The sequence below is a fragment of the Copadichromis virginalis genome, linkage group LG7 (assembly GCF_057382275.1).
Source record: "Copadichromis virginalis isolate Kocher_CV1m ecotype Utaka linkage group LG7, C_Virginalis_male_GT1.1, whole genome shotgun sequence".
Taxonomy (NCBI): domain Eukaryota; kingdom Metazoa; phylum Chordata; class Actinopteri; order Cichliformes; family Cichlidae; genus Copadichromis; species Copadichromis virginalis.
Window position 1 is genome coordinate 6,821,064 of NC_140624.1, and position 72,089 is coordinate 6,893,152.

General features: G+C 39.4%; 1 protein-coding gene across 4 annotated transcripts; it reads right to left on the reverse strand.

Annotated features, from left to right (window-relative positions):
- Positions 1-2,861: 2,861 nt before the first annotated feature.
- On the reverse strand, positions 2,862-50,213 carry trim44 (tripartite motif containing 44). 4 transcript variants are annotated; one of them, XM_085461411.1, is made up of 7 exons: positions 50,149-50,213; positions 49,896-49,966; positions 48,744-49,425; positions 47,432-47,509; positions 40,712-41,008; positions 33,960-33,982; positions 2,862-4,247 (listed from the first exon to the last, which is right to left on the reverse strand). In XM_085461411.1, the coding sequence occupies exons 3-7, from the start codon at positions 49,386-49,388 to the stop codon at positions 4,163-4,165; spliced, it is 1,128 nt and encodes a 375-aa protein (XP_085317537.1). In that variant the 5' UTR covers positions 49,389-49,425; positions 49,896-49,966; positions 50,149-50,213; the 3' UTR covers positions 2,862-4,162. The 4 variants fall into 4 exon arrangements, with proteins under 4 accessions (XP_085317537.1, XP_085317538.1, XP_085317536.1 ...); XM_085461412.1 differs by having other exon boundaries at positions 49,896-49,963; positions 50,149-50,201; XM_085461410.1 differs by lacking the exon at positions 49,896-49,966.
- Between the last annotated feature and the right edge of the window lie 21,876 nt (positions 50,214-72,089).

Genomic DNA, 72,089 nt, shown 5'->3' on the forward strand with positions numbered 1-72,089 from the left:
CATGTGTTGTACTGATACAGTTTATGAATAGTTAGCTTTCTACCCAAGCTAACTATTGTAGCATTAGCTGATAAAGTAGAGATTAGATTAGATTAGATGAAACTTTATTAATCCCTCAGGGGTGTTCCTCCGGGAAATTCAGTTTCCAGTAGCAAAGCACCGTAGTACTCTTATAGTACTCTTGAGAGCAACTGTCTGAACTCGGATGATAAAACATGCTTAGGATGGTTAGGATAAAGGAGGCAAAATACATCCTTAACATTCCTGACCACGTTTTGCCATCTGAGTTCAGGAAGTTGCTCTCAGGTTGCTGCTAACTTGAACCCCAGTGTAGAACAAATATAATAGGTTGTTTGGGTAAGCTGCAAACAAATAGTCCTTCTGTGGGATTAGTAAAGATATCTTAATGTGAAAGTCCACTCTTTAATTCATATTGAGATTGTAGAATACTATGTGTAGATACCACAGTAGCAAACCGGTGTTTGGAATCAGTACACATCCTTATCTGTCTGGCCACTGATTCTCATCGACTTAACCATTAGCTGCACTCTTCTGCATCTTCTGCTCTGTTGTGGTTCTCTTGCTGCATTGCCACACATCCTTTGCCTCTTTTATGGATGGTGAAACAGGCTCCTCCATGGTAACAAAGTACATTTAAGTCTTATAAATATGTTCACACAACTTTTATGATGTGCGCTTGCGAGTTTTGTGGATTTTCACACCTAAATTGGCTTTTATATGTGTGAATATGAGCATACTTTGGTGATATAAAAAAATCTATTCAACAAAGAAGAAATATAGTTTAATCAAAGACAGAAATAATAGGCTAATTACTCAGATTGTAGACAATTATGCTTACCCATTTGCCTAAATGTGCAAAACAATTTGCAATTTTTGCTACAGAATTAAAAATGTCCTGAAAACTTCAACTGTCAAAGTGGAAAAAAAAATAACCCTAATAACCTAATCAAATTTTTCCACTGCTCTTCATCTCCCTCTCTGTAGGGTGCAGATTGAAAACCCTTATAAGTCGACACAGGTGATGAAAATATTGGCTTTCAAGGTGACACTAGCTTTGATTTTCACCACCACGTCAGGTGTTATAGCAGTCATATCTGGTTGTAGTGAGAGTGCTTAAACCGAAAGCCAACTGATGAAAATGTAAAATAAATAAATCTCAACTAGCAACCTCAGACCGATGCCTGTTTGCTTGTTTGTATTTGTGCAGGTGCGCATGTGTGTGTCTGAAGAGACCAGAGGAAAAGATGAATAAGAGAGTGCATTTACTGTGAGAGAAGCAATACATTCTACTCAAAGATACATGCCAACTGGGCGAGGGTGGAGGTGTGGGTCTCTGCAAACGCACATCCTAACAAATACTTAAAAAAGCACACACATAAATAAACACACAGTGTGCACGTGCAAGATACATTTCAGCGCAGTGTGGAGCCTGTTATTAGAGAAATTTCCTATTTCTCTTGCCGCTATTGCACGCTAATAAACAGAATCATTAGGGCATGTTTTGGTGGGTTGGTGAGTGGCGGAGTTGCTCCATTACTGGGAAACCCACAGACTCTGACTGCCTTTTAAAATGACGGCAGAGAAACAGGCTCCATTAATGGCGGCAATCAAAGCTTCATCCCCACCACTAGCAAGCCTGTCACGTAGCGAATTCAATCTCACAACCCATGAAGCAATTAATTCATGTCAATACAAATACACAAACAGCTTTTTTTCTTCTTGCCCCATAAGAAAAGTGGAGGTCTTAAGACTGAGCTTCTGTTTATTTGCACACCTTTGTGACGGTGTGTGATCATGCTCGGTGAAGTGTACGAGGAAGAGCAGGTGTAATTGGGTGTGGAAAAAAAGAAACCTCGTGGTCTCCCAGCTAAATGAGATCCGACAATCGTTTCCTCTGCATTTTCTCCCCTGACAACGGGCACATTGTCCCCCTCCCCTCCCTTCTCAGGTTTGTCATTATTGCTCCATGACATAAGCAACGCACATGAAGGGATAATAAAACCAGCCTCCATTTGATAACACAGGAGCTTGTATCTGACTATGCCCACGCCTAACTAACTTAAATCAATTTAGCTGCAGACACTAAAACGCTCACAACAAAAGAGAATCTCTAAAGGGGTTTAAGTGCTCTGGGGCTTTGACAGGAGGCAATGGCTTAGTAAATGTTGGAAGATCAAAAGTTAAACCAATTAGAGAATACCAAACTAGATTTTATCATCTAGATAGCAACCAGAGGCTAAATGAGTTTGTCAGAGTCAATGTCTCAGTGTTTTGTTTGAGTCAATATTTCAATTATGCTCTAAGAAAGCATTCTTGGCTTGATGAAGCAGCTCAGGGAGAAACTGGGTGTGAAGTGAAATGCGTCACACGGTGTGTCTGAAAAGTAATGTGAGAAAGGAACACGAGTGACGGAGAGACAAAGCCTTTCAGATTCAGGTTAGGAGTTGATCAAAGTGGGTTCTAGCTCATCTGAGACTATAGGCATGAAGCTAGTGTGCATTTAAATGCATTTGTGGAGAAGCAGAGACCCTAAAGAGCTCTCCTGCTCCATCACCCCCTCTTGTTTCCAAACCTCCCATTCCCAGCACTTTCTGAATGTGTTGCTTCTTTGAATTTTAATGGAAAAAGATTCTCCACTTCCTGATTTCCCTCTTTAGGGCATTTCATCTTGTTTCCTGTCTCTATCTATCAGAAAAAGGAAAAGTCTCACATGCCTGTAAGGTTTTCTGATAATGGTGACTTGGTTGACTGATGATCTTCATATGTTTCTAGAGTTTTGCAAGAGATAAAAACAATTGCTCTTAAAGTGGAGATATGAATGTCATTATCTGCATCCAATCTAAGAAACAAGCAGTTTATTTATAGATTTAAGACAAAAATAGACAAATAAAAACAAGTGAAAACATCAGATAGCCAGACTCCTGTGTGCTGTTATACTAGGAAAAAGAAAAAAAAGCGCTTTCAGTTTTTTAAATAGACTGTTGACAAACCAACATTTCCCTTGGGAAGGTATACGCTCAGTGCATCTTAGTGTAGTGCTACAGCGGTGAAGTCATGTTGTTGTCAAACTTGTCCCACATATTATGGGTGACACAGCTTTCAATTGTGGATTTAAGGCAACAGAATCAATCACATTAAAAACAAACTGCTGATACAGACAGACGCATGGCAGTACATCATAAATGAAAGGTATGGATGAGCAGGTCAAGGTAGGAGGTGCATACACTTGTCTGGAATGTAATCTGTCACTCGGTGCAGATTGGCCAGGAGTAATGAGCCTTTACATTACAGTACATAAAAGGTGATAACTGCTGGAGAGCTGTTTTGCGCAAAATGTGGTTCAATTTTCACCTAACAAAGAGTCAGCAACATTCACCGATCGATAGATGTCAAAATGTCCCCCCACCTTTGATAATAAATCTGACAAGCACATGAGGAAGTGGCACAAATCTACAAGCCTTCTGAGACAGGGTAGGGCAGAGGATGTGGGGAAAAGAGAAGGTGAAAGCAACAGGATGATATAAAGCACATATGACAGTTTCCTTTCCCCCCCCTTTTATACAATCAACATAAAACACCCAGAACAATAAATTCTCTTGACAATCTAAGGCATTGTGGCATCTGAGAAATGCTCCCTTTTTATATCCGAGAGTGTCCAGAGGGTTTGTCAAGACAGCAGAGCCAAAATGATATTGCAAATAAATGAAGAGTGAAGTGCACCGTGTTAAAGAATTTCCTATTGCTGACATCAGTTTGGGCTTAACATATGCTTTGCTCGGCTGCCTACCCAGGCTACCGTCTAAGTCAGCCAGGCTCACCAGTAAGCCAAGGATCTGACTGGCTGTGAAAATTGAGCCTGATGGTAATTGATTGCACATAACTTGCGTGCTTCAATTAAAGAAAGTTAGTAGCTAGTGAGGAATTAGAAAAGTTTGAGTAGAAAAGATGTGGCTATCCATATTTGTCACAGTAGCTTTCTTCAAGGTCACTTTACTGCCAGCAGGCACTGAAAGGGGAGGGCGAGGTCCCAGGGAGATGGCTGACAGAGAGAGGGCCAGCCTGACAGCTCAAGCGAGCTGATGGCTGGCTGAAGCAGACAGTGAAGGACAGGTGGACGTAATAAGAGTCTGATCTTCTTGTATCAGGGGGCGTGGTCCATTGATGGTCCAGAATCATTGTCTTCAAAGTCCCGTGGGTTCATGGGCTCTGCTCGTGGCTCAGGCAGCCTAGATGACAGAAAAACACACATGTTATATCATATCCAGTCTTCCAGCTTTTCCTCTCTTTTATCTTTTTCCGCAAACATCTGAAAGCTGTCACACAAACAGCACCGTGCCACCCACACAGTTCAACACTCACGCATGTTATGGAAATATAATAAACCTTTTGTGAAATGTAATCAGCTTCAATCAAGCTACGCCTTAAGTAGAAATCATCCATTCTGTCGGTTTTATATCAGCAGCTCTGAGCTGACAGAGACAAAGTGATAGCTAAATTGCAGGGACCTGTTGTAATTTGAGCCTGGCTGATAGATTCAATTTCACTGGAGACAGTCTACACTAATCATATGCTCTAATTGGACAATGTCGAAAGGGTGACGGAGCACTGGTGATGCCAGATAAGCAACTCTCCTGTAACTTCTCTCCCACCCGATCTTTCTCATTATGATTTTCCATCTAAATCTACAGGCCAACATCCATTTTTAAAAGACTACATGTCAGCATCTTTTTCTAAACACACACACATACACACATTTATTCACAGTATGTGGAAGCTATTTAATTCACAGAGATTCAGTGCACTTTAGGGCTATGCCATTTAATCTCGCCGTTCAAATACATCAATTCAAAGCAATCGCTTTCTATGACCTTGGGGAGGTAGTTTGCATTTATATATGTGAATTTACACTCATCTATCAAAGCATGAATACGCAAAGAAGAGCTTAGTTCAAATAAACCTCTGACTTTCTACTTTGCAGGCCACAAACTACAGTAGAAGGACAAATAAACTATTATGGAGGTTTGATTGCCTGCATACTTAAAGATGTACATGAATGCCAGGCTTTTAATGCCTTTTCTTTATCACTCTCAATAGTATGTTGTATTGGTACAGTGCTGCTTTCAGTTTTTACATTTGGAGGTTTAATGACGAGCAAACAGCAACAGGTACATTTTAATCAATAATCTCTTCCACGCAAATGGTTACAAATGATAGTTAATAAAACAAATGAATATATTCCCAGACAAGCACTCGGTGCAGGAACTAATAATTGGAAAGCTTCTGCACATAGTATCAAAACAGTTATAATGCGAGTAACAGTTGTTTGTAGAACATATTAGTGTGATGTGGGTGCAACACAAGTCATTTTATAAAACATTCTCTCTGATGTCTTGAAATGTATGTAAGTTGATGTATAGGAGATGTGATGGAAAGATTTGTTATAATCAGACTGTTCAACAGTCTTGAGCTATTCTTTGTTATTCTTTATTCAATCATTAGACAATGAAAATGACTGAAAAAGTAGCCAATCTAGTGCTTATACCTGAATATTTTCAGTGGAAATCCTTTTATCTATGCACTAAACTCAAGCGATGAATCTATACATTACAGAAAGCTTAGCAAAGAATCGGTATTAAATTGTACCTTTAGGCACTGTGTCACTAGCAGCCTGTCACAACAACACATAACATGTTCCCATTTCTTTAGTTCAATGTACAAAAAGTACCAACAATAACACAGTTTGACAGCCAACAAGATGATTCCCGAAGAGCTATTAGCAGAAAACTTGTATCTCGACATGATGTTCTTAATTTTTTTTTAGGAAACTCACAAGTGGAGGAGAAAAAAAAGAGACGGGTCTAAAAAAGGTATCTACAGGAAATGAACAGTATCCAAAAGTCAGTCATTCAGGACCCTTCAGCTGATCCATCTACTGTTTAAAAAAGTCGCATCAGAGATGGTCTCAGCAGAAGGGTAGCTGTCAAGAAGACATTATTAAGGAAGAGAACCAGAAAGAAAAGAATGAAGTATGCCAAACTACAGAAGAACGGACTGAAAATCAGTGGCAGTATGTTTTATGGAGTGATGGAGGACGGAGGGCAGGTCGTCTACTAAACTGAAAGTTGGTGGTTCGACCTCTGGCTGCTCCAGGCTGTATGCCAAATACAAATATCCATGGGCAAGCTACTAACTCCAAGTTGGTATCTAACCCCATGTGTGTGAATATCATGGTTTGGGGCTGCATTTTAGCCAGGGATGTCTTGACAATGTTGATGGAATTATTATACAGAAAAGTACCATCAGATCTTGGGTTTCATTTTTCAGTGTGACAATGACCCCAAACACACGCTTAGTAAAAGCATGTCTGGATAGAAAAACATACAATGGAACACTAGCAGTCATGGATTGGTCTCCCCAGAGCTTGGATCTCACTGACTAATTTAATATATTATTGAAAGACTATTACATCACGTAGTAGTATTCTACCTGTGGGTAGCTACAGTTAGTACTCTATACAACACCCAGCCACAATCTTAAAACACAGAAAACTGAAATAAGCTATTTCAATAAGATATTGACCCAAATGCTATTTTCAGTTCTACTACTACATACTAACCACCGAAACACTGACGCAGTGAATACTAAAGATATTAACACTAAGATGTTTTGACAAGACACAATAACCAGTTTAAAAGTGTCAGGACGATGTAAGATATTACATCGTCCTGACACTTTTAAACTGAAACTTTTCATCTAAGAACAAAAAAGCAGCAAACTAATAAATATATTCTAGACCTTATTTTGTGAATGTTACCTCATTTTTCTGTTATAGATACATTTCCTTCGATCTCTGCTTCCCTGAAGCTTCCTTGCCACCTTTCTTCTTCCATCTTTGTTGTCCATGTCATTTATAGCACAATCTTTGAGGGGGAAAGAAAAATCCCAATTTTTGTTACCAGGAAGCAAAACCTTTCAGAGCACTGCTCCCTGAATATTCCTGTCTGACACACTTTTGTTGGCAGAAACAAAGAACTGATTTCTCTCCCTTTCTGCACCTCCTCGAGGAGCAGATCATCACAATAGAAACTCAAAACAGGGAAGCTGATCAAAGAACACCATGACATGCAAGAATACCTGGTAGTCCCTATGTGTATGACCTGTAATTAGAACCATATTAGCCTTCCAGATCTCAATGAGTTCACACCAGTTTAGTTATTGGTCAAACTGTAAAACAACACTATAAACCAAGAAGCTATAATAATCATGCAGAAACACACACACACCTTGGCCTCCAGCGCCAACTTACTGACTGCCAAAAGTAATGATATTAGAGTCAACAAGACAAATAGCACAGGGTAAGTTTCTATTTAGTTGTACAATCTCACTTAAGCGTCAAAATAATTAATTATTCCACAGCTCCGTAAACTCAAATTCTTGGCAAAGTTACCTTTTGTGCTTTTATCCACTAGACCAACTTTACTGAGGATTCAAGCTGTCTACTGCATCACACAGGCTGTTCATTCATTGTCATCTGCATAGCACACAAAAGTCTATATTGAGCTGAGCCCTGAGCTCTCACAAAGCTCTGTCCTGTCTGAGATGGTGTTTGGGGTAAAACGTTGACGTAAAAATTTCCCACGTGTGGGACTAATAAAGGTTATCTTATCTTATCTTATCTTGACAGACTTATTTGTGTAAGGCAATTTCATCTTGCATCTCCAGTCAACCAAAACAGTCACCCTGCTCCTCACACACACACAAAGAGAGGCACAAGTGAGGCCTACACTACGGAGGCAAATGAACTATTTATATTCAGATGGTCTTTGCTAAGCTTTAGGACACATGGATGTTATAACTTATTTATTCCACCCAGAGGAAAATGCCATTACTTGAGTGAGAGTGAGGCTGTGAATGGGACATGTAGTGGACAAAAAAAAAAAAGACAGTAGAGCTTTCAACATACAGTGGATGGGAGATAAGTTCCCCATAACTCAAAGGCTTTGATTTGTTCTCTTTTTCTGTCTGTTCATCTTCCCTGGCCTAAGTAAAAGATTATGGGCTCAAAATGTGGTCATAAATATTTTGTACTTGTAAAAAAGATTTGTATGTGTAAAAAAGATTTGTGTGTGCGTAAAAAAGATTTGTATGTGTAAAAAAGATTTGTATGTGTAAAAAGAATTTGTGTGTGCGTAAAAAAGATTTGCATGTGTAAAAAAGATTTGTGTGTGCGTAAAAAAGATTTGTGTGTGCGTAAAAAAGATTTGCATGTGTAAAAAAGATTTGTGTGTGCGTAAAAAAGATTTGTATGTGTAAAAAAGATTTGTGTGTGCGTAAAAAAGATTTGTGTGTGTGTAAAAAAGATTTGTGTGTGGGTAAAAAAGATTTGTGTGTGGGTAAAAAAGATTTGTGTGTGTAAAAAAGATTTGTGTGTGGGTAAAAAAGATTTGTGTGTGGACTTAGAAAAAAAAACCCTGCAAGTTACAAGTGCGAATGTAACGGAGCGGAAAGGCTGATTTTATTTCCACAGTATCGTTTTTTAAAGGAAGGAAACCTTCCTCCAAACGGACAGAGCAGTGGAGCCGCCAAGGGAAAGCACACGATTAAAAACTGTATAATTAAAATATAATTTATTATATTTAAATAGTTAAAAATGTAAGATAAATTAAACCAACCTTGGCCAAGGGATAACACAATAAAAATCAATAAAACACAACATTAAAAGTCCAGTGGCATCCGCCACGATATAAAAGTCCAAACGGTGCAGAAACCAACAGGATTGTCGCCGTCCTGTCGGCCTCTTCATTCTGATGCCAACTAGAAAAAGGAGAGGGGGCCAGCGGCAGTCACCATTCTTAAATTCCACTGGAGGTTCGTCTTAGACGGGATGAATCGGGACCTACCCCAGATGGGCAGAGCTCCTAACTCCGCCCACCACTGTGTTGTGCTTCACACGCGTAGCCATAGACTCGCCGTCCCGGGGACATAAGGCGCCATCCCGCTGCCTCTCTATCCCCTGCCGTGGGCCTCTCTCGGCGAGGAGCTACCTCCCGTCAACACCAGCACAGACCTCTCCGCTCAGCTCCGATCACTCCCTCCAGTGCGCGGTCGTCCGCGATCTCTGGTCTCGTTCTCCTTTGCCGCACGCCTTGGCCAGCTGCCTATAGCCGGGCCTCTGTGCCGCTCTGCGCGGCCGTCGCCCACACCGGTTACCATGCCATGTCTCTCCTCCTCTCAAGCCTTCTCTCAAGCTTTTTCTCCCCCCTCTCGGTCGAACCACTTCCTTTGGTCTGCCAGGCCCTCTTATTGGCCTCTCTGGGATCTCTCGCAGGTGTGATCAGTTTACTATCAGGTAGGGGCGGAGTCTTTCCAGGACAATTTGACAGTATAACGAAAACATGCAACAACATAACCACTGCACAAAACATGACCAATACATGCAATATAAAAACTAAGTAAATACACTTCATATTAAAATATTAAAAAGATAAAACAACAAAACATGCAAAACTTAAATAACTTGTCCCTTTCCACCCCGTGACACGAATTTTGACCCTATTTTTCTTCCTTTCATCTGATTGGTCAATGTCATGTCAATCACAAATGTAACAATCCAATCAGAGAACAGATGGGTTTGGCTATCGGAGGGGCGCTTTTTTTGAACTGCAGGTCTTTGAAGGGAATAAATGCCCTTTTACATGCCAACCCAGCATTTTCCTTCATCACCACGAAGGAAAACAGTCTGTGGTCGTCCGAGTTTGGTGATTTTTGTGTCACAGGTCTACGTGTTTAATACAGGGACTTCCACAGCCTTTTCAACAGCGCTGCGGACCGCGGGGTGGGGGCGGGCAGTGTTTTGGAAATGACAATCTTCATTACAAAGCTTTCTTCGTTATGAATTAGCATACATGTTTTTATTGAACATTTGAAGAACCAGCAAAAAAAACAGAAACTCTTGTAGAGGACATAAAGTCAGAGATAGAAAAGACAAGGAGCAGGTGCATCTAGTTCTGGATCCTTTGCTTTTAGTTAGCAGTTAGCATTAGCAGCACATCCTGCGTCCGATGTGAAAGATAAGATAAGATAAGAGATAAGATAGAATTTTATTAATCCCTCGGGTGGGTTCCTCTGGGAAATTCGGTTTCCAAAAGCACAGCACCGACAGAAGTTACAGTAACAGAATGTTATATATATATATATATATATATATATATATATATATATATATATATATATATATATATATATATATATATATATATATATATATATATATATATATATATATATACACACATATACACACACACACACACACACACACACAAAGGACTTTTATGCTGCGCACTGTGACTCACAGCAATGGTCCTGGGTCAGCCCTGACTTTGTGTTAAACTAATCCTAAAGTAATAATGGTATTTCTAACCACTGATATACCACAACTTTTTCCTTTCAACAGCTACTGAAAGTTAGGGGACCTAGCTGCTATCGGATATTTATATAGAGATCCTCCAGCTTCAAACTGTATCATTTCATTTCATTTAAGTATTTATTGTCATTGTCACCCTTCAAGGACCTGCAGTTCAAAAAAGCGCCCCTCCCGACAGCCAAACCCATCTGTTCTCTGATTGGATTGTTACATTTGTGATTGACATGACATTGACCAATCAGATGAAAGGAAGAAAAATAGGGTCAAAATCTGTACTTGTAACTTGCAGGGGTTTTTTTTTTCTAAGTCCACACACAAATCTTTTTTACACATACAAATCTTTTTTATGCACACACAAATCTTTTTTACACATACAAATCTTTTTTATGCACACACAAATCTTTTTTACACATACAAATCTTTTTTACGCACGCACAAATCTTTTTTACGCACACACAAATCTTTTTTACACATACAAATCTTTTTTACGCACACACAAATCTTTTTTACACATACAAATCTTTTTTACGAACACACAAATCTTTTTTACACACACACAAATCTTTTTTACACATACAAATCTTTTTTACGCACACACAAATTCTTTTTACACATACAAATCTTTTTTACGCACACACAAATCTTTTTTACACATACAAATCTTTTTTACACATACAAATCTTTTTTACAAGTACAAAATATTTATGACCACATTTTGAGCCCATAAAAGATCACTTAGCTGATTGTATATGTGCATGTCTTCTGACGACTTAGTTCTTTCCATCCATGACTTATTCATAAGCCTTAATGCAGTTGATGTTTTATTGATCACGACTGATCATTGCCTCCTTCTCTTTATGTGACCATGGCCAGCGGATAAGAGTAGAGCTGAAGGCTGAGAGGGCTGCTACAGAGCAGGCATGGTCTTCAGTGTAACGTGCTGGCTATGCTTCTGGGTGATGGATGGACAATAAGCATTGTGTGTGTGTGTGTGTGTGTGTGTGTGTGTGTGTGTGTGTGTGTGTGTGTGTGTGTGTGTGTGAGGGAGAAAGAGATACGGGTTTAGATAGGATTGATCGAGTAAGAAAAAGCTAATCTTACTAATGTTTCCTCTCTGAGTGACAAAGAAAAGTTTCACCAGTAGAACCAGAGTGACTCCATCGCTCACTAGAGAAAACCTCTGTCTCCCTGTGACAAAAACAGAGGGGGGGGGGGGGCAAGCATGTGATGATCCCTATACTTTGACTTTTGTCTCTTTTAATCTTTTTTTTTTGTTTTGGCCATAGCCTAGGGAGCTCTCTAGTAGATGGAGGAGGGAGGGGTCCTTGCCCTGATTAAGTTTGAATTCCCTGCTCTTGGCAGAGGAGCTGCGAGACTCCTAAGTCATCATCCGGAAAGAGTCCCATCCTGCTGTGGCAGCCTTGCCAGCTTGAGCCAGCCTCATTGCCATATGAATAATCATACTGCAGTAGCTTGGATATGCTGTGTGTGTGTGTGTGTGTGTGTGTGTGTGTGTGTGTGTGTGTGTGTAAATAGAGAGACAGAAAAGGGAGGAGCTGAAAAGCAAACTGCAGGTCGCTGATAGGGGAGTGAGGTTCTCCTTGATTAAGCAAAGAGGTTGAACAAGAGTAAGGCTATGTACATAGTCCTCATGACAATCATCCGGAGGGGGAAATAACTATTGCAATTTGCATTTCCAAACAGTGGTGATGCCATCTAAGCGTACCCCATCACATAAGATGGCTGAGCCCATTCCTCAAGCCCTGGGGGTCTATGAGGTTTGGTCTAATGAGAGAGGATCCTTAATGGTTATTGATAGAGCCCATGAGGACAGACTCTTACCCTTACTCTCCAGTCAAGCAGTGCACTCTGCTACTATTTAATGAAGTAAAATTCGCTGCTTCTGAAGGATGATTTAACACTAAAAACAGATTTCTGACAAGAGATGACGAGCGAAAGGAGAGCAGAACATTAAGGAAATAACGAAGGAAGATGGTGAAAAAAATGTAAATGGCAACGTATAATGTAAAAAAGTAAAGACAGACTCGAGTATTATGAGTAATCTACCATCTACGCACTATTGCTTGATCTAATAGTCCTAGAGAGGCTTACATCCTTCTCTCTCTTTTGCCATCAAGTCATCAACATCCATCTTCTCTCCGTGGATTTATGTTCTTTCCTTTCATCTGACAACCTTGTCTACGGATGAGTAATTTAGAAATGGCCCATGCACACACACCTTTCATTAAAAGCACCCCTGTGATCTTCCCAGCACTTTGCACTGTGATGATCCTGTTAGCTAGAATTTGAGATATGAATGTATTCTAATGAGGAGAAATGTAAGGGCAAGTCAGAGGAGGGAAAAGGAGTGACACGGAAAGGTGAAGGAAGACCATTCGGTCGAGCTTCGGAACGCTAAATATCAGAGAACAAAGAAAGGAGAGCCAGAGTGATGGAAGAAAAGCGATATTATCTTGATTTAAATGTGTGCTGCTGAGACAAGAGGAAGGAAGTGGTAATAAATAAGAGTGAAAGGTATGGATAACAGATTTTAAAGCGTTTCTTTTAAAGTTCCACTAGTCCACATTCTTCAGGTTATTTACTACACACGAAACGGCAACAGCTTTTGGCAGGCTATAATACAAGCTCAAAAGGCAGTGCATTTAAAAAAGGAATATAATAAGCACAGCAGACATGTTAAGGAAAAAAAGAGTACCTGAAGATAAGCTAAAACTGTTTCAAGGTGAAAAAAAATCTGTTTAACCTAAGGAAATCCGAAGTGCTACATTCAACATAATGCGTTCTTTGAGTGCAGTATCCAATATTTCTAAGTCAATAAATGATACCATACTTTATTAAAAATGTCTTTCTCTATTAAAAAAATAAGATGTTCCATTGATGGCCATCACATCTATTCAAATAAGATACAGTGAAGGGTGTTAGAGCTGTTTCCTTTAATAAATTTAAGAGAACAGCGATGTATCGAGGGGCTTAAGAACACGGACAACAGTATCCATATAAATTACATCTGCATAGTCAAGCACTCATAGGAATGTTGCCAAGAACAAGGACACAATAGAAAGAAGCTTGCGTAGGGAAAAAGCATGCCCATAATTAAGTAAGTCTATTGATCTTAGTCCCCTAAAATTTGCTGGATTAATTTCGCAATCAGCAGAACAAAATAAGTGTGAGCATTTCTAAATGCTCTGACACAGTTGTTAAGGTCCTGGCGGCAATCCATTCAGGTGCTATTTTCCCCTATCCTTAACATCTGAGACATTTCTTGTAATATCCTTTGTACTGTCCTCTGTAATATCCTTAAGGAACAACAACAAACTGTTTTGTTGGCTGTGTAATGAAATGTTTAGTTTGTCTCGAAGGTGTAAAATTAGAACATGATCACTTAAGATTAAGGCAAGCACCACTGACAGAAATTTATGTGGTTTATTCTTTAAGATTAAATCTAGATGCGTTGATGTTTCTTGATTTTTGGCATGTGGCTAATTAGGAGTTGAATTTAATTTAATTCAATACACTAATTCTTTTTTTAAAGGAATTTCTTTTCCAGATAAATGCTTGTGAGAATGGCATCTATCTAGGAGCAGATGCATCCTAAAATGCCTTGAGGAGCAGACCTCCTGGGCTGGATGAATCAGTGAAGCCAGCGAAATTCAAATCCCTGATGCTGAGGAAAGGAAAGATCACTTGAAAGGTCACAGAGAAATTATCCATGCACTAAAAAAACAAAAACAAATAAAGAGGTGATTGCTGCACCTTGAGAGACCTGGCATCAAATCAAAGGCAGGCTTGCTGGTTTGAACAAGTCATGCTTACAAAATAAGTTTCTTCCCTGAACATACCAACATTACAGGCCCTATTATCTGCAGCCTTTCCTAAGCAGTTTTTTTTAATCTTCTGAACAACAAATGAAGCTCCCTCGCACACAGCCTGAAAAATTCAGGATTCTTTATTCAGCTCGGAGGCACTGGGTCATGAGTAAGACATGGTGTTCTGGTGGAAGTGAAAAGGCTGGCCCAGATAGCAGCACTAAACCTTTATATATAGGATACAGAGTAAGGGTGAAAAAAAAGGAGGATGTGGTGGGAGCATGAGATTAAGACGAAGAAGTCAGCTTGTTTGGAACTGTGCACTACAAAGCATGTCCGACTTCTACTAGGTGAAGATGGATTCAAGGACCCAAGAACAGATCCTCGAGACCCTCACCCAGAGGAGTTGCAGCTCAACTACGAGCAGTTCCCAAAAACCATAGTGCAACTGCAGAGGCAGTACAACTAAAAACACCTCTATATAGTGAAGAAGAAACAACTGCTAAGGGAAAGGAAATACTAGTATCAGATGCCCAGATCTCTCTGGTCTGATGGCAATGGCACAAGATGGAAATTCAAACTGGGGAAACAACCAAAACATCTCTGATGGTATGCCCAGTAATATCTAAATGATGTGTGTGTGTGTGTGTGTGTGTGTGTGTGCGCGCGCGCAAATATAGATTCTACCGGCTAAAAGGCACAGTTGCATTTTCCCCTCACTCTTCTATCACTTTCTATGCCTTCATTGATTAGTTTCAAAGTGTGACTGCATCTGCTTCTTTTGACAACAAATGATTTTTCTATATTCTGACCTTCAGACAAAATCTGTCCAATTTGGCCAAGTAGACTGAGGAGAAAAGCTAACTATTTTCTGCACTGAGAGCTCTAAAAATTCAGAACAACGCACCCCAACATCAGGCTATACAGGTCAGTAAAGTACTTACCTTTATCTACTGTTTAACAATTCATTTTATGTGCATATTTTTGGCCACCTTTTTATGTCTCCAATATTGTTCTTTCTGCAGTTTCGTTTTATTTGTAATTCAAAACACCTACAATATTACAAGGTTTTTGTCTGTTATAAACCTCCGAGTGTGAGAACAGTAATCGAGAGGCTGCTGTTTGAGCAAAGGTGTGACATGCAGTGCAGGCATTAGAGGTGGATATCAGAATCGATGAGTCACAGCTGGAAATTCATCTGTTTTTAAACCACTGACTGATGCACTGCATTTCATATTCGAAAAAGCATAAATACACTTTGCAATTGTATTATTTGAGAGTCACTTTAACATAATGACACGCAAATAGGTGGCATGCTGGGTGGGTCTGGATGGTTTCATTTATTTTGGCATAAAATATTCCATTTTGCTTTATATTTCCTAATTCACTGAGGATTTAAGCACAACAACAACGAGACGGGTTCCCAGAGAAAAACATTAGTAGCCATATCGAAATCAGTAACACATTATGATACTCTACAAAAAAATTCATGATGTTAGAGTCTTGCCTTGACACAAATAAAATAACCACAACACTGTTATTCCTCCTTGAGATGGGAGATCATCTACAAGGCTGTTAAAACTCCCCGGGCAGTTTAATGACAAATCCGTACATAGCGACCCCGCCTGCATGTGTGCACTAACCCTTGTCGAACAATGCTTGTAGAAATTTCGGCTGTGTTTACATCGTGATTTATTGAGCTGAAAAGATTCTTTACCCCAGGAAATATAACTGGTACCATCACAATATTTAGACTGCAGCAGACTGCAAAACTGTAAGAAAATACTGTTATACAATTATTTAATTTTTAAACGGCTCCAATCCAAGAAATGGATTCATAATCTTCTATCCAATCAGTTATGAATTAAGCACACAAACCTTTTTCTAATTAAATTTTATTTTGAGATAAAAGTCTTTAAATATTCATATTTAAACTCTGGTGATCACTGGAAGAGAGTGAAACAAACTTGTAGACCAAAGAGAAAACCGACTAATATGATGCAAACTGTGAAAAGACTGACTAATTGCTATAAACAATGACAGTCTGCCTCTTTCAGAGTCACTGGTCTATTCATACTGTTCGCTGGGACTGTCTGTCCCCAATAAACATTGCAGCACCCTGTGGTGTCTTCATGCTGCTCCAAAGACTTAATCAGTTCGCAAAGGAAGTCAAGAGACAAGGCACAATAACAGGCAATGAATCATGGTACAGGGGACAGGGAGCTAAGGGCTGTTTAAAATGACCCTCTGTGAGCACCACAGCTTATTCATCAGAACAAAACGGGAGCAGCGAGGATAAAATCCATCTCATCATCCACCAGATGTATCGCCTTAAGTAGAACCCGTTCAAACTCATGTTCATGCATGCGATTATTTTTTTAAATATACATCAGGAAGTGTGCTGCTTACTACTCCAACCAAGGAGTGCGTGCAAGCAACCGACCGCATGATGCATGTGTTGCCAAGGATGCTTTCTCCTGTGTAGAGAGTGCACGAAGCGAGACAGAAAAGGTGGGTGAAGCAGAATAAAATGGTGTGCAGACGCCTAGCCAATCAGAACAATCACACAGGTCTGTCTGTGCTGCAGCACGTATAAGAAGTTGGATGAACACCATTATCCCATAAACTAAATTCTTGATCATTTCGACACAGCTACCTGCTGTTAATCATACAGAGGAATTAATGCAGAGCCATTCAGATAAGAGCATTAAACCACTGTAGAGCCTCTATCTTACATTGGCTCACTTTGTAAGTTTGAAATTTCTGTGGCCACGGGGGCAATTGAGAAATTAATCGAGGAGAACTGCAGCAATCCAATCCCGTAGCCCACAAACATAAAACTGTTGATTAGTGTTAATGGGGAATTAAAACTGCTTCAACAAGAAGAGAAGCATCTTGTCACTTGCTAGGTAAATAGCTGTGTGCAGACAAGGGATACTTTCTTAAAAGCTCTTCTACACCATGGGGTTTTTAATCTGTCAACAATTACCTTGAATAGCACACCCCTATAGGCTTGTATGCCTCATCCATCGCTCCCTGCTTTTTCCTTTCAATTTTCTACAACCATTATACCCTTGGTCACAAATTAAATGGCAATGAATGGCATTAAAAAGATCCCTTAGAGGAGCGCAAAAGTAGATAACAGAATCACCGTAATGGTTCTCCAATGTCTAACAAAGGGAGCGGTATACGAGGACAACTGTACTGGATGTGGGTTGATCTTGAGGACATTATACTTTGCCATTTTCTACACTTCTACATTATTACAAATATGCCGGTATTCATTTTTATAACACCAAAAAACTAGGTTCCATTTCTAAACTGTAAGGGTACTTATCATAAATTGCTCACTGTGATCTAACCTACAGTCTTGTGATAAAATGCAAACACTGCTGTTTGCTGTTTCACTGTGAAAGAAACAATCCTGCAAGAGCACCACTGCACTGGCAGCATGGCTCTGGACTAACTGATGGGCGAGCCTAACAGTTGTGCAACTTCTGGAATCAACATGTATGCAAATTTTAAATGCAGACTTTGGTTTAAATCGAAATTCCAGTAGTACCTTTGAAGTTTGAATCTAAAGCTCACAAGAGTGAAAATAGGAGAGAAAAACACACTGAAGAGATAAGCTTTTATCTGTTTCTCAAGAAGGCAGCATCACCTTACAGGTAATGAATAGTGACAGGTTACAATATACATACTCTCCTTTTTACTTAAAACTTCTTGCATTTCTTCTCCCTAGTGCTTCTGACTCCAGCATAGCTGTTATGTTTCCTGGTCCAATCTCTGTCCTTTATTATATCCTATGTCAGATTCCACCCTGTGTTCCTGACTGCAAAGGAACTACAGTAAGATTGAGCCAGGGTTTCTGAAGGGAGGTCTTGGTTGCCTCATTTATACAGTCTGTTATATGACCAGTGAGCTGGCTCTGTCCCAGAGGCAGACAGCCATTATGAAGACTGACTAGTCAAAGCAGCACCCACACATTTGGCAGGCTGGCACGGCTGCCCTCTGTTGCCTCTTTTTAAACAACCCCATTCTTTAACAGCAGAATGTTGACACCTCCTTAATAAGTGGAGAGCTCAGGTGCCCCAATGAGCTATCCTGGAATCTGGAGAGATTTTGAAAATTAAATCCTCTTTACACTAGATTTGCAGCAATCATAGTGGCTGCAATCTCTTCCTTCATATACGAAATGATGTCATGGACACAAATGGACAGAAAAAGCAATGGAGAAAAAAAAAATTGTGTGTCTATGAGACCAAGATACATGGCCAGAGTTGGAGAACAGACTGGCTATTAGGCAGAGCCTTCTGTCGCTTCAAAACTCCCCCTCCCCTGCATCCAAGCCCTCACTGTGAAGGACACCCAGACAGACAGCCCAGAAAACCTGGGCTTCAGACTGTCACAACGCTCATCTTGCCAGATAAAAGTCTCATATGCCTCATGCGGCCCTCCCCGCTTTTTTTTTCCTCCACTGAATGTTAAACACACTGTGGAATTAAAGGACTTCCTCAGAGTGCAGCAAGAAGATCTTTCGCTTGCAACAAACAAAAAGATTAACAGTTGTGATCTCTACCACATAACTGACTTTAAAGCTCAAATTTCAAATGCAAACCTGGTGCAACGATGCCTAAGATTAACATCGAGCTTTAAAGATGGTGCTTAACAAATTAAGACTAGCCTGGACACAATTCTTTTGTTTTTACTCCTGCAACACGGTTAGATGCAGAAATTCCACACAGTGAAATACAAAGTGTTGGGGCTTAAAGTCTCCCCAGTGTCCCCTGACTTATAAAAACTTTATGTGTACTAATGCATCCTGTAAAACATCAGTCATAAAATTCTGCCTTTTGAAGGTCACATGCTGTTATTGCATACTTCATCATCAGCAAACGGGAAGCAATTTCCTTTTTTATTTAACTTTATTTATTTATTTGTTTTTGAAAGCTAGACCTTTATCTGTAATCACAGGTGAATAAAAATGTTAATGTCTGCTTTACATGCACAACTCTCTATATGATAAACAACATTCATAAAAAAAACCCCTGCGTGTTAATTACCTACAAAAAAGCAGTTATGAACAAATCGTTTGAAGGGGAAATGAGGATGGGCAAATGGGGCTGACTTCAGAAAAAGCTATTAATTTTTCGTTCACATCCCTCCCCTCAGAGAATAATGCTGGATTAAGGTGATTTTGTAAAGTGCATGCTAAATCTCCCATTAGAATCCTGAGGTAGTTAAATCCAAAGCATCTCCTCATTCCTCTCTACCCAATACTATAAATCTACATGGTGACAGGGCTTGTCGTGAGGCTGCTGAATTAAACATGCCAACTGTCGCACACTCCTACTTCCTCTCACTGCCAGAATAACTGATCAGAGGGGTAAAGTGGGGACTGGAAGAGGCACAGTGCCTTGTGTGTGATGTGACATTGTTTCCTATGTCCAAATGTGGAAGGGAGATGTTTTCCAGAAGTGTGAGAGTATGGGTTACTGCACTTTCTGCGATGACAGTTCATACCTAGAGCCAGCGTTTGATAAGCCACTGATTCATAGCCCCTTGGCTGAGCCTGCTGCTGTTGCCCTGCTACATCTTCACCAAGCTGAAATCAGACCTGTAATTTCACCCAAAGAGTAACGCGATGTGATACGCATGTGTACATGTGTTTCTGATTAAAGTGGACATGGGTCAGACAGCACGAGGAAGGCTTCTGTGCGTGAAGAGTGAAGAGATGGTTTCCTCATTCTTTTCGTCTCTTCCCTAATTACCTCATCCATGTGAGTGTGTGTGTGTCTGAGTGTTGTTTGTGTGGCTTCTAGAATGAATAATGAATGTTTATACAGAGTGTGACACCTTTTGAGAGATTTTACTGTGTGTGCATGAGCACTGCATGCACAAAAGGGTGCATGGCCAAGTCTTATCAGATCCAATATGACAATCTGCCTTGTGGACAGAACCCTCAAACAGGGACTGTGTGTGTGTGTGTGTGTGTGTGTGTGTGCGTGTGTGTGTGTGTGTGTGTGTGTGTGTGCATGAGAGAATAAGAAAATAGATTACAAAGAGCCTATTTTTCCTATTTGTAAATGGGAAAGGTTTTTTGACAAGAACAAGACAGGAGAAGAGGAACTCTAATTGCCTAATCCATTTCCTGTACAGTATGTCAATTCTGCCTTCCCAAGGCCAAATCATTTTATTTTCTTGAGCAAACAAAACTCCCAAGCACTACTAGACTGAATATGCTACATGCCCAATCCATTAATTATTATCTGGCTGGTCAATTTCTCAGTCTCACTGACATTTCCAAAACCCTTATAGTCCAGAGGGGTATACTATAAAGTGAGATTAATGGCTTAGCGAGCCGTGTCGATCTTAAAGTTTTCTGAGATTTCTGTGTCACAAAAGTGGCTCTCTTTTTACCTGGCTAAATCACTGCAGTAACTTATACTGAACACATAACCTGTTCGGGTTATGTGTTCAGAGTTTTGATTTAAAATTGACTGGGAGTGACAGCTTTTACTGATTCTTTTATTTACAGCATAGATGGATCAATAAATGTTTAAAGTGTGTTATAGATTCTCTGCTGGGGAACAGATTTTATATGTCTAAGTTGTTAAGCAATGACTACCTAAAACCACAGTGCAAACTGTGCATCGCACTGTCATGGGAATGTTCGTGTTTGGTGATGCAGAAAATACATAAATGTTGTTATAATTGATTCTAATCTGCCGTTAAGCCACTTTTGCACTGCTGGAATTGCAGAACAGAATTCACACCAAGAATATCTGTTCAATCAATACAATCAATTTCACTGTCATTTTCCAACAAACTAAAGTGATTTTCACATCTCTTTTATAAGAGTATGGGAGAGCCACCTTTGATTTAATTCCATTTTATTTATATAGCACATATAGCACAAGACAACAACAGTTGCCTTTTATATTGTAAGGTGAAGCCCCTACAATAAATACAAAGAAAACAGAAAAAAAGAACAACAATCAGATGACCCTCTATGAGCAACCGCTTTGGCAACAGTGGAAAGGAAAAAAAAACCCAAAACTCCCTTTTAACACGAAGAAACCTGCAGCAGAACCAGGCTCAGGAAGGGGTGGCCCTGCCCTGACTGGTTGGGGGGTGAGTGGAGGAAAATAGAACAAAGTTGTGTTGTGGAAGAGACACAGAGATGGCTCTAGTAAAGGGATTGATTTTAAAGTTTCTGAGCTTCACGTTAGAAATACTCATCAGTACCCACAGCGCTTGCATTGTTAAAATAATTAACTTGAATTAAAATGTTTATTTTAACACTCTTTGTGCTTACTTGTAACAATCTTGCATTATTGTATTTATTTTTATGTTTCATGATTTGTAGTGATTTTTAATCCCTATTTTATCATCATTATCTGATAACATCTGTGGTTGTAGTAGGCGGGACTCGCAGGAACCATTTTGAGTGGAAGAGTCATAAGAGACTGAAGCTGGAGTTTTACATTTTGTCAAGCCAGCTAATGCAAAGAAAGCCTGGATGTACTGAATTTTGTATTTTTGTATTCTACCTTACAATAATTTTTATATTGTAAGGTAATAATACATAAAGAGAAAAACCCAACAATCATTTGAGCAAGCGCTTTGGCGACAGTAGGAAGGAAAAACTCCCTTTTAACAGGAAGAAACCTCCAGGCTCAGGGAAGGGCGGGGCCATCTGCTGTGACCAGTTGGGGTGATATTAATGTGTAGCCAATCGTCTGCCCATCAGCTGGGACTACTTTTTTCCCCCCTTTGTAAAATTCCCAGTCACTACAGAAATAAACATAATGATTTTAGTGATTCCAATAACTTTTATGTTGTCCACAGTAAAGTAATGCCATTTACTGTTCCCATATGGCAAATGCTAATTAATGAGGTAATCGCGCATCGTGTGACATGTTTATTAAATACACTGCAGTGAAAATTGGGACGTTCACACAAGCGCACTTAGTGTTTAGGTTATACCTAAGCCTTATTATTGATTTAGACTTGTGTAGTGAATCTCCAGGAGCCTATGACATACAGTAACTTGTGCAAGTGGCTGATGCTGTTGCCAGCATGTGTGGTGCATTATCTGTTAATTACTGTGTCTCAGACATAAAACACATAAAATGGTGGGACTTTGCTCCTTCCTCATCACCACCCTTTGTTGTGCTCCTTTTTTTCTTTATAGGTACTTCTTTGTACTTTCTCTCACGTCTATTCTGGTAATTTCATTAATGTCCTTCCAGGAATTTGGCAACATCTGTGAGTCCTTATATTGAGGCTATCACAGTTGATGTGCGCTGTATAAATGTGACATGTATTTACATTTCTAGTGAGCTGCACATTAGAGCAGGGCGATATGACCAAAAATATTTATCACGATATACATTTGAAAATTTGCGATAATGATATAACTGACGATATAATTGACACTAGATAAAATACTTTACATCCCCCCATCAATGTATTTTCACTTAAACAAGCAGCTGTTTTTTATGTGCATTAAAGTTATATAAAAATATAACAGTGGAAATGCAAATTCCTTGCTGACAGTTTAACCAAAAGGCATTTCCAGCTGAAATTGGCCGACATATCCTCAGCATAACCATGTATAATATCCACAAAACTTAAAAAGAGGTTATACACACACAATACGGTAATATGTTGAAGCACAGTACGTATCACTCCGCGAGGCGCCTGCCTACGATATAGCCGTAATGCTCCGACAATCCATCAAGCGGTGCGGCTTTGTAGCTCAGCAAAGTCGCACTAAAACATTTGACAGATTTTCGAGCGCCGTGTACAACATAAAATTGTTTCGAGGTCAGTAAACACAACCAGAATTCATACATAAGGCACACGGGATTATAAGGGGCACTGTCGATTTTCAGAAAAATTAAAGGATTGATTTTAAGTGTGCCGTATTTTACAAACAACATGGTAATAACAACGGCCCGCTAGCATGCTCTACCAAAAATAGTGCTTTGTTGTGTATCTGACGGAGGAAAGCTAAACCAGTTCCACACCACTGAAGTTGCAGCATTTTTACAAACCAATTCTGGTTCATCCGTTTCATTTAACGATCCGCTTTCGCTCTTCTCATTCTGCGTCGCTGCCATGTGCGTATGTAAACATAGGCACTGCGCATGCGCGTTTTACCCATATTCTATCGCGATATGTCATTTTCCTATCGTTGCCCAAAATTACACCAGTATTACCGTGAACGGTATGATATAGCCCAGACCTACTGCACATCATGTTATGGTGTAGGTTACAATGTAGGGTTTCAAATGTGCATGTGGTTATGACCTATGGTTTAACCGGCGGTCGGTGTACCTAATGCGTTTCTGTTTTTTTGCTAGTTGAAAATTTAAAATCCCTTTCAAGTTTGCCTTCTAGGTTCTAGGTTCTTTATTATTTGTTTTATTATTACGTTCTACACTGGTCTCTCATTTATTGCGGGAGTTATGTTCCAAAAGTAACAAGTGATAGGTGAAATCCGCAAAGTAGCCAACTTCATTTTTTTTTTTACAATTATTATAGATGTTTTAAAGCTGTAAAACCCCTCACTACACACTTTATACACTTTTCTCACACTTGTAAATTTAAAAAGCTTTACGCATTCTGTATTGGACAGGAGACACGGCACGAGATTGACAGACAATGGTCTACAGCCAATCAGGATGCAGAACACGATGCGCTGTTAAAAAACAAACAAACAAAAAAAAACAGCATGCAAAATGGCACAAAAAAATAATTAAATCTGCGAAACAGTGAGGCCGCAAAAAGTGAACCGCGCTATAGCGAGGGACCACTGTACTGTAAAGCATGAGCTTAAAAAAAAAACCCTATAACATCTACCAGACAATAAAATATTCCTCAACAACAACAAAATCCAAAACAGAAGGTTATTTCTATACCACTGCGGCATGTTATGGACGAACAAGGAGAATATGCAGATGTTCATCGTTAATCACCTTCATTACTTCTTTGTTGTTTTTGCTTTCTCCTATTCAAATAATTACATGCATGCAGAGATACACACCAAGATTCACACTCTGCAGAATAGACAGACAATCACTCAAGTATCTAGTTTCATGGGAGAAAGTAAGCTGCCATTAACACAATTGGATTTCTTTCTTTTTTTAAAAAAATATTTCTGATACCAATTCCTCATGGTCTTTCCCCGAGTTTGTGTGGCATCTATGACAATGTGATTATCAGACAAAATAGCTAGATGTCTCGACGAGTAATTTAATGAGAGGATGCGGTGGGAGGGAGCAGGCTATGAAAAAGGGGAAAGCAGCATATAGAAACACTGTTCTGTACTCACCAGTGTGTGAATGTGTGTGTGAATGGGTGGATGACAGGTTGTGTAAAGCGCTTTGGGGTCCTTAGGGACTAGAAAAGCGCTATACAAATACAGGCCATTTACCATTTTACCATTACTCCTAAATAATGAAGTACATAATAACACATCAACACACTTTATGACGTGACATAAAGATGACATGTCCTGGCTCAATTTACAGCCACAGCAACTGTAAAGGAAGGTGAGACCTGAAGAAACTGAAAGTGGTTCCTTAGTGTAAGTGACTCATTTTGATCTTCAGTACAGAGCTACAGTAGGTAGTGCAAGGTTATCAGGAAGGGTAGTTGGTGAAGCAGATACGACAAAATATGGTCCACTGGAAGAGATAAAAATGCTTTGTGCTACGAAGGTCAGTGAAGTTTACTGAACTAACCTACTGTTGCAGACTTGTGCAACAGAGCCTTCTGAAATATGATTTGCCATGCTTTCTTTCATTTTTCCCACCTTTTCCTTCTCTAGAACCAACCTGCTCAGTAGTCTTACAGTAATTCTGCCGTTTTCAACGCCCTCTTTTTCCTTTTTCCTCTTCAGTAGTCGCTCCACATCTTCCCTGATAGAGTGGAAATAGATCTCTACAGACTTCACCTTCTGCTCATCTCATCTCTGCCTGGTTACACACTACCACAGCTAAATTTCATTTGCACAATGTACCAATACAAACCGTATTTTACAATTGGCTTATAATACAGCTTTGGTCAATGCACGTGTTTTTCTATTAGACATATTAGACTGATGTTAACTTTCAAATTTCATAAAGATGCTCTGCAGAACAACACTAGCCTTTTTTAAACAAAAAACTTTTATTATTTTAGAAAAATTGCAAAGGTTCCCACACCATTTCTTTCTGTTAAATCCAATCTTTTATACTTCAAGGCAAAGTTTAACAGATATGAATATTTAAACAGTTCAGTGGTGCTCCTTAAATTGCTAAATATCTCTTTCTTACAGTTACCCAATGTTAGCAAATCAAAACTGACAACCGTTCCTTTTCTCAAACCAGTATGCTGATGAGGATCTTTTAAGAAAAGCAGATGCACACAGAGCAGTCAGAACAATATCAGATTACAAACACACCTTGGCACACACAGAACAAAGGGGAGAGTGGAAGATGGATGTATTTTACATACATGGATTAAGAATATTTTATTCATGGACACTTCAGGCTCAGTATCAACACAAACAGAGCAATAATCCGACATTAATCCTGGACAAATCCTAAGCACTTAAAGCAGACTCTTTGCTCTCTGTGTGTTGTCTGTGAGCCCAGAGCGCTCTGTAGAGCACTCGTGTATATCTACACAGCAGATCAATACTAGAAGTACCCCTAAACACGCTGTGCTTCTGGTCCTTACAGGGCTATAGGCAGTGAAAAACTACAAATATCCAGCAGAAGTGCCCTAGAGTTGTGGTGAAATTCCTGAGGTAAGATCAGACTTATCTGGTGACTTATCAGGCAGTCAAGTCAAATATCAAAAGAAGGATTTTCTGTTGGAAAATACTTTCAGCGCTGTCATGTCTGTTTTCGCAAAAATACATTCCTACCTGTCTGGACTATTTCGCTTTTTTGACAGGTGGTGTACAGTCATGATTCTTGCGACTCTAACAGATGATTCAATTAGACAGTTTCTATTTCCCTACTTGATCCGGAACCACCATATTGTAATGTGTGTCCACAGGCAAAAGCAAACTACATGGGCATCATCAGAGGTGTTTTTCCTCTAGGTATATCAACTAATTTTATATAAAAGAAAAATGATTCAGGAAAAACAAAGAGTCATTAGCTCCCATAACAGACTAACCTGTAACAGATGTACACACATGCACACATACACCTCTCTCCCTTTGCTTCCCAAAAACTGTTGGATGTGAGTCATGCTATGCTGACAGTATTCATGTGCCCACACACTCAAACACAAATGAATGACATCTTAAAAATTGGAGGAAAATTGTGCCTGTGGCATGAATTATGCATGCTTATAGTCTCTTATCATCTAAATGCATGTCTATCCATTTGTCAGGAAGGTTTGTGTGTGCTTTGCATTCATTGGGGGCCTCAGATCCACCCCTGTGGAATGGTGATGGCCTAAAGACAGACTGAAAGAGGACAAGAAGGCAGAGAGAAAGCAAGGCAGATGCAGAGAAAGAGCAAGAGGGAGAAGGGATCTGGTGAAACCATAAAAAAAAAAAAAGAGCAGAGCCTTACCCCTCACACACACACACACACACACAACCACACATGCAGAAAAAACAGATACAGATGCATCTAGCTAAAACATTTTTAATTATTAAATGAGGGCATGTTGATATGCGCACACAAACACACATGGCATAAAACCAGTAGGCGCTCCTTTTATAGAAAGCAATGTAAATTTTTCATTAGAGGAAATGCAGCTTTCTCTCTCTCTCCCCGTGCCTTCATCTCTGGGTTCTGTCCTGTGTCCTCCGGCCATGCTCCCCTGACACCTTCTTGCTTCACTCAACTCATCTATTTGACCCAGCGAAGGGCAAGCAGCCCAGACAGATAAGCTGTGTCCCAAAGTACCCGCTTTGCTTCCACATCAACCTCTTTTCTTGATTTGTGTGTTCATGTGAATGCATGCCATGATTTTGGGTGGTCTGCAGCCTTCACATAGTGAGGCAGTGTGATTTCTCCCCCCCCATCTCTCTCACACTTCTGTCAGCAAACACAAACTGTCTAATTGAATCATCTGTTAGAGTCGCAAGAATCATGACTGCACAAAAAAAGCGAAATAGTCCAGACAGGTAGGAATGTATTTTTGCGAAAACAGACATGACAGCGCTGAAAGTATTTTCCAACAGAAAATCCTTCTTTTGATATTTGACTTGACTGCCATGGGCCTGATAAGTCACCGTGCAATGACAGATGATGTAGTGTTTTAAGAACACTCAAACACAGAAAAAAGGAGTATAAAACAGGAAAATAATACAAATCCACAACAACAACAATGATAATAATAAGGAGAAGAATAGAAATAAACTCTGAAAATGGTGACCACATGTCTCTTTTAGTATTTTAGTGTTTCCTTTGTCAAACAAAATATAAATTTTTGCTCATGAAACTGTCCAAAATACCAGGAAACTGGACAGATTTCTGCCAAATCAAATAACAGACATACTGTGTTTACTGTATACAGTTATGTTTACTGCTGTGCCTTGTCATTCCTATAGACTGTATATATATAAAAAAGCTCCTGGGCTTAAAGCTAACCCAGCAACAGTAAACTTGCAATAAACTTGAATTCTTTTTAATAGCCACCAGGGGGCAACTACCTTTAATGCAAAGAAATCAAATTGTACAGAAATCCAAGGAAAAATGATCTTGTATCTCTCTTGACAGTTTTCGATTAGTTAACTAATATATTCTTAAAAAATAAATGACTTTGCAAATTATCTTTCCAAATGAAATCAAAAAGACCAATAATTTTTAGGTTAACGTTTTCTTAACTTCTTCCTTTTTATTTTTGGCCAGAGTTTACAACCATGCATGCATGTCTGTCGGTATGGCTGATTCTGTGTCTGTCTGCTTTAATAAGTACACTTAATATTGACTTTATTTGAACTGCAAAGCAATTTGTATTGTTTTTGTGCTTTGTTTTCAAAAGTGGAATATAAATACAGTCATCATCATTATTATTATTATTATTATTATTATGATGATGGCAAATTCTGACCCTACATCTGAATGTTGCAGTAGAGAATGGTCACTTCAGTCACAGACACACCCTCATCTCACAGTCTATTTATATCTACCATTAAGGAGCAAGACGCTGCCGCAGTATTCTCCTAAACAACAGTTTCCTGTTTTGCAACATCTCCCTCTGTATATTTGTATGTCTCTCAGCTTCTGTACTGGAATATAAGTATAATGGTTGTAAAAATCAACACGATCGTATGCTCGTATTTTCAGTCCAGCTGTGACGGCTGTGGTGCAACGTGCCAGGTTACAAAAACCGAGAGGTCCATGACTGACCGGTGCAACAAACAATGTGCTGCCAAAATCGCTGTGAGACACCGACGACACAATGAGGATAATGGCCCCCATAAGAGTCCCACACACCAGTAAAAAAAATAAAAAAATAATCCCCACCGTGCTCTGGCCATTTAAATCTTTTAAGTTCTCATATATTTTTCTGAGCTCATTTATATCTAGTGTGATGTTATTATAAACAGAGACTATCTAAAATTACAAAACAAATAAAATGTACAGAAATGACTAAATAAAGAATGGAACATTGGAAAGTACATTACTGATACATTAGAGTAAATTCATGGTAGCTATTCAGTGCGATGGTTGTGTTTATGTAAGACAAAAGCAAAAAGATTACTGAAGGAACCAGAGAGAGAATCTTTACTTTCAGCTGCGTGTGTTATGCGAAATGCATTAAAAAAGTAAGTGAAGCAAGGCAAAGCAAAGGGACTTCTGAGATACAGAGAGACGTGACTGATTAAGGCAACGAATGGGGGGAATTTTACACTGGAATTAGAAGTGCTGTGCTCTCCTGCTAGTTTTACCTTTTTTGTGTAATTGCACCATGAGAATCATAAGCTCACAGGCCTTGATCAGTTTTAAAAAAAATTTTTTTCTTTGCCTATACTGACCTGAGAAACAAACCCAATTATCAGCAGCTATGACAGAGCAATATGATGTAGTTAAAGACAACTATAGCCTCCAGTGTCCTAATCCTATTTCCTTATTTGTGTGTATTTCTTCTTTTTGTCCATTATTGATGGATTCTGCTGCTTTTCAGTGCCCTTTATCCTTGGATCTGACTTTCTTCCCATGCAAATGCAACTTTATGTATTAATTACTTTTGTTTCAAAGTCTTAAATATACCTCTATACATAACAAAATTCTTATTACCAAAGATCTAAGTACATGTTTAGTAGGAATGATATTTTCACACATAATATAGACACAGAATTTAATTACATTTGATTAAGTGACACATTAACACATAGATGATTTTAAGCGTTGGTTATTTCCACTGGTTCATTAATATCCATTGTAATAATACAAAGTTCAAATGTTTAAAGTTCACACTTAAAACACTTTTGTTATTAAGATATGATTTCAATGTATTTGTTTGAATAGGGTACAATTCTTTTCGTGGCTTGAAAAGCTTTTAAACCTATTATATAGACACAATTGTAAGTCAACACTGATGCATGATTTTTCCCAAAATACCTCTCTTAAAGCCATCTCATATTCTGTATTTGTACTGTAGTATATATATATGAGGTACAGCTCACTGTGGGAAGCAAAGAAAACAGAAACCTGCCTTCTCTGAAAGGACCTAACTTAAAGATGGGCCAGCTTTCAAAAATACTTAGAGTTACAACTGTCACACTAGAAAGTGTGAAGCAGAATTTTACAGAAATGCTTGGGTAAGTTTTTTATTAAAGAAATGTAGCAAAAACACACCTGACAGAGTAAATATAGGCATTAGGCCTAGTGTTGGGACCAGTTACTATCCCGAACCTATTTTAGCAAGTTATGTATAGAGGTGTGTTCATTAGATATTCACATCTCTGACACAACTAAGTTAAAACTAAAGCCAAACAGGGCAAACATCCATCAGCCAAATCTATCACAAGTATGTGCAGGCGACAGTCATATTAAGGCTGACTTCTGCCCTTGCTTAGAGGCTTGATAATGTGACAGAGCAGAATGAAATAATCCCATGAACGGTGCCCCACTAACTTCTTTTTGGCAAGCGGAGCTCCAAAAACCCACTCACTCAAAAACACATTCAGTCCTACAAGCCAAAAGGCAGTTAAATCTGTTTACGCGTTTGCTAAAAATAGGCCTCCAAAAAGTCTAACAGAAAGGCAAATGCAAATGCGTAGAATTCCTTAGTGTAAAATCTTTTTCTGTCAATGTCTTATTTTATTTTCTTCCATTTCTCTCTTAAGCAATACCTCAGGAGACAACTTAAAAGTGCCTTTCAGGAACCGAAAATCTACTAGTAAATCCATTTCTCCCCATCTTTTCCTTGACTGTGGATGCGTGTTTGTGTGTTCAGACAGCATGCAACACACGTCTATGATCACTGGCAAGTAGACATAGTTGCAAGAAAGTTTCTGAACTCTTTGGAATCTTCACTGATTAATCATAAATGGAACTCAAAACTGAACACTAAGAAACTGACTAAACTAATAACACACCACTATACTTTTCATGTCTTTATTGGACTCAGTCCAGTGCAAGCTGGAAAAAGTTCAGTGCTAATAGCTTCTTCAACAGCTACTTGCTGAGCTGGGAGAGAGTGGACTGTAGAGATGCACTACCTACAAATGAAGTAATAGAAAAACTGGCTACTGGTAAAGACTACTCTCTAAAAATGACTAGTTGTTTTGAACCTCAATTGCAGTAATATAGACGAAGCATTACAGAAAAAAAACCACCACAAAACACCCTGTAAGACATGGATTTTTATCAATCCACAGAGAAACAAAATCAACAAATGATGGAAATACAGAACAGCTGCAGCTCTCATGAAAGAAATGGGGTAGGCAAGGGTAACGACAAAAAGCACCTACAGTAATCTCTACAAAATCGAAAACACTGTAATTTTGTGCATTCATTCTGCTTCAACCATTTTGTGTTGCAAGAATGGTGGAAATGCAGACAGCACAAGTGAATATACTTTCACTTTCCCTATGCTCTCCCACTTTTCATGAAAATCTGCAACAGGCAAGACAAACGACTGCTGAAAAGATACGGTTCTTTGCAGAAGTAATCAATGCAGAAATTCTGCTAATTGTCCAGGGTTTGCAAACTTTTTCTTCCAGTTTGTACATAGATAAGCTATGAAAGGGAGGTAAATGCCTATTAGCTTTAATTTAATAAATACTTGTAAAATTAAATTTATAAAACAGATACATTAAATGTCAAAGGCTGCAAGCATGAGATATTTCCACCTTTAAGCATTTATCTATGAGCACATGCAGCATATAAAACCACCAAAATTATTCATGAAGAGAGTCTAAGAGATAAATTAGATAAATGACAACAAATAATGTTCCCATTCGCAAATCTGAATTCATACAAACATTACACTCAAAAAGCTTTGTATCCTTTAAATCCACACCAGACAAACACATATACAAACATATGTAAAAACTTAAAAGTCAGGAACAAGGGCTGGAATGGAGGCGCTCAGACTAAAGCTAAGGAATAAGAGTGAAATTTGCAATGCATCATATTAGAGCCAGCAGAGAAATGGTTGGGAGAAGGAGGAGGGAGCGAAGCAAGATTTATATTCAGAGGAGGACAAATCTTGGCAGGCATGGAGTACCTATGTTAAGCGGCTTGGGGAGAGGCAGGGGTTTGTATTGATGAGCAAGACCAGGAAAGATGTGTGTGGGTGCAGGATTGTGGGCCTACGGGAATGCTCTGTCTATGGCAGCGATATGGGGCTCAGACAGCGGATTAGTGTTTCTGCTCCATAATCAATTTGCTGTCTGGATCCCATTGCACATAACCCTAAACATCCTTTCCATGCTTGATCCTCTAAAATCTATTTTCTCTTTCTCTTTATTTCCTCCCTACACCTATTCCACTTCATCTCTTTTTCCTGCTTACCTTTTTGTTTGCTTCACCTTCAAGTTGTAAGATGAGTAAGCCCCCCCCCCCCAAAAAAAACCACCCCAAAACACCCCAAAACAAACAAACACAGTCCTACATCAAGCTCTTTCAAACACACCTTTCTGTTTTTTTTCCTTTCATTTCTCTCCAACTTGGTGCCATTTTTCACCAGCCATGATAAATTCTGCACACACTGCGTTTTAGTGTAATATGTCGGAGTAATTATATCAGGGGGTGTGTGTGTGTGTGTGTGTGTGTGTGTGTGTGTGCGCGCGCGCACAGAGATGTAGAGGTTAACCTTGACCAAAGGCAAACTATTAGCTTCATTTCACCCTCGAGTCCAAGCTTGCCGCCATCTGGTCTAGAACTTCAGGGTCATAATAGCGGCTGACCAATCAATAACACACTGCATGTTGGCACCATGCACCAGCCCTGGCCAATGTGTTCATTTCTTATTAAAAAGAACATTACACTCCAGGGAGAAAATAAAGTACATTTCCCACAATCAGGAAGCACAAATGTCAGCGGTACAAAGTTTAATTAAAAATTAAAGTTCTATTTGCTGGAAACAAGGATATTGTCCATCAAAAGTGTATTATACGACACATGACTATTTCTATATTTATATTCAGCCTTTATGTTAAATAAATACAGAAATGATTTTTCTTTAAAGACAGATCAACTGGCATTTGCTGTAACTGTCTGAATCTGTGTATTGTGTGTATTTGTGTATCTGTCTGTGTCTGTAGAGGGGAAGAGTGCTTTTGAGATGAAAGCCCACAGAGACAGCTAAGCAGGAAGGCAGAGACAACAGATGGTGTTAGGAGTGCTCCTGTTCTGGTGGAAGAAGGTGGAGAGGTTTTCATGTCAACAGATCAATAAGTGTGAGACTATCCATTTCAGATTGTCTGACACACACAGACAGAATGGTGAAAGAGAAAGTATAGACAAACCACCACGCAAATTGACACATAGTAGCTGAGAAAGAAATCTCCCTTCTACACGTCTGTAGGTACACCTTACCCGCTTTGAGACATTAGAGATGTAAATACAATGATGTATAAGATAGTGAGACTTGATCCTGCTGATGATGCAGCAATCCTGTCAGAAATGCATGCAAGCCGATACGCCCTAAAATTATCACTGATAATATTGTATTCAAGGATTAACTATGGATCCAGACATTAGTTAGGAACCATGTTAAAGATTGTGTGTTTGTTTGTTTTTTTAAAGACACTTCTGGGCTTTTTGAAATGGCTCAGATGAGGGAATGCATGCACATATGCACACACACATGCACACACGCATCTTGCCAGCAGCTGTTCTGAGCACTTTTATTGGACCAGGCAGACTGTCACCTCTTCTGATTCCAGGGGGACACTCAGAAGAGGACTACTAATTGCCTTGCTGGGGCACAGATGTGACTTGCATGTGACTGAATAGGTTTGGAGGCATGGAATGGCTTGATGTGTATGAGTTTGGGTGATGTTTGAGGGAGGAAATGACAGGTTGTTAGAGGGAAGGTAAAAAAAAAAGAAAAAAAAAGTTGTAAGGTGTGTGACTGTATGTGAGATGAATGCTAGTTAGAGTCATAGTGGATGATGTTGGAGAAGGAGGAGGTACAGAGGGGTCTTCAGTCACAGTTAAACTATTCTGCTATAAAAAGCTGAACATGAATCATACGGGCAGTCTTACCTTGGCCTGGCCTCAATGTTGTGCTGAAAATAATAAATGGAGGGAAAGGGGGAGAAAGAAAAGAGTGAGACAGGGAGAAAGAAAAACATATTTAAAAACAAAACATTTGACATCTTTTTGCATGCATTTTGAGTAACAAAAAAATAACTCAATTTAAATCAGTGCAGTCCACAGATGGTGTGGCTTAAAATCTGACCCATTAATTTTTAGTTTCATTTTGCACTTGTGCTCATGTATATTCATGAGCTTTTAAAGGAACAAACTGGAACAAAGCTGCAAACATTAGTCATGTGCAGGCCGTTCTATTTAATTTTGATTGGAGCTTAAAAGATTTCTCAATGTCACACTGCCGGCGTGGAACACTCATATCATCATTGCAAGAAAAATCCCTTTTTTATGTGAATAACAACAAAGTAAATGAAATCTCATCCAATCCTAGATGATGCAAATTCATTATTTCCTGAAGCAAATCTGTCACATTTAAATTACTGCTGGACTGTAGACATGAAATCTTTACAGTCAGAATTTAACATGTTTATACATGTGCTTATATTGAACACTCCTGTTTATACATTGATGAAGGTATAGACTTAAACAATGACACTCCTACCTCCTTGAAATGTTCTTGACTTGGCTAGATGTTTTATAACCCCCCCCCCACCAAAACCATTTTTGTTGTCCTCTGTGATGTTTCATGCATTTTGGTGTTGCTTAACTGGCCAATATTCCTTTTGTTTAATAACGCACCAGATCGCTGACTTGGCCACTCCTAAAGGTTTTGCTTTCTCTCTGATAGGTTGATTTAGATTTTTCAGCCTAATGATCAACATCTCTTCGGACCTCATATGGAAAGCTCCAGTAAACAGCTGCAACTTCAGAACTTGGAATCAACTCTAGATCTTTTATCCCCTTAATTTGTCATGCAATACTGAGGGAACAAGCCTGGAACTGACTGCAAGTCAATTAATTTCTAGCCTCTGAAAATAAGGGACTGTGTATAAAAATGGCTGTAATTCCTAAACAGCTAATACAAAACTTGTTTTTTGTATCAATCCTTGAAATTAAAGTTGAAATGTTGCAATTTAATCGAATCTTGGTTGTCTGATTTAAAATCTACTGCGGTGATATACAAAATGATAAATTGCCTCTGTAGATGGCAGATGCTTATGAATCACTGGTAATCTTGTTTTGTCTGTGCCGTTAAAGCAAATATGGCTTTTTAATGAGGTAAATCGCATTTTAATAGAAACTTCCATTTCATTTTTTTATGAAATGGAAGTTTTATTTAAAAAGGCCTAATAGGGTTATGCATACTGGCTGTTAAAGGTAAAATATATCATATTCATGTCCGTTTCACATTTCACCTTATCATGCAAGTCTTTTTTTCATTGCAGGCCAACTGTCTATTAATAACACATAATGCATTTCTTTGTTTTGACTAGATCAGTTTATGAGTACAAACAAGGCTTGTGTTACACTGCTGTGTTCATCATTTTTATTTTGTCCAATTAAGAGTTTTTAATGGAACAAAATTAAAAGAAATGTGCAGTTTGAAAGAAGATCTCAGCTATAGGACTATGGTTACCTTTTCAATAGAAACAAAAATATCCCTCAAGGTCTGAATGAGCCCAGATTCAACATTTCCTACATCATTCACATGGCCTGGGGCAACTTAGTTATTATGTGCACACATAAAAACTGGTCTCTCAAAGCTGGAAAGAAACCACAGTCAGAGAATTTAAAACGAAAATATCCTAAAAGAATGACCTGTTTTTCAAATAACAACTTAATTGTATTTGAAGCTTTAAGCATCAACTGAAAAGTGTAAAAAATGATCTGAAGCAAAAAAAAAAAAATTTCATTTGACACCCCATTTGTACAGTCATATATAATAGATATAGAAAAAATGAAGTGAAAAAAAGAAAACTTATTGTTAAAATATTATTTCTTATCATTTTCAAATGGTTTAAACCAAAATCCTGCTAACATGTATAAAATATAAAAACCGAACAAAGCAGACTTGGGTCAGAACTAAGTGAGGGTTAGGTCACTTGTTCTGACTCAGATTGCCTGAATAATGAGGCTTCTTAGCTTTCTGTTCATGCTGCATCTTCTTTATAGCTTAGTGAGGCTCTGTGTCTGTTTTTCGAAGATATATTTCTGAGAACTTCGAAATCCAATTCAGTACTTATACGCTAAGCATTTCACATAAACTCTGTCTACACAGTATTAACCGTGTTTAGTCTACAGTCATGCACCTGTTGTGTACCATCTTCTACAGTCCTGTCGTTTTAGTGTGCATGTTCAGTTACAGTGTTTGCTGTGCTCTCTGTGTATCTGTATGGATATTTTAGCTGACACATATCGCCCTTTTAGCTGTAAGACTCCTGCCCAGGGGCATGTGTGTTTTTTTAATTACTCTATCATCAGTAATTGTTTAAGTAAACACAAATTTAATGATGATATAAATGAGTACCTACAGCCACTTTTTAATGAAAAGATGGAAATTGAGCAATGTGATAACAAACAGACTGTAACTTTTAATATTTTTGTCTAACTCCTTCCAATTGTTTAATTTTCATCCAAAGAATGTTAAAAGGATAAGTGCAAGATATATTTTACATCCTAGCTTATATATCTCACAGACTTGCAGTTACATGGCCACAGTATTTGGCCTTGATATGCATACAAAGCAGCAATTGTCTGAAAAAGTAAATCCTTCTTTTCTTGTAAAAAGTTTAACTCAGAGCACCAATTCCAAAAGGGCTGGAGGGTGAACTGTAGCTCCCAGGCTAGCAGGATTAGATTGAGCTTTACAAGAAGAGAAATAAACAGTAATCCAAAAAAGCAAACAGGGACCGCATACAGCATGTGAAAACTTTTCAGACCCCTTTCTAATTTTCCAAATCTTGTTAAAATGGATTCAACACATTTTCTTCCATATAAGTCTGGATGTAATTCTCCACAATGTCAAACCAAAGGAAGGCTATGGAAATATATTGTTAATTCATCACGGGAAATCCTTACAGAAGCACAATCAGTAGCACGGCCCTTCACCAATAAGATTTTTATAGAGGGATGGAGTGCTATAAAGCATCTGAAATGAACCATTTGGCCACATTTCCCAACCACATGAAACCAGGCACTGAGCCTCACTTCATTAGTATAATCCACACAATTGAAAACTGTGGTTGCAGCATCATGGTGTGGAAACTAGTCCCAAAAAAGGAAGAAAATAATGGATCCAAAGCACAACATCTAACAAACTACCTAAGGCACCAAGTAAACACAAGTGTGGTTTTCGGTAAATTCTATGAAATTCATAGTGTGACCCAACCAGATTCTGACCAGCAACCAACATACCATTTATCATCAGCCATCATAGACGGACCTTAAATGGCTCCCATCCAGCCTAGATAAAACTTTAAAAAGACTGATCCCAAATTTGCCTAAACATCCAGTGCTATCAATAATTGGTGGAGTCATCATAAATGTTAGTTTCATCCATGACAACATGAAAGGTTGTTACCCAACACACTGCAGGAGGACTACATGAAACATGCAACAGTTACAAGCGCTGTGGGAACACCAAAATGTTGTAGATAAACAAGTGAGTGATAGCGTCAGTTAGAGCTGGGCGATAGAACGATAACGATATGTATCGCGATATAACTTTTACTCGATAGAGAAATTAAACTATCGCGATAGACTTCGCCGCTCTTGTCCTCTTAAAAAAAAAAAAAAAAAGGTCAGCCAATCCAAATTAAGTAGCGCAGAGCCGAACCAATCACAGCCGCAGCGTCACGTCACGTGACTTGTTACGTACAGCACAAGTGCCAAGCCGCACGTGTGTTTGTTTGGGAAGCAGCCAGCGGGTAATGGAGGAAATGAGTGTGCCGACTAGAAAAATCAACCGAGCGTGACCGAAGAGAAAACAGATGATGGTTCCAATGGCGGAGAGATTGTCGAACGGAAGAGCCATAGAAGTTCCGTAGTGTGAAGGTATTTCGGCTATTTCAAGTCTGACAAAAAACAGAGTAGCGTGCACTGTAAATTGTGCCGAAAGCAAGTCTGGAAATACAATAAACTGGTGCATGCGTCACACTGTGCGCCACGTTATTGTTTCGGTGAAATGAATTTCTACAATACTGTTAATTCTACTCTCTGCAGTGTTTAAATGCTTACATATACACACAGTTACTGTCCCTCCACACATACGACTCGGTTCTGCTTCTATGCCCCAGCTTTGTTTACTTTTTCCCACCGAGGCTTCTAGACTTCTGATTGGCCAACATTTCTGCACGGTTAGGAATCTAGCGCCACCTGCTGCTTTGGCATGTTCATAGCAGCGTTTTCCTTCATTTCTGCCTTTATGTGTGGACGGGATTATTTTTTAAAACGAAAACGGAAAATCTCCGTTTTCAAAAATACCCGTGTACGTGTGGACGTAGCCTCAGTCTCTGACTGGAAGCGCTAATTCGTCATTCGGCTTTTGTCAGACTAAAGTAACTGTTAAAACTGTTTGAAAAGCTCAGCTATACAACAAGGAGAGATTGAGAATTTCCTTTTAGTTCTCAGTTTATTTGATATTGACAAAAGTTAGTCAGTTTTGTCTGTTCTTCTGTAAAACAAACTAAGATTTATTTTTAGAATTAATATTTTGTTTCTAAGTGGAATTGACAATTTAGTAGTTTGTTTCATTTGTTCTATTTTGAAACTTAAACGCTTTAGTGGCTGCCTTTTGTGTAGTTTGCAATATTTGCCTTTATTTATCTGAAAAAGTCTCATGTTCCTTAAGTACATCTACCCTGTTGAACTTATTATGGGAAATAAATATTTAAATAAAAACAAGCTGCTGATTATTTCACATTTTACTTGTGAGCAACGGCACATTTAAATCTTACAAATATAGTTATTTGGCTTATATCGTGATAGATATCGTTATCGCCTGAAATGAAAAAAACATATCGTGATATGAAAAAAATCTCATATCGCCCAGCTCTAGCGTCAGTGTATATTCGCTTGAGTACACAGCAAGATACGTAATAAGTGAGCAGCTACTTAACTTCTCTTTCTGTACTGACACGAATCTCCAGTGAACGAATAATGCTGCTTTTTAGTTACTCCATTAATAACTAACACATGACAACAAACAGCTTACCCATCGACATTCATTTAGGGCCATAAAGCAATCTACACATCAGCTACCGCTATTACTACAACCTACTTAGTTGTGCACAGAACCTCCAGAGAACACTCAAGCCTCCTCTCTTAACTGCAGTGACTGCAATATAGAGAGTGACAAATGGACCAATGCGATATTTTAATTTGGGGCCATGAGCAGTAAAAGCCTTCTCTTCAATTTTCAAATGAGACACGCAGTGAAGCGCCACAGAGTTTGATGCACATGTGAGGAGATGGGTTGCAACCCTTTACTGTGCAAGAGTTCACATACATGCAAACCTCTATAATATATAGTGTAGTTGCACACATGTGCAGGTGTGTGCAGTTCTTTGGCACAAGGTGTAAACTTTCACCAAGGGGCCAAGATGTAAAAAGACTAAATGTGTTTATAACTGCCAATACTATAGCAAAAGGGTATTTGGCCTTACATTGCAGCCAAAAGCTTAGGCTTTATCTGCATCTATCTACATGCATCACATTAACAGAGGAGAGAACATTCTGAAAACATAATTTCAATATATATAAGTATAATGTATAATGAATAAATACTGTAGATCCAGTGTCTCTTTTCACTTGGAACAAAGCTGTGTATGATGGCACCTGTTCTCCTTATAAATGTTGCTGTTTGCAGAAGGTTTCTTAAGTACTTGGAAGAAAATCCTTTCAAGTGGACGACCTGGAATCAAGCACCCATGGCTGACAGCATTCATCTTTTAACAAAGACCTCATGCGCAAGACCATTTTCAGGCCTAACCACAAGCAAATAAACACAGCTTTATGTAACGCTGATAACTGTTCTGTGTTGCGGTTCTTGTTCTCTATTCATCCTACCTTAAAACTACCTATAACCTTTTTTAGATAAGAGCAATAGCACTGCTTTTACAAGCATGTTCTCATGTTACACGAGTTAATCATTCTTTCAAAATCTTCTCAACAGACCTTGTGCTGTGATGTTGCTAATTAGGGTGCCAAGTTCAATCAAACATGTAAGTAAGACACTGTCTTTTCATTAAATTTCTTGAGCACTTGGTTAATGTTCTAAGACTGGTATGTTAATGACATTTTTAGGTCTAGTTAGTAAACAAGCTTGTTTAAATATGCAAGTGGAAAGGCTCCAGTGTACTGGGTACGGTATAGTTTCTGTGGCTGCGAGCCTGCTGGCATGCTTCAATTCACGACATACATTTTGACGGTAAGTTTAACGCTCTAGGTAGATGTTAGTGTCTGAGACTGTGTGGACTCGTCTGGTGACTTTGGATTACAATGCATCAAGATGGGATGTGTCCCACAGGCAGATTTCATTATAGTAAAACAGGAATGACTGCTTTTATATAGTCTCTGCAACACTATAGTTCCTGCTTAACTGGTCAAACAAATAGGTAGCGTAAAAGTCTAAGAACATAAAGAAAATAGCTATAAAAATAATTTAATTAATTAATTAACAAAAATCAGATTTTGTTTAAAAGGCACCAACTTAGAGGAAACAATTATATTCCCCACTGCATTTAAAAGGTTTAAGAAGGTAAACATCCCTCATAAAAAGAAAATGTTATGAATGCTACTCTTACCAGCACTCTGTGAGCTGCTCCAGGCCCTGCTAAAAGGGCCTCTACTGCCACTACAGGAGCTATTGCCTGCGCCTCAGCCTGCTCCAGCAGGCATAGCTGGTGTGTTATGTTGGCCATTTCTTCCTGAAGCTTTTCAGTCTCAACAGTGATCTCTGCGATTTTCTCAGCAGCAGATGCTGTGAGGAATGCTTCTTTAAGGTCTACCAGGTGAAGGGTCCTCTTCTCTTCCAGTAGCACCAATTTGCGGAGCTCCTCAAACTGACTGTTCACATACTCCTCAAGTTCCTCAGTAGACATCTAAGATATGTAGAAAGAGTTCAAAGAGACAAAGAAGGAAACAATGAGAAAGAACGAATAAACAGGGCAAATTTAACTCACCACAAAACAGAGATATACAGCCGCCACAAATTAACCAGAATAAACCACAATGAGCTACTCAAAATCTGAATGCGGGGGGAAAAGCAATTAAAAGCAATGCATGTGAGGGTCAGATAGGGACTTTATACATTTAAATGTGAACATTATTCCAGCAAGCCTACAGGTCTCTGTCATGCATTAACTAATTGATAGCATATATTAGATTCCCCAAAGGCAAACTCCATGCATCCCATCTGCAGATAGAGATCTCAGAGGCTCCTTCTACCACAGCAAGCCATCTGTTTGGCTTTCAAGGCAGCAGAACTGCTCACTGAGATACCTTTTTAATTCCTTTGCCCATTCCCCAACGAGCCTCTCTTTAGCTATGACTCATTACGTTAAAACACCTCAATAAACAAACTCGTTCCTGCAGTTCTTCTGTCTAGACAAAACTCCACCTCCAATGAAGATACTGTCATGAGGTAAAATAACCCAAAATCCCTTGTCATGATCTCTGCTCCTGAATATAATTGCTTCAATCTATGAACATCAGCTGCTCTGTCTCCCGTTTTCCGTTGAGCAGAACTTCACTCTCTTCCTTTCCATCTATTTAATCTTGTTTCCCCTCAGTCTCCCTCTCTCCAGTGAAGCAAAGAATCATCAGTCTTTACTAAGGTTGGCAGAGCCAGTTTTATCGTGTATTTGCCATTTCTGCACAAGCAATCAGATTCTCCAAATTGCCCATTAAACCAAGCGCAAGAAGTAACACTTTTAATTTACTTTCTTTGTGTGAGGAGAGAAAAACATGCACATTGCTCATTCTCTTATCTTCACCAAAATCAATGCCATGAATGTATTTCTCTCAGATAAAGAACAAAAAACTACAACTGGGTTAGACTAGTAACAAAGTTTCATTCATTGTCAAGACCTACTTGTATCAAAGCCCCCCATTGTAGACTACTGGAGAGAAAGGACCAGCATTGACTACATGACTCTCTCCGAGTTCATTTATTCTAAAATGCCAAAACAACTGTGTGCTCTGTGGAATGTAAATAAAAAGAAAATGCAATAGTTTTCAAATAATTTAAAGTTTATAGAAAATAGTACCAAGGAAACACACCAATGCTGAAACTGAGAAGCTGTATTACTTTTTATTTTAAAAAAAAAACAAAAAACACTGAAGTTAATTCTAACAAGGCAAAATATTTAATATGTCAGGAAAGATGCAACAGAGTAAAGTTGAGACAGTGAGTGCCTCAGGACTAAATAGGCAGGGGTTCACAACTATGTGAGCAAAAACATGGACAGATGAAAGTTTTTCACTGTAGAATTTCGATTTTAAACATTCTAATAATCTGAGAAAATGCCTGTACACAAAAGGACTGTACACAGTCTTTTTTGCCACAGTGAGGAACCATAAAGAACAAACCTTCCCATAGCCAACGCTATGGTATGAATACACGGAATTAGGCGTCCTCTCTCTCAACCATCTCTGTTGGTTCTCTGTGAGGCCCCATGGCCTTTGAGGCAGATGGAGGCTGTGATCCTGGATCAGTTCTTTGTTTGTTGAGAAGCAAGAGCTCTCTGCCATTGGACCTTTCACTCAGCAATGAAGCTTCTCTGAGAATTTGTCCCGATTGGAAAGTAAGAAGGAAGAAGCACTCATGCGTGCTAATCTTCATTTCCAATGCTGCAAACTAAAGCCACAAAATGAGGCCTCAGGAGGGACAACAGTCCACTGCTTACTGGGAACTAGTTGGAGTAAAGATACAGCGTGAGCATTCATTTGTTTCTTAAGTGCCATTTTGAACCCTCGATATTAGAAAAAAATCCAAATCAAACAAACAAATAAATACATGAAAAAAGGAGAGGGACTGATTGTAAAATTGCAACCTACATGAATAACCCTCAATTCTGAAACAAAATTACCAAGATTTACAAAGTTAGAGGGAGAGAAAAAAAAGCTGTTTTTCCATAGACTTCCAAAGATCCGAAGTCTTTTTGGAACTACAGCTATCACCATCTGGTGGCCTATAAATAGAATGTAAGTTGAAAACACTTTTGCATTAGCTGATTTTTGTGACCCATAAGCTACGTCCATGTTTTACACCATTAGTGACTGAATTATAAAAGCAGCAGCTGTGTTAATAACAAAGGAGTTTTTCATCTTAACATTTTAAACCACAATGAAACTTCAGTAAATTCGTCATAAAAAAAATAAAAATAAAAATAAAATGCCGTTTTAATGTGTAGTTAACTCCAAATGTTTCAAAAGACTGCTACGGTCTATCAGCACAATGATCAAAACATCTAAAATTAACCGACTGATACAAAGGTTCAAACTTTCCCTGTTTTTAACGGATGAAAAATAATCATCTCATTTTTTTTTTTGTAATGGTAAATGGCCTGTATTTATATAGCGCTTTACTAGTCCCTAAGGACCCCAAAGCGCTTTACATATCCAGTCATCCACCCATTCACGCACACTGGTGATGGCAAGCTACATTGTAGCCACAGCCACCCTGGGGCGCACTGACAGAGGCGAGGCTGCCGGACACTGGCGCCACCGGGCCCTCTGACCACCACCAGTAGGCAACGGGTGAAGTGTCTTGCCCAAGGACACAACGACCGAGACTGTCCAAGCCGGGGCTCGAACCGGCAACCTTCCGATTACAAGGCGAACTCCCAACTCTTGAGCCACGATCGCCCTTGGAGTGGTAAAAAGGTTTGTGCTTTAGGGATTTATTTTAAGCGACAGAGTTCAGATAGATATGTTTCTCTGTTGTTCCAAATCACAGCAGACTCTACTGCCTATTCACAGCTCTGTTTGGTGTGATGCTTTTTTAAAAAGGCCTAAAAAGCATTAATAGAACATTAGGACTAAATGGATTTGAACTGTCCTTGCCCTTAGCAACAGTGGCCTTGTTCCAAGTGAACACTACTCTCCCTCGCTCTCCTTTATCTCTCCCAGAAACTAGATTTTCCAATTTAGCCTCTAACACAACAAAGCAAGGGACAGATAATTGATTTGAATAAAAACAGCTCTGCTATAGTCATATAAAACAATAAGAAAAAAGGGAAGTGGCGGAAGTTATAAAATGGTTTTACAATAGCATAGTTTCAATTTCCAACACCTTTTTATTTGTTTTCGACTAAAGGAATGTCAGCCAAGAAACTTTCTGGGGAATGATACATGATAAATTCAATTAAAATGGCAAAATAAAATGGGAGTGACAGCTCTAAAGAGCAAAAGGAGGTAGGAAGAGAAAGAATAGGACAAGGTAGAGAGGGGTGAATAAACCTAACACTACCAAGTCTGCCAAGTCTTTTCATGTCTCTCCTGTCTATTCCTCAACCTCAGCTTCCTAAGACACCTTTAATGTGTCTGCTGCTCTTGTAGATTTTATGAGGCAGGGAAAATGGATGTAGCCACTGCACACACATACACAGTTGTGACTGGGCTGATACTGCTGTGCTGCTAATGGACTCTTCTCTTTGTAGCTGAGAGGCTCTGTGGACTGCATGTGCCCTAGACGGCATCCTGGTTGGCAGAAACAAGTAAAAAGTAAATAAAACATGAGACGAGGTAAATATGCTGACTACGTACTGCTGTGGTTTGAAACCCCAACATGCCTCACCTGCACTCTTACTATAGTTAACTTCAGGTGACTGGCTGACTGACAGACGGCCATCTTTACTCCTCAAATTATGTTACGCCTCTGGCCCTCTATTAATATGTATGCAGCTTTATCACTGTTTTCCCCCCTTATATTCTAGTCCCCTGTGGAGAATTACAATATGAGCTCAGAGATTAAAATCCCCAAGCCTGTGGCAAAGTACATAAGCAGATTAGAATTAATAAGCAAATGCAAGCCAAGGGTTAAATCTTTCATCCACCTCTCACCTACACACAGACAGCCACTCAGACCCTCTTTCTCTCTGAAGTGTTTTAAGATGTCAATACCATGCAATTTAAACTCCTCCAGCTCCTCTTTTTCTTTACCCTCTATTTTATACGTGCACACACACACACACACACACACACAACTTTTCTCAGCACAGGTAGTCATTCTGACTTGCCTGTCATGCATGATAAGCGACGCTGACATTTGAGAGAGCCGAGAGGACATGCCGACATACCACATAATAGTCTCTAACACAGTGCCCTGTGAGCAAGCAGGTAAGAGGTTTTCAGTAAGCACACTGCAAATCCACAGTGAAACAACCCCAGACTAAATGTTCAGGAAGTCCTTGGGGTGGCACTGATATTTTACTATGATAATACACATGAACTTGGGTGGGGTGTAGGCTGCCAGAAAACGTGTTCTCTCTCACAGGCCACTCTAATTAACCGGTTACACTACGCCACTGTGCTTGGGTCACATCTCTGCATGTATTCAACAATGCTCTCGTGTGCCACGGCTCACCGATGGGTTCTGACACAGTTATAAAAGCAGAGCATACAGCAGAACAAGGGCTGCAGAGGTGGTTGAGAGAGAGAACAGGTACTGCAGCTTTAAATGGTAAATAGCCGAGACCGCGGACGCACATTCCCAATCCTGCCTTTGTTTGTCACACCTCTCAGTGCACAACTCCTAGGCATATGTGGTCAGGTTTTATTTTCAGTGGCAGAACATGCCCCCGCTATAGCATCTGTAATGGAAATACAGCAACTGCTTTCAAGGTTGACTTGTCATGAAAATTCAGTTTGAATAGCTTTTGTTTAGGCTGACATTAAGAAAAAGGTTACCATGTTTGTTTTTGGAGGGCAACCTGGAAAAGATTTGATGAAAATGGTAAAGTAAGGTTACAGCTGTGTCATGATGATTGAGACAATCTGAGAAGAAGAAACAAATCTATGTCACATATCCCGCCTCCCAATGCTTACACCAGCAGGTGCCTTTGCAGACGGCACTACCGACAGTAAGATGCTGGTACACAAAGCCAGCCCTGCATAGAATTTGAGTGGATTTAACAAGTAAACAAAAGTAGTGAAATAGCACAACAGTCCTGTAAAGATACGATCTTCATTATTATATTGGATAATTCGTCCCCCTTATTGCCTTAATTATGAATTATAAAATAATAAAAATTCATTGCAATGCAACATTGTATTTTACACCATATGCATATTCTGAGTCGAAGACTGAACACTTGATTTTTTTTTTTGTCAGCTTACCCAGTTCAAAAAGGGTTTAACAACAGCTACGGGGCATTCAGTATTCAGCACTCTTTATTTTTTTTACATGACAATGCCTAGATCACAGTCACTTTGAAAAATACAACCTCTGACTTGGCACAGAAGTGCTGAGTCAAAAAAGTGAAATCAACCGAAGTCTAAAAACGTCATGACTCAGTAATCACACAATGAAGCCACGCTTCAAGCTGACTTCTATCTGCAGAAACCTAACACAATTGGGAATATCTGTGGTCTGTGCATGGAGCAGCACAATGAATATACACAATGCTGAATCCCTTTACGACATAATCTACTTCTATTTTAGACTGCCGTTTCTGATACTACACTGTCTATATCATATTTATAACTGCACACAAAAAGATGTAACAGACTAATATCTTTTTGTCTTTTTCCTTGTTAGGGCTTCAAATAATGTTCGATCGTAGCTACAGAACCTACAAAATCAAACAAGTTGTTGCTACAGATATAACCTAGTTGATTTTTTTTTTTTAAAAAAATCGCTATTCATCTTTTTTTTTTCTTTTAAAAGAAGCCATGACAAAGAAATAATGCATACAAGGACTTCATATCAGTGACATCCCAACTGTGCCAGCATAAATATGCATTTGCATTTAAAATATAGAAATGCCCAGTGCCTGCAGCTTCAGTTTGTTAGGATGACTGACACTGCTTGCCCTAAATACGTCCATGGATATGACTTAAAATCGACCATCATTTTCTTGACTGTGGAGTCACTCCCAAGTAAGTAAAAAACCTTCAAGCAACTGGTTATTTGTATAATTACACTGTTGTTTGATCTCTAACTCAAACCTCTTATATCTATGTTCTGTAACACTTGGACACTTAATGTTAAATACACTGATTGTTCAGCTGTCTCTTAAATGTAAGCTTCAAAAATAATCTGCATATTCAAACTCAAAACACATGGCACAATCTCACTAAAATCCAAATTAATATACAAATGGTGCCCTGTCACCCCTTGCATGGAATTTAAAACCACCTTTTATCACCACAAATATATTCAAACTTCATTTAAATAGGTGCCGGTATGAGCTCATTAATTAAGAACAGATGCGTGCACCTTTTTTGGGAGAGGTTTTCTAAAAATGGTTCTTTGCTGTATAACAAGTGTTAGGCTTCTGTACACAGGAGTTAGCACTCACCTCAGGGTTGGTCCACTTGGTCTTGATCTTCTCAGCCATCTGTTGTGTACAGCCCAGCAGGTCATAACCCTGCCTGCTCTGCAGATACAACAGACAAACAAGCGGTAAACACAGCACAGTAGGCCACTATAAAAACAGCACAAACACAGATATTCTTTTTGTGCAAGTCAAACAAGACATGCAGCAGGCTAATTATTTGTTTACCTTAATCTTGCACTCATTCAAAAGAGTACCATTGAGTTTACATTTTAGTTTATAACTCTACACAAGGACAGTGCCAAAAAAACCTCATCTGGTAGTATGACAACATTTTGAGGAGACTACAGACTACAATATTCCATATTTTGATATGCAATATACAAGGTGTTAAAGTTTCTCCACAAGAGCACATTAACACAGGAAGCAGGATTAAAGCTAAGGGGTGTTTAGACTAAACACTGTGGCCTTGGGCTGTATGTCTGACCCTCTTTGTCTGTAATCAATCCATATGTGTCTGTAAATGTAAGTCAGTTAAGTGTGTTGCTCTACTTTTGTTTGTACCACCAAAGACAACACTGCAGTTCTAGACAGTTAAGTTTCACTGACTTTGCATGACCATTTTAAAATAAGGCTTCTGCTCAGACTTTCTAAATCAGTTTATTTCACCGCTCACAAACAAAAACCTCTTATGCTCATAACATTAATTCAAAACTAAGCCCTTGTTTCTGATCATATCACCTTGTCCTCTGTGCAATAGCACAGCCCAAATGTGATCAGTGTGCTGAACATCTGACCTGAAATGAAACTATAATAATCAGAAACACCAAGCTCTGCATAAATGAACCCAGATTTGATGGACCTTTTTTCCCCCCATAAATCCAACAGATTAACATGACTTACTAGACCAAATGCAGTGCTTCACTAAACAACTTGTGACTCAGTGGCTCTATTTAAAATGCCTGAAGAGAAAAGGCCATCTGGGAAAACGAAGTAAGGGTGAAGCCATAATTGGCACCAAACCAAAAGGGACATCGGGGTGTATTTTTAATGTTTCATTTCTCTTTCACAGCTTTCACAAGAATCAAAGTGTCTGTAAGAATTAATTTATTGATGAAGAACTGTGGGTTATCATGGGACATATATTTAAAATAGAGCACATAGCCCTCTCAAATTAACTTGAAGACAATGATTGGCACACTACCTAATACAAAATTAGAAATGCAAACTAGACATGTGACACTGTATGTTTCATAGCAGATATTGTTGGGGGGCATGCCATAAAGATTAGGTACACTATATATATATATAAACCTTACATAAGTGTGCATCTCACCTTCTGCCAAACGTAGGCTTCATGCAGAGTTATGATCTCATGTTCCTTGTGCTCACCTTGCACAGCACACACCACACAGATGATCTTTTCATCAGGTTTACAGTAGAGGGAGCCCTCCTGGCCATGCTCCTTGCAACGCAATCTCTCTACTGTCACGGTGTTTCTCTTCCCATTGTCTTCAGCAGCCCCAGCCTCTGGCCCTGCTTCTGCACCCTCAGCTCCCTCGCCGAGCTCTGCTTCCACAGGTGGAGAGTTATGGGCTCCTTCTCCTTCCTCAAGATCAACCCTCTCATTCCCATTAACTACTGCCACTCCAAGAGGTGCCATCCCACGATTTGCACCCATTTCAGCTGCCATCTCTCCCACAGCTTCATCCTCAGCTGCGCCTCCAACTCTGGAGTCCCTGTTTGTGCCAAGACCATTAGCCTGGGTGCCTTCGGGGTTATAGGGCAATAGCACATGATGCGTGCTACTGGCGTGTCTGTCTGCATGGATGGGGCAGAAGGCAAAACTGCAGATGGGGCACACTTGTGTCGCTGGCTGGGCCTCATCAGGCTCGCACGCATCACATGAACCGTCCATCTGCGGCAACTCTTCTTGTTTCAGTTCATTAGAACCTGTCTCAGGTTCTCCGTTGTGCTCCATGGTGGCTGAAAAAATTCAAGGTATCAGATAGCAAAGTCTGACAGGAGAGAAACAGTGAGAAGAAGACGGGTTATAAATAGCTGTGACCTTCTGTAAACACATCTCATCTTTGCACAAGGGAAAGTCCAAGATTCTCAGGACTAATCCCCTCTGATTTAATATTCCCGAAACAGATGTTGTCAGGCATCTAGACGAAATGCCATCGAGTGCCACATTACAGCACATCTGCAGTCACTGAACTGCCTTTGTGTGCAAACACACTCACATTGTTTACTGACTCACAAACAGAAAGTGCTGAGTGTGTATTCCTGTGCCCTCAGCATGACCAAACACTCCCCTGCTCTCCTTCCTTCACCTTCCTGGTTATGTCGTCAAGCCTTGACCTTTTCATATCTTGTTCTTTTTTGTCTTTATGTGCACTCACCACCACCCCCTTTCAGACCACTCTGCAGGAGTGAAGCTGAACAGAATGAAAAGAGCACAGATGCATGCCTGGCTGGTACACACTTTTTTGTCTCCTTTCTCTTTCTCCTCGAAGCCTTCCTCTCTTGGGCTCTGTTTGTGTACTCTCTCCACTGCTGACACAAACAACCGACAGAAAAAGTGCTGTAATGGAGAGAAAACTCCCCCTCTTTCGCTCTTCCACCGCCCCTCTCTGCCAGTTCTCTGTCTCTTACTCACATTCACACAGTGCCTCCTCACACAAATACACAGACATTTCCTCCCTCATCCTGCAGGGCAGTCTGCAGAGTGTACTTACTCGTCTGTCTTCCTCTTCCCTCGTGTTTTCTCTCCAGGGCTTGTTCTGAGTTAATGTGGAGTCTGTGAAGAATTAGCTTGACGGCTAACTTCCTTAGCGCAGCCGTCGTACTTTGAATTCTGCTGCTGAGCTGTCGACTTATCTACTTTTACTTTACAGCACAAAGGGAGCTCCTGCTCTAAACCGACAACGTTTACTTCCTTATTTTTGTCAGCTGCTGTCTTCTTTTTTTCTACTTCCTGCTAGCAGTCTCCTGTGTGTTTGGGAACGGTAGAGACACACAGAGGCGGGAGAGAGAAAACTCGTTTGACGAGTAAAACCAAGACAGAGAAGCCTCGCATTTTTTTTGTGTTTGGGTTAACATTTTTCCGTGTTTTATTTATTCATATAAATATTTTATCTATTTATTTTTACATTACAAATGCACCAAAAGCCAATGACCTTGTCATGTAGCTAATATATCACCGGTCAAGAGGTTAGATGAGATGAGGTCTTCAGGGAAATACTGTTTTGTGGTGAAATCTTTGCACAGCATACATCTTTAAGGGGTTTCAAAACAAGATCTACGTGGACTTTCACAAAGAGTCAAAATATACACATGCGCTGAAATGTATGCATACGTTAATGTAAATATTTTAATAAGTGGTTGTGATGACTTCACAAAGCCATGGCTCATTAACTTCTTGGTAGAGATCATAATTGACAACAACTGGCAGTTTCTGTTTGCCAGCATCAAAAGGATTTGTTTAACAGCGCTCACTGGACTGAAGTGAACTCAGAACAATGGGGAAGTCAAAGGAACTCACGGAAGATCTGAGAGGGAGATTTGCACAAGTTGGGAAGTTATCTTGGAGCCTTCATCAGTTCAAACAATTGTATGTACCGGTAAGTACAACTTATTTGGGTGTGTCACCACTGCCAAGGGCTGGGAGAAGACAGAGACTGCCACCTTTAAATGAGAAGTTGGTTAGGATGTTCAGGAACAGCTCAGCAACCACCAATACTCAAGTCTGCCGTGAACTGGAAACTGCAAGAACCCCAACATCAATGTCCACATTGAAGAGAGTTTTACATTGCTGCACAGGCTGACAATAAATCTCTTGGACGTCCCAACATAAAATGTATTGAAAATTTGTGGACTATACTTAAAAGCAAGGTCTGTGCCAGGAACCCAACCAATTCATATGAACTCAAACTTAAAAGCCCCAAATTCTGGGTTACGTGTAATGCATGCATTGCTGTAATCCCATTATATTTTTCAGTAATGTAATGTGTTACTGTACTAAATTTAATCATCACACTGTCATTACTTGCATTACATAGATTCAGTTACCTGAACGTAGGATGAATGGAAAGGGAAAGAGAAATCACAAACATGCTGTTTTCTTCCTACGCTCTACAAACAGCTGATGTTAGTTTGTGTTCAAGGAGAAATGGTGGGATGTGTACAACTTTAGAGGAGTAGCGATGTTCACATGTTTATTCATTTCTTTTTTGCATTAAATGACAAGCATGATGGTATAGGTACACTCCATCTATGATAGAAGCAACCATATTATACTGCTAACACAACTTTGACTCTTTTAGGCATCTCCACATGCTAACTTAAAGCTGCACAAAAATCTTCTAGTTCACAAGAAAGTTCATACGTTAAGTCAGTTAAACACATAAATAAATGTATCTAAAATTAACTCGGTGCAGTAGGTTTAAAATGACAAATATTTACCAAAATATAGTGTTGTTGTATTGTAAGTATTGTAAGATAAGAAAGCCTATGCACACATTTGCATGTAAGTCATTTTTCCAACAAGTAAAAAACATTTTTAAGGTGTTAATTAAAACTGAGCATTTTTATAGCAGTAGCCTTGAAATTATGAATTGAATGCAAAAAAACCCCTGAAAGCAACCTTATATTTTTATGTGTTTAGTTGGCTCCTATTGTAATCCTTTGCAGTGGCTCAAAATAGGGTGTGACGATGAGAAGACATTGCTAGTTAATTTTGTAGTTAACAGAAAGAATGGATGCCTTCCCTGTTCATCTAAAGGGCAGCAAAGGAAGGGTTCTTTACAGCTGATGCATACATTTGTAAAAAAAAAAAAAAAAATTACAAAAAAGTGAGTGGAAGCTATAAACTCCAATGTATTCATTATACAATACAGGAAAAGGTTCAGCTGGAAGAGTAGACAAATTGAGAATTTTAGCATGGGTGTTAATGGGGAGTTTCTAATTATAATGTCTGCTTTACCCTTCTGTTCATGTCCTTACCATCCATAAAACTGCACTGAGAGACAATGGAACCGGATTAGAGGTCTGGAGAGAGACACAGCGAGATGATGCAAAACAAGCTGTTCTCTGTAGAGAGAGCTAAAAAGGCTATTGAGCTGGGTTTCACACAAGCAATATTTGGCAAATAATTGTTGACTGTTAGTCCGATTTGAATGGCATGTCACAAATAGCCATAAACCGTGTTCCAAAAAAGCCTTCTGCATCCACTCAGTATGGATCCTGCTGCTGTTTTTGCCAAAGTTTGTGAGCTGCTTTGTCGAGGAGAGCTCTTGTCCCATACAGTGGGGCAAAAAAGTATTTAGTCAGCCACCGATTGTGCAAGTTCCCCCACTTAAAATGATGACAGAGGTCAGTAATTTGCACCAGAGGTACACTTCAACTGTGAGAGACAGAATGTGAAAAAAAAATCCATGAATCCACATGGTAGGATTTGTAAAGAATTTATTCGTAAATCAGGGTGGAAAATAAGTATTTGGTCACCTCAAACAAGGAAAATCTCTGGCTCTCACAGACCTGTAACGTCTTCTGTAAGAAGCTTTTCTGTCCCCCATTCGTTACCTGTATGAATGGCACCTGTTTGAACTCATCATCTGTATAAAAGACACCTGTCCACAGCCTCAAACAGTCAGACTCCAAACTCCGCCATGGCCAAGACCAAAGAGCTTTCGAAGGACACCAGGAAAAGTATTGTAGACCTGCACCAGACTGGGAAGAGTGAATCTACAATAGGCAAGCAGCTTGGTGTGAAAAAATCAACTGTGGGAGCAATCATTAGAAAATGGAAGACATACAAGACCACTGATAATCTCCCTCGATCTGGGGCTCCACGCAAGATCTCATCCCGTGGGGTCAAAATGATCATGAGAACGGTGAGCAAAGATCCCAGAACCACACGGGGGGACCTGGTGAATGACCTGCAGAGAGCTGGGACCAAAGTAACAAAGGTCACCATCAGTAACACACTACAACGGCAGGGAATCAAATCCCGCAGTGCCAGACGTGTTCCGCTGCTGAAGCCAGTGCATGTCCAGGCCCGTCTGAAGTTTGCCAGAGAGCACATGGATGATACAGCAGAGGATTGGGAGAATGTCATGTGGTCAGATGAAACCAAAGTAGAACTTTTTGGTATAAACTCAACTCGTGGTGTTTGGAGGAAGAAGAATACTGAGTTGCATCCCAAGAACACCATACCTACTGTGAAGCATGGGGGTGGAAACATCATGCTATAGGGCTGTTTTTCTGCCAAGGGGACAGGACGACTGATCCGTGTTAAGGACAGAATGAATGGGGCCATGTATCGTGAGATTTTGAGCCAAAACCTCCTTCCATCAGTGAGAACTTTGAAGATGAAACGAGGCTGGGTCTTCCAACATGACAATGATCCAAAACACACCGCCCGGGCAACAAAGGAGTGGCTCCGTAAGAAGCCTTTGAAAGTCCTGGAGTGGCCTAGCCAGTCTCCAGACCTCAACCCCATAGAAAATCTGTGGCGGGAGTTGAAAGTCCGTGTTGCTCGGCGACAGCCCCAAAACATCACTGCTCTCGAGAAGATCTGCATGGAGGAATGGGCCAAAATACCAGCTACTGTGTGTGCAAACCTGGTAAAGACCTATAGTAAACGTTTGACCTCTGTTATTGCCAACAAAGGTTATGTTACAAAGTATTGAGTTGTATTTCTGTTATTGACCAAATACTTATTTTCCACCCTGATTTACGAATAAATTCTTTACAAATCCTACCATGTGGATTCATGGATTTTTTTTTTCACATTCTGTCTCTCACAGTTGAAGTGTACCTCTGGTGCAAATTACTGACCTCTGTCATCATTTTAGGTGGGGGAACTTGCACAATCGGTGGCTGACTAAATACTTTTTTGCCCCACTGTATATCTTGTTACCAGAAAAGATTTCGTCTCAATGAAAATATATTTAACTGGCAAAATCATATTTGCCTTGGCATCTTGACATAAGGATTGAAAGTGAAGCTGTGTTTCAGAGGCCATTTAATCATAATCGGGATTAGATTTGTCGAAGGCTTGTAACTGTTAGCACAGACGTCACAGCAAAATCACATTCAGCTTTGTATGAATGTGTATATGACTGAGCCTCGCTGCATCGTCAGTGGGAAGTTTAATGGCGTCATTACTGTCTTGCAGCACAGCAAAAGACAGCATCATCTTGCATTCTGCATAAAACTGAGAACAATTAAAGGGCTCATTGACTTGCAATTCATTAGAATAAGCACTCAATATAACTACAATATGGGTCTGTGGTAGAGAGATCTGTTCTTTTTTTCTCTACCCAGGAACTGTAGTGAAACAAAATGTGACACGCGATAGGAGCTAAAATTATTTACCTAAAATGGGCTTGTGCAGCTCAGAAAAGCCTGCACATGGATGCTGGAAACACAAGGCACATTGAGCTCTCAGAAATGCCAGCCAAGAGTGAAGGAAGGAGCTTTGGCAGACAAGCAGAGCAGACAGAAAACACTTACCTAATTCCTCAGTTTTAACATTGTTTTATTGGCACGAGGTCAGCCTTGGGTCTTAAGATTAAATGTCCTTCAGTGCAACAGCACTGGTCTGTCAGAGGAGGAACTCTTAAAATGAGTTAGCGCCCCTCAACAGCACCCCCTCCCCCATGGCCCCCCTCTTATTCGCTAATATTTCATTCTGTCACCCTGCTCCTCATTTGCCCTCTGGATCATTCCCTAGATGCTCCTGACTTTGCCACAACTCTTTCCACCTGTCATAGGTGGAAAACATGAAAGAGAGTCAATAAGCTGTTTTGTGAGGTTGTCTGTACATCCCTGTAGTCTGTCTTATTAAGAAGGACAGCTAAATGTTCATGAATAAAACCTCTAACCCCTTCGACGCTGATCTGGAACACAGACTGCTGTGAAAAGAGACGTATTGGAGTTTTATTTTCATTCGAGTAGAGTTTTTCAGCTAAATTAGTATTTCGGCTTTATGAGATATGCCCCATTGGAGGAACTCTTTAATGTTTATTTTCTGTGTGTGCATCTGCGTGTTTGTGTGTGCGCGTGAGTGCAGGGCAAAGGAGCGACACCTGTCACGACTGATCGGAGGCAGCGAGGAGCGAGAATATGGTGAGGGAAGATGAAAATAAGCACAATTTGTGCAAGTAGAGCGCATATATGTGTGAAGGACTGAGATAACGGGCGGCATTTTTCAAAAGTGTTGTCATCCTAAATATTGTGCAGTCAAGAGCTCACAGCATTCGCCATGAATACAAAATGCCCTCAATTCCAACATTCAACTTGTCGATGTGCTTCAGTTTAAAGGAAAACTACATTATCTTAATATGGTACTATAAACACCACATTCTCTAAAGCCAGTGAAAATACACGGCATTCACGCAGCATTATCTAAAACAGACTGCGCTGAATACATCAGCCCTACAAGAAAACATTTAAGCAGGCTTCAGTGTTTAGTTTTGTAGAGGTTGTTTTATAGAGGTGTTTATTTGCCTTTAGAATTAATTTCGAGGTTTTATTGGACGTGTTACATTGATTTTTGTCCCCCCCCCCCCTTTTCCTTTTTAGACAGAGGGTAGAGATATTTTGTCTACTTTCACTAACATTTCATTTCAAGAGGAAGGAGAAAAATATATTTTGAAGGCTCCCTCCTGAAAGTGGAAATATTTTAGTTAGTGAGGAAGAGCGCCAGCATTTCCTCCAGCTGGATGCAAGTACTTTACCTAAAATAGTTACAATTACAAGACTGCGGCCTCACATTAATACATCATTTATTCAATAATCGCATGGGACTCCTGCCTCGTATTTGCTGTTCAAGCCTGTTTCCTGTCTTGGACGAGATTACTGGGTGCAGATGGACAGAATGAGAGCAATGGGTTATATCAAGTATAATTGGGAGTCTTTGGATTATTATACATTAGCAATAAAACAACACTACTTGATTATTCCCCTGTAATGCATTAGTAGTGCTTAACTTCTTAAAGAAGAATATGGCTTTTTCATGAAAAAAATCACAGAGCCTTATTAAATAATCTAAGGAAATTATTTTACACTTAAGTCAGCAACTGCTCTCATTCTTTTTTTCCTTGCCTTTTTATGCAATGTACACACAAAGCAATTGAACTAGCAAAGCACTGTCAGTGCCTGGCTCTTATCAGCCTCTTACACACGCTCTGTGACTAAAGTTACTGTCTTACACCAATAGAAGCGGCGCAGTCATGCGCAACCAGGTCTGCTTTTGCTCTGGACGGTGATGGTAATAATGTTGTACAGACTCAAACATCCAGCTCAGCTAATATGATGACACTGAATTCTCAATGCACAGTTTAGTGTGTGGAAGCAATTAAGTTTAAGCTTGTATTCCTAAAGCAATTTGAAATGTATCATACATCACTAGTCCTTTATTTGCTATGTGTGGGAGAACATTTCAGAAAGTATAGAGGGATTTCGTTTTTCTTAATTTGTTTTGTTTCTATAGCAGCTTGAGTGTCAGCTGGGACCTCTAAAGAGCTCAGCAACCCCATGCACCTGCACCTGATCAGCCTCTTTTAATTAGAGTGACATAAGAATGACTCATGAAGGTTACATGGTATAGGGTATATATATAAAACAACATTTATACTTGATGAAGTCTGTTTTTGTACTTTTCTTTCATTGTCTTTCAAGAGAGTAATGAGTAATGCACGCTTTTGTATTTGTTTAATCCAAGTTGAATTAATATAATAAATGTGAAAAAAAAAAATAGAAAGAGGAAAAATAAATTATACTCTTGAAGAACAGAGAAAAAAAGAGGCAGTAATCATTGTAATTAACTGGGTAATTTGGCTGGTGCATGTTTATGCCAAATGGTCTTGATTAAGTATTTTACATATTTATTTATTTTTTGGTATATGACTAATTTAACTTTTCGTGACACACGTCACACGTGAAATATTAGATGTCTTTGTCTTTTCAAATAAATCAACAGATACAGTTGTGTTCTGGTTGTTTAGAAAAAATAAAAGTTTTCTCAGACTCAAAATAAAAAACTCTGAATAAAATATGTCAGCAGCTGGTCCACTCTTGTGTGTCGGCTGCATTCCCAAAGCACTGGGCCCTTGTATTTTTTCATTTGGTCAGCATAATTGTTCCACTGCAAGAGTTTGACCTTACAATACTATACATTTATTTTATGTTGCAGAAACATCTAGGACCTCATCTTTAATGTTTATGTTATCAGACGATTCCCCTGTATACATGCATAGAAACAGCTGCAACGCTTATGGCTGAATGGTATATCAGTACATCAGTATTTATTACGGAACTATTTGATGACAAGCAATAGTGCTGAAGTTCTCTGGGCTCCAGAGAAAAAGAAACTTCCAAGAGAAACTTAATCTGCAAGGCTGAAAAGGTGATTTGTGTAGAGACTCATATCTTAGGAGGAGACCATCCTTGAAGTTATTATTGGATTCATGCCCAAAAGAGGGATTTTGGTAATGGACTGTGAAAACAGAAATGCATGTATTAAGAAAGGGTTTTTTTGTCAAGAAATCACAAGTGTGAACATACAGTGGAGGAGGCCTGGCATAGAAGACAGAGCCTGGTGACAAATTAAAGGAAAAAAAAAACAAAACAAATCATCCTTGTGAGGTACCAGAATGGCTTCAATGGACATTGGATCTACACATCTCTGAAACTCAGTTCGTCAAAAAGATAAATGGCGCTTTACTAGTCCCTAAGGACCCCAAAGCGCTTTACATATCCAGTCATCCACCCATTCACACACTGGTGATGGCAAGCTACATTGTAGCCACAGCCACCCTGGGGTGCACTGACAGAGGCGAGGCTGCCGGACACTGGCGCCACCGGGCCCTCTGACCACCACCAGTAGGCAACGGGTGAAGTGTCTTGCCCAAGGACACAATGACCAAGACTGTCCAAGCCGGGGCTTGAACCAGCAACCTTCCAATTACAAGGCAAACTCCCAACTCTTGAGCCACGATCGCCCAACTTGTGATGTTTTGAAGATGTTAGTACAGAGCTGCATTTTCCAAAGGTGTAGCTTGGCTGGGATCTGGCTCAGGCAAAAACCAAAGTGTCATTAATCACAGCCTCCCCTTTGCCCTACAGATAGGAGCATTACCCCATCAGGGTAAAAGGGTTTCACAACCAGGAAAAGGTGATCACAACAGCTTTGCAGTGACGTGCATGAATCGTCATGTGCATGAGAGCGCAAATAAATTGTCATATTTCATTTATATGTTAGTTTGAACTCATTTATGTTCTTGAAGGAAAATTCTGAGGGTTATTTTCCATGTGTCATAATGTTTGATTTGGCCTTTTCCACAAGCTGCCTCAAAAATAGCAGAAAACACAGATGCTCAGTAATGTTTACTTTGTGGAAGCAGTCAGACCTCCGCCGTGAAGCAACAACAAGGAAAAAAATTTCTATCACATGAAATGTTGCTACATTTTCTTATTTAGATGGTTCCCTACTATGTGTTAGAATTATCTGTACTTAATAGAAGAGTCTGCGGTTAATAAAGTAGACCTACCTATCTGTGCTTACACTCATTCTGTCTCTTTGCTCAGACCAAAATGTAAGAAAACAGTGTGTCATACACAACGGGTGCTTCGTCTGAGGTTGTTATGTCTTGGCTTTACTCACAACATGCTCATTTTTGTGCTACATCTGTGCTTCATCAATAGCAAACAAGTGTGTGCTTGCCACTGAGTCACACTCTGCAAAGTAGAGCACACGCCACTTGCATCTTTTCCACTTTGATTACTTTCCAAACTCTAGAACTTAGAAAGAAGTTGTGTGAATACAAATATGGTTGCAAAGTGATGTTAACATCTGATTAAGTAGCTTGCATGCAAGAATATTCAAGTGCATAATCATAGAGTGCTAAGATTAATGACCTTTTTCAATAGTCAAGCGTGCTTGGCCGCAGCTGGATTAGTGTCTGCCATGACATCATAGCTGAGGACACAGAACAGATCGTTGGCGCTACATAACAATGACATTCAGTGTTTTTCCCTCAGCAGGCCCCTAAATGTGGGCGCCAATTGACAATGCTCCTCTGTGCCCCCTGAAGTATGGCATCCTGGCATCGTTGTGGCCCTGGAAGGCTCTTGGGATGAATATTCGTGCCAAATGCATTCAAACCTTCCAAATCCCTAGATGGTATCCTCTGGGACTCATGCTTGATTGTCTGGGATTCAGCTTACAAAAATGCTGAAAGAAAAACTGCTTTAAGGTAAGTGTGTTTCGTGAGATAGACAAAGCAAGTGAGGAAAAGAAAGAAACACCTTTGAATAGTTAAAAAGTGCCATCTTGCAACAAGCAAAGGTAAGTCTACTCTGAAATGCATAATTTTGTAGATAAATTGGGCTGATAATGACTGAAATGGTTTTTACACACTTCTTGCTTGGAGAAGGAAACAGGAAATGTATTTCCCAAAGAAACCTCACCAAAAATAAATAAATCTTTAAAGCACATCCCATTATTTTTTGTACCCTCTGATCAAATTCTAGCATTGCTCCCCACGTACAGTAACACTACACCTGCCAGTCAAAAGGTGGCAACATAAACCTTATTATTTCTTTCTCTGACAGAGAGGAAAATTGGGGAGTGAGACTGCATTTGGCTCAATCACTGAGGTAATTACAGATTTAAAGACGAAAAGAGATTCACTCAAACAACTGTGCCTGAGGCCAGTGAAACGAAGAAGCGGTTTTTGTGTGTGTAATATGTGTGTATGAGTGTGTGTGCTGCTGCTGCTGTGAGTGACAGAATGGTGGGAAAGAATAAGAAAGATATGGGAAAGAAAAGCGAGAGAAGGAAGGGGAAACAGTTTAAGAGGGAGGGCAGAAGCAGAGAATAGTTTTAGCAAAAGGGCGGGATGATGTGAAGAGGGGACAGAAAAGCAGTGAGTGAAAGGATGAAGATTGAATTTCGTCTTCACAGGCGAGAACACTGTCTGCGAGCAAACAAAAGGATGAAAAGATGACCCGCCGTTGTTCTCAGACTGACAGTTGGATAGTCCCCCATCTTCCTGATGTCAGCTCCTCCCTTTAACTCTCTTTGTTGCTGCAAATGTCCTATTGCCACTGTGCAATATGAACTCCTGTGCTGAGTCAGCAAACAGTTGTGGAAGACTACCTGTCACAGACCGTGGAGAGGGTCCAGGAAAATGGCGCAGGGGAGGGAAAGAGGAAGGAAGGGGAAAAAAAGACGCAAGGAAGGAAGAATGGATGAATCATTTTAGAAATGGAACTCTAAAGACAGTTAAGCCGCTTAATAATTTAGCTGACGCTGCAGATGTGTGCGTGCGCATGTGTGCTCGCTTGTGCTGTCTGTTTGTCCTTTGAGGGAATACAACTTAAGTCACAGTAAAAGCAGATTATGAGATTAAGTGGTGTGCTGCTGGGAAATAAATAAATAATAATAAAAAAAGATGTATGTGAATGAATATAGCAAGTAGCCTACAATAGCACTACAAGAAATTTCTTCTTAATTGATTTTTTGTGTGTGATGCGTTGATGTAAAAGGAGGAACGTAGGAGTAAAGTATGACTGACATTGGAAGAGGCTATGCATTAATGTCATATTCACACATTATGTTCTGACAAAGAGAGAGCCGTGCAGGTTAACTTCACTTTATAAAAGCTTTACTGAGAACAGGGACATAAACTGATAAATCAAAGCATCGATGACGACTTTTGAAATGAAGTAACCTGCAGAGATTTTGCTTTTATCTCCTGTGCTTACAGAGTTGCGTGTCTTGCTTAAAATTTCCTCGCGAATATACCACATAATCCCATGGGATTATTTTTTATTTTAACTGTTTTTTTTTTAAGGAACATGTGTAGCACGGCATCAGAGGAATCTTTAAACCATGTTAAATATGAAATCGAGGCTTGTTTATCTCTCTTTGCCCCCCTCTCTCGTTTCCTCCCTGTGTTTAGAAATATGATCTTATAGCCTGAAAGTGGGACTGCTTCGTAACACTCAACACATGGCAGCAGATGTGTAGCAATATGTGAGGAGAGTGTGAGGGCAAAGGGAATATAAGACAGAAGGAGGGTGAGACATAGAAGATGTAAGAAAGTAACGGAAAAAGGAGAGAGGGGGAGGGAATTGACAGACAGAGATATAGAGGAGGAAGAAAGATGAGAGGAAGAGGGGAGGGAAGAGAAATGGTGGGGAGTTTACAGGCTCTCAAACACTTTGCACTCCCAGCACAGCAGATGCCACATTCTGTCTGGCACAGTGATCTGTGGGCCTGCTCTATTTATACCCTCTCCGTGTCACTTCAGGGCCAGCATCACACTCACAATGTGCACACATCTAGTATGAGGCTTTTGCAGATCCCCTTACTGACTCAGATGAGGCAGGTAAGAGAGGCTCCCAGCATGGGGTAGAGATGAAAAATGATTTGAGAGCATGTGCAGAGACAAAAGTGGAGCAGGATATATGATGTGGCTCTATAGGAATGAATACTGGGTGTGTAGAAGTGTCTGAAATTCACATGTGTGAGAGAGGATAAAGAGCCTGTTTTTAATTTCTTATAATACCTGATTAGTTTTAGTTGGCAGGCAGGACCATGAGAAAAAGGAGATTGAACAAACAGTGGTCTGATTAAGCAGCGGGAGGATTGGAGCCTTTTGAGTCACCCTGGTTACTGGGAATAACAGCCACAATTTACTGCAGCTTTTCTACCTTAACAATGGATAGAACTGGAATGCTCAAAGAAGAAAAATTGAAAAGCAAAGTCAGAGGGAATGAGAAAAAGAAGCAACAATGTGAGCCTTTAAAGTTGAAACAATAAATATACTTGGAAATGCTTTCTTCCATAAAAAGTGAAAAGTGGCTTTGAAGAAATACATAAGATGGGAAAATTGTACATGAATCATCACACAGCTTCATTTTCATCCTGGGTGGTGCTTTCATGCGGGTGGAGAGAAAACTTGATAATGGCACAGCTTTAATTTAAAAAGCTGCACGCTGTGGACAAAAGCAGGGCGTCTTTACTCATATTTTATGTATAATCTCATCTATGAAGCTTTGTTGCATTGTTAAGAGACAGCACCCCTGCATATTAAATGGCATTTGTTTGTAATCAGTCAACCCAAATGTTACGGAAGCAAAGCAGGGTTCATTACACATCTGCTCAGAGAAACGACAGTATTCCACACATCCATCAACTTCACTCATGTGGGCCCCTGCGATGTAACACTAGCTGGATGGGAACGACAGCGTGCTCACGCGCAAATACAAACACACCCATTAGTCTGTGACCTATCGTATTATATCAAAGGCACACAAGCAAACTCTAATAGCGCAGAACAAGGTGGCTTTTAAGTGCAAGATATTATATGCAGGTGCACTAAAAAAAGATTTGAAGCAATCTTTGAAGGGTGACGTTTGATATGAAAAATAACAGGCTAAATCAGAGCTCTGTGTGCCTATCGATGTGTGGGGATGAGAAAGGTGGACTTCAAAAGGTGCAAACTGACATCTCTCTTCATACAGGAATCAAAAAAATTAAATGAAAGCTATCTGAACAGATAACAATGTGTAAACTAGGGACTGAACACTCCGGCTGTCTGACGTTCAGAGGGAGAGAGTGCTCATACATGTGCACCACTGAGCACCGCGGAGTAAAACAACAAACGCTTCCTCCTCTTTGAAGTGGACCCTGTCACCCTCCCAGCAGCAAGTCTGCCTCCCCCTCCAATGTCCATCAGCAAGCCATAAATCCAGGCTCTCATCTGCCGGTGTGCCTCTGAAGTTCTGGAATGCCCGTATAGGATTTGAGCCCGAGTGAGTTATGGGAACACCTGGGAGGGGTAAAGGGGAGCAGGAAGGGGTGGGGGAGTGGGGGTGGGGTTCATGCATGCTTACCTATGAGGGGCAACGTGTTGACAGCCAACAAAGCTAATGCATTAGTTCTGGCGGATCTTAGGTGTTATATGTAAAGCAATATGCCTTTGAAGACCGGATTAAGCATGGAAAACAGCCTGCTGAAAGCATGCACATTTGTACCCATGCACACAGCTACTGTTTTTACAAGATGACAACAACGGCGTGTGATACAGGCTTCCATGTCCAGCGGCAACCTTTTACGGAAAGAAGTTGCAGGGAAATAAATGATGACAGTGGGGTGTTTTGGAAAAGGCTGGGGGTTATAAAAACGAAACGTGGCCGGGGTCGTGGGACCTGGCCTAACTCTGTTGTTCTTGTGCTGGAAGCTGAGTTACCCATGTGTCTACCAGCAGAGACGCTACAGTGCCCTCCATTTGTGTCAATGTGAGCAGCAATTTGTTTTAATCTATGTACCAGATGTGTTGCCTTTAGGTCTCCCTTGGTATACTATAATATGTGACCAAATACAATTTGAATTTGTTTGTCTAGAACCACTGCTGATCTTTTGCATTACTGAGGAATCTGTGTTTATTTTTTTAGCCAGGATTTCTCCACCATTACCTACCTTTCCCCCCTCTGGTAGAGAAAAAAAATGCTTATTCAATTTAATTTTATTCCTGTCAAATTTTCATTCTCTATGGGCAATTTAGAATGATGATGATGATGATAAACATGTATGAAATCATCTCATTTCAAGTATCCAAAAAAAGGCTAATCTCTGTGATCTTTAGTTTCGGCAGTTGTTATTGCCAGCAAAGTAAGCTAACGTTAATTCATAAATTCCCTGACAATGCTAGCTCATTTTAAAATGTGAAAAAGTGAGAACATTTGTTGTACTTTCAACAGCATGCTGAAGATTTAGACTACAGTTACAAATCCCTCTCTGGCCAAAAATCAATGGAAAAGACATGAAAATAGGAACATTCTTGTTATTCAACACAGAACTAATTAGCCCTGGGGCAGTACTGCGAAACAAGTTCAACATACCCAAATTATCAAAGAACAAATTTGTGCATATTTCTCATGAGAATAGCAGACAGAAACTCCAATCCACCCATTTATTTGATTGTCCAGCTTTGGGTCTCAGTACACCCTGAGCATGTTGCACGTTCCTCAAAGAGCATACACCCATCCTCACCCACGTATGCAGCCAGTTTAGAGTAACAATTAGCCTAGCATGCATGCCTTTAGACCAAGAAGTTTCAAAAAATTGGTGCCCAAGGCACACCAAAGGGCAAGCCAAAATTTCAAGGCACATCTGCATATCAGTGGATAACAGCTTCTGTATGATCTGAAATACAATCAGTTCTTCTCATTTATCAAATAATGACAGTATAGTAAATATGAAATCAAATAATCATACTGCCCAGCAGGACTCCTGTAGTGTTAATTATTTGTGCTTTGCTCCTCATAAAGTGATCTTTCTTACTGCTTTGCAAATGTTGCCCTTCTTGCTCTGCCTAAGCCCCTTTAAGGTCTGCTAATGTAAACTGCATGTAAATTTAGTTAATTACAATTTGTGCAACTCTAATAGAGTAATACATTTCAACTGACGCAAATTTCCAAGGCACAAAGGGGCATGCCCTAAAGCACCCTATACAACCTGTGGGTTTAATTTGAACCAGGAACCTTTTTGTAGTGAATCAGCAGTGCTACCAACTGGACCACCATGCTGCTCCCTAAGCAAACAAGAGTTTAAATTCTTAATGTCAGCTAAAAGCTGAAGCCAGCTCAAGCCAGAAAGGATAGAAAGAAATATCAAACTGGGCAAATGCGCAAGTGAATTAATCAGAATCACTGGCCTGCCATAAAGGCATGTGCATGATTCATTCGTTTTTTGTTTCTTGGCTCCATTTTAAATCTTATAATGTGCTTTAACGAGTCTCTGATTTAGGGTTATATTTATATGAGAAGGATTATAGAACACTAAAACAGCAGCTTCCTCCCCTGAGAATCTATGTCACTTATACAGATGCTTGTCAGGGAAAGCCAAAGTCAGTCTCTAAGAGCTCTTGTCTTTTAAGAGATCTTCGCATTATTAATGCACTGATGCCCATGATGTCTTCTCGGTGAAAATGGTGATCTTATTTTCTTTGAAAAGCGAATGTTCATTTGGTGGCGAATTGTGATTTCTCTGTCCTCAAATGCAACCTGCTTCTTAGCGAGTTATTACGTGTACAGCTTAAATTACCGTGGTAATGTATCTCTGTAGGAAATTAACCGCAATCATTATGAAGGAGAAAGGGTGCAGTATGAAGCAAGATTAATGGATTAGTGAGATGTATGAGCCTAAAGCCAGGATTTTTAATATCACAAAGATGGCTTTCTTTTAACTTGGCTTATTTATCATGGTAACTAATGCACGTGAGGAGGAGGAGGTTACGTTCAGTGTCGCAAACATGCTGAGCCATAGGTTAGTAATTCCTCAGGACAAAGTTTTATTAATGAGAGGTAATCATTAAACATGATAACATGTAACACTGTTCTGGGAAGAATGCAGATTATACTTGTTAATAAAGAGAAGGTCAGTAGAAAAAATGCCTTACTCATATATTTATATAAAAATTCGTATATTCGTATATGAATATACTCTGTATGAGACTATATATCATTTACATTGTGTAAATGTTGAGTATCTCTCTTATTACAGCATGATCACGCACACTCCCTCAACAGATGGAGAGATCCAAAGCTGGACAGACCTGCCGTGCCCCAGTTACAGCTGCTGTCCTATGAATGGATAATCACTGTTTGGGGGAGGGGTTCCACACACAGCCAGCTTCCTTGAACTCATCCCTGAATTGCTTGTTTTGCCTGACAAACAATCCACATCAATTTGCATAAATCAAAACGGACATCAGTGATTGATTCATTAGCAAAATTGTTGTCAGTTTATTGTCATTTCATCTGCTAATCATTTTACTATGCATGACCTTGTTTGTTGGGTCTGGAACGACAACTTGCAGGCGACATAACAAGTGTACTCTACGTCTATGCAAGAAGGCAAAACAGGAGGAAGATAAGTCAACACATTAATTGCCAAATTCATTTGAGTGCGCTCTGTAGATGGAAGTTTTCTGTACCTTTCTATTTCCTGGTTGGAAGCCATAATTTGTACCATTAAAATTGATTCATATGTAGTATACAATGCTTTGATGATGTATTTCAAATCCCAAGTATACAATAAATCTCCTTCTTTCTTTTTTAAAGGATAATGTAAAGAATAAATGAGGTGGTTCAAAAATCGAAGATGTAGGGAAAAAAAAAGAAGAGTCAAAATGTGAGAAAATAGATATTCCCCCTGTGGCAGACAGTGCTATATTACAAAGGTTTGTGGGAACCTAAGAAGATTTAGTTTCCCTTTCAGTGGCATTGATTATGGGGAAGATGTCTTTGTAACCAACCCAGATGATTAGACCCCACATACAGTCAGTCAATGCTCAGAGGATCTCACAGTGGCAATATTTGCAGGAGCCAAATAGATGTGAAGAAATAGACTGAGATGAGAAAATAGCGTTATTAATGGAAAAGGTAAAGAAGAAAACTTGAAAAGCGAGAGCCCTGAAAAAACTGGGACAAGGTCAGGAGCCACATCTTTATATCAAAGCTTTTGTTGTGTGTGTTTTTCATGAATTCAGACCTGCTGATTCATAAAATCGATATGTCTGTCTGAATTTCACATAACCGCATCTTTTCTGTCAAGTGCTCTTTTTCATATTTGAAACCTCCCGCTTTCCAGATTTCAGTTCTGATTGATTTTATGCAGAATAGCACAATGTAAGGCTAAAACAAAGGTTTGCTACTTGAACTGCCTCTTAGCATGGATCAACATGAACCACTACACCCTGTATTGTTTCCCCTCTGGTTTGGGTAATTTGAGGGTGTCGTGGAATGCTAGACACCAAGCCTCACCCTGTAGTTGTGTCAGAGTATAATTGCTGTTGCGGCATGTGTGGGAGGCCTGAATGCCTTCGTCTTGTTATCTGAGATGAGTCAGATTACAGGTGTGAAAGAAAAGAAACATCTCTGAGAGACACAAACATTTCTCAGTGCTCATATACATACATATATCATCCATTCTCTTGATTTTGTCCACTTTTCCAGCTACTTCATGATTCTTATATTGGCTGTTATGATACAGCAGTGCAGCAGTTAGCTCCGTCGCTTCACAGCGGATGTGGATGTTAGCATTAATGGTTGTTGGTTTCATGTTGTTACACAAGCAAATGCAAGAAGTCACCTTTGCAGGCAGCGGCTGTTTGACACTTCTCAAAAATCTATCAGTAAAGCTGCATATCTGAGGAAGACAGGGTGATCACGGTGTAGTTGCATGGAACTGTATTGGCTTTTTAAATTAAAGTTTTATGACACAAGAGGCAATAACAGCAGCAAATCTACTCTAACTTGCTGCCGTTAAAGTCAAACCACACGATCCACATGTTCACATAAAAATATTAATAAATCATCTTCGATAGGAAGCTGTTAGCGTATGAGGCAGTTCTTGAAATTGTCTGTCAGAGCAACACGATGTTGAAAAGATCTGCTTTAGTAGAGTGGGATACAGGTAGGAGAACTGAGTAGTGACAATGAAAAAGAGGAGACAAAAAAAGTTTCACAATTCATTTACATTGTGCTTGATTTGAAAAGAGTTTAAAGAAACCAAATTTTCTTTGGATAATTCAATATAGTGATACCTTTAAGTGATACTGCTGTCAGCTACAAATGAGCAAGAAGTAATAAATATCACATTAAAATGTAAAAGTAAGTCTTCAATGGATTATCATGACATAAATATGTCTGTAGTTAAACAGGTTATTCTGAATATTGCTAGTCCCTTAACATATATCTGTAATTTATCATTTCAGTCCGGTTGTTTTCCAAAAAAAATGAAAATTGCGAAAGTAATACCACTATATAAAAGTAATGACAAACACAGTTTTACCAATTATAGGCCTATTTCTCTACTGCCTCAATTCTCAAAAATTCTAGAAAAACTTTTTAATTCAAGATTAGAAAAATTCCTTGAAAAACATCAAATAATAAATGTTGGTCAGTATGGTTTCAGAACGCAAAGAACCACTTCAATGGCGATAATTGAGGCAGTAGAAGAAATTACTGATACACTGGATAAAAATAAATATGCAGTTGGTATTTTTGTTGACCTCAAAAAGGCCTTCGACACAATCAATCACTCAATTTTACTGGATAAATTGGAAAGATATGGTATTCGAGGGAAAGCTGGTAACTGGTTAAAAAGTTACCTAACAGGTCGGGAACAATATGTTAGCATAGGGCATTACCATTCAGAGAAACTTGGTATTACATGTGGTGTCCCCCAAGGGTCAGTGTTGGGACCAAAACTTTTCAATGTATACATAAATGATATTTTTGATGTTTCTCAAGTACTTAAACTCATACTGTTCGCAGATGACACCAACATATTTTTCAGTAGCGATGATTATACTGATCTTGTAATGACTGTAAACAGGGAGCTAAAATTAATAAAAAAAATGGATGGACATAAATAAATTATCATTAAATATAAATAAAACTAAAGCAATGTTTTTTGGTAATTTAAAATATAATATAGAATTACCAATTATCATTGAAGGTGTACCAATTGATAATGTGAGTGAAAACAAAATTTTGGGAGTCGTAATTGATAACAAAATTTCATGGAAACCCCACGTCAGACACATAAAAACCAAAATTTCCAGAAGCCTCGCAGTTTTGAACAAAGTGAAACAATTCCTTGATAAAGATGCACTTCGTACTCTGTACTGTACCCTGGTTCTTCCATATCTTACATATTGTGTGGAAGTGTGGGGAAATACATATAAAAATACAACTAATCCATTAGTCACAGTACAGAAACGAGCACTGTGTATTATTCACAAGGCTGGTTATCTAGATCATACTCACAAATTCTTTCTTCAGGCAAAGTTACTTAAATTCCAGGATCTGGTTAATTACAATACATCCATAATTTTGTATAAAGCTTTTACTAAACTTTTACCGGCAAATTTACAAACTAGATTTGAAATTCGAGAAAAGGTTTATAATGTGAGAGGCTTTGGAGAATTCAAATTACCCAGAACTCGAACAACCCGTAAAGGCTTTTGTGTGTCTGTATGTGGTGTGAAAATCTGGAACAGTCTGAGTTTACAATTGAAACAATGCAAAAATATTCATAGATTTAAATTTCTCTACAAACAGTTGGTCTGGTCACAGTATACTCAATGATGGGTTTTAGTGTGCTCTGTAATGTCTGTCCTCTTACCATTGCTGGTATGGATTCCAAAATAAAAAATAAAAAATAAAGTGTGCGTATGTATGTACATATATGTACTTGTGTGTGTAGATATATATGTATGTATATGTATGTGTGTCTGTTACTTGTAGTTATTACTGCCTGTTACCTGTGGTAATGCAATTTATAATTTATATATTCTGTATTCAGTTATGAAGGCTCTAATTGTTGGTTGCGAGCTGCCGCTTAGATGCTTGTATCTGCCCGGGGCTGTTGATGGGTCTGTATGCAATGATGGGTGTAGCTGCGGGAAGTTTATTGTTTTTTTTTGTTGATGAGTGAGTATAGGGGTGGGATTTAATAAGTTTTCTTCGTCCCACTCCTTTTTCAGGCAAGTTTTGTTTTTTGTTTTGTGTATTTTATGTTCAATATAGGTATTTGTTGTGCCTGAAAATGAATAAATAAATGAAATGAAATGAATGAAATGAAGGACACAGAGAAGTTAATATCTGTAAGAGACATGATTGCTTTGCTTGCGTAAAGAGTGTTTGGTGGTATTAAAGAGTAAAAAAATCAGAATTTATGCAAAAAACACAAAAACTTTCTGAAAGAAAATCGGCCCCAGGCAGTTATAAGAGCAAAACTAGAAGTGATAATAAGCATAGTAAACAGAATAAGAGAGTGAAATGTTCTCACAGCTGATCTGGCTGTACCAGATGGCCAGGAGCACTACATAACCTACAGTGTAATTTTTCTTTCGCTCAGGCATGTCCAATCTTGTGCAAATGACAATGATACCGCAGAGTCAGCCATAAACCTCCCCTAATGTTTGTCTCCAGTGAGCTCTTCCCTCTTCCCCCATGTAAAGAGACACGCAAGCACCTGGATGCAACCCAAAAATGGCTGCTTGAATCTTATACCTGTCTTCAACGGCACATGGCTGAGTGCTTTCCTCTTCTTTCTATACTTATGTTGACCTATCTACTCAGCTGATTGACTGTCATGACATTTTCTCACAGTTAGCTTTAATCATTTCATTGTAACGGTGGACCATTATGGGATGAGCGAACAGAAAAGCCCACTATGGTGGCACAAAGCCCAATTTACATAGAAATGGCCAGATTACTGAGCCCAGCACAGGCAATAAGTGCTATAATTCAAAATGACTACTGTGAGTAGCCAAGTTCAGATCTCCGACAGGGTATAGCCTCCAGCTAACACTAACATTCAGAGAGCAAGTGGTCAGCAAGCAGGAAGGAATGTGTTGTTTCAGCAGGTTGTGGGTATTTTGTCATCAAGTATCACACGTCCTCGTGCCCTTCTGCGTATCGATTCTCCCTGTGCTTCAGGCATGGCAACTGTAAAGCCCTTATGGCAAGGTCACAACACATTAAAATACTCAACTGACAAAAAGTACACAAAGTAAAAAAGAAACGGCTACTTTAGGAGTAAGTATGCGCTTTAAAGTCTGAACAATAAGATACAAAGCTTGTTTGACGTGTTTCAGCATTTACATACAGCTTTGCAGAATTAGAAAAAGTCATCCCTCCCATTCAAAACATGTCCAGCTTGCTAATTAGTCCGGTGCTGGGGTTGATTCATAGCCTCCCCATTTATAGCATTTGCACAGAAATATCTTAATTATGGTCAAAGCCTGAGCTAGGCTAATGCACATTCACTAACAAAATGATAGATTATCACCCCATGGATATGATCAGTTATTCCTTCCTAGCAAGAGATTGGGGTGGAAAGAAGTCATTTCCATGAGCATACTAATTCACATTTACATAGAGATAGAGATGAATCCAGATGCAAATGAGAAAAGCTGCATGTTACTTAAAACTGGTCCGCTTTCTGTACTGACAAGCTTCACTAATATCGATTTTTATCAAGGATGTTGATCAAATGCTATGCAAGAGGGGAGAAGCAAAACAGTTCAACACAACAAGGCCCCCTACAAGGGAGCCAATGTCATGCCAAAGTAAACGAAAGAGATTAGAAATCTTAAGTTTCACTTCCTGGTTCGAAATTAAAACAAAACTCGCTAAAATGCTGGCATAAAGCATCATGGTGAAACTAGTTTAATTGCTTTTTTCCCATTTTGCAAATCTGCTAAGTGAAGAAGGGAAGAAACGTTTATGATAAATGTGCTGTAGATATGTTGGACAGTAGACTTTCCTGCCTGTTCTCATATCTGTAGACATAGTGTTTATGATATCAAATAGAAATGTTGAACATGAAATCAACTCAAGCTTATGACTGTCTGCAGGCTACGGTGTGACATTCTGGAGACAGAGCTTGATGAGCGCAGCATGACAAACAGGATGGATTTAAGTGCTGAAATTAATCAGGATTTATTTTTATGTATCCTATGACTAGCGTGAAGCAAATCGCATTAAGGGAAAATAGAGGGAAACCAAATTGAGGCTAAACAGTTCTTGTTTCTAAAACTGTTAACGGATTATTTGCAGATCTGCATCTGTGTTCTGTAGGCTA

Coding starts and splice junctions, on each gene's coding strand:
- trim44 (XM_085461410.1), bottom strand. CDS start 49,388: ATGGAGCACAACGGAGAACCTGAGACAGGTTCTAATGAACTGAAACAA. Junction 47,510..48,743: donor AAGCCTACGTTTGGCAGAAG/GTGAGATGCACA, acceptor TTGTATCTGCAG/AGCAGGCAGGGTTATGACCT. Junction 41,009..47,431: donor CCAAGTGGACCAACCCTGAG/GTGAGTGCTAAC, acceptor TACATATCTTAG/ATGTCTACTGAGGAACTTGA.